The sequence below is a fragment of the Platichthys flesus genome, chromosome 5, assembly GCF_949316205.1.
Source record: "Platichthys flesus chromosome 5, fPlaFle2.1, whole genome shotgun sequence".
Taxonomy (NCBI): domain Eukaryota; kingdom Metazoa; phylum Chordata; class Actinopteri; order Pleuronectiformes; family Pleuronectidae; genus Platichthys; species Platichthys flesus.
Genome location: NC_084949.1, coordinates 10,854,192 through 10,925,107, shown reverse-complemented (window position 1 = coordinate 10,925,107; position 70,916 = coordinate 10,854,192). Strand labels below are relative to the sequence as shown.

At 43.8% G+C, this 70,916-nt stretch overlaps 1 protein-coding gene and 1 long non-coding RNA gene across 3 annotated transcripts; one reads left to right on the top strand and one right to left on the bottom strand.

Moving 5' to 3' along the window:
- Window positions 1-6,496: 6,496 nt before the first annotated feature.
- Window positions 6,497-8,252, top strand: LOC133953465 (uncharacterized). Its single transcript, XR_009920695.1, has 2 exons — window positions 6,497-6,614; window positions 7,969-8,252. It is a non-coding gene; the product is annotated as an uncharacterized LOC133953465 (long non-coding RNA).
- Window positions 8,253-37,694: 29,442 nt separating this feature from the next.
- Window positions 37,695-67,058, bottom strand: mxi1 (max interactor 1, dimerization protein). Of its 2 annotated transcripts, none has more exons than XM_062387926.1 (6): window positions 66,677-67,058; window positions 64,092-64,194; window positions 59,609-59,638; window positions 42,567-42,681; window positions 40,910-41,108; window positions 37,695-40,279 (listed from the first exon to the last, which is right to left on the bottom strand). In XM_062387926.1, the coding sequence occupies exons 1-6, from the start codon at window positions 66,906-66,908 to the stop codon at window positions 40,116-40,118; spliced, it is 843 nt and encodes a 280-aa protein (XP_062243910.1). In that variant the 5' UTR covers window positions 66,909-67,058; the 3' UTR covers window positions 37,695-40,115. The 2 variants fall into 2 exon arrangements, with proteins under 2 accessions (XP_062243910.1, XP_062243911.1); XM_062387927.1 differs by lacking the exon at window positions 66,677-67,058 and adding an exon at window positions 64,431-64,964.
- Window positions 67,059-70,916: the final 3,858 nt, after the last annotated feature.

Genomic DNA, 70,916 nt, shown 5'->3' with positions numbered 1-70,916 from the left:
GGAATGTCTTATTATTCTTGGTGCTTATTTCTGAAAACGGTATATAGGCTTAGGTTTGGTCTGATGAATACTGGCCCACACTACAGTAAAATAATTTACTTATGGATAAACCATTGAGTGATGTAACATAGTGGATTTGCCCGGTATACAATGCTCCTGGCCCTTTTAGGGATAAAAGACTATGAAGATCAGTAAACCCAAAAGTTCAATACATGTCCATGTATCTCTGCAAGCTACAGCACAGTTTGTGTTGAGGGTATTCAACTGTTAAATGAGCATTTTGTAACCATGATGAATGAAGCATAGATCAAGATGGCTGACTCTCTGCATGCGTCTTGTTTACTGTATCTGGCGACAGAATGCTTCACACTGCAGCCACCCTCATGCCTCTGTGTTTATCCACACTTGTTATGTACACTGGACAATAAGTACTGGACCGCCTGCATTAGTGCGGTATGCGAGTGCGTCAAGTCACTTCCTGTTCAGAATGTCCCTTTTTTTTGTCCATGTGACTTATAAAAAGCCATGGAACACAATAGGCCACCTTTCGCTATAGGACATGTGTCCCCGCTCGCCGCGGCTCGCCACCGCAGCTGCACAGGTGCTTCCTGGTTTGCTGACGGAGCTTCCAGATGATGATAATGACGCTGTTTCCCAAATAAGTCTCACATTACTCATTTCACCTCAGCTGACCACTGACTGCAACGCACTGGAATTCCACTGAGGCACCAAAACTGACTCGAGGGAGGGGTTTCAGTGCAGGAATACCATTAATAGTTTGCAGAATGTTTTATTCGAGTCATTTCTTGTAAAGTCATCACAATGAACAAATAAACCACGGATGAGATGAGAATCATGGAAGACTGTTATTCTTTTTTTTAATGGGAAAGGTCTGCACTCTGAACTTGTTGGCTGAGATGGCGCTAGTTTGAGCTATTTCATATATGGTTAGGAAATCTAAGATTTATTTTATTATAATTGTGTAGAGTGAAGAAGGAAAACTTTCTTCTGTGAAGTCTTCTATTTTGCGAAATACTAAAAACTATTCATTACAGTTATTTCAATTAAAACCATCTGTGGAGTCTGACAGGGGAAATGTCTGTTGAAATGAACAGAAAACAACACAGACGGCAGGGATTCACAACAAGAGGGATTTATCGATTGTCATAGCTTGTTGTGTAATGATTTTGTACAGATACATGTAGTGGAGTAAAATTGAGAGTCACATTCACCCACACAGTCATGCAGAGGTTTTACATGCAGGACTTTCACTATCACACACTGTCAGGGTAGCTTTTGGGCTCTGTATCTTGCCCTAGATACCTTACATTATAATACAGACTGAAGGAGCAGGGGATCAAACCAAAGCCCTACTTATTAGTGGATAACCCGCTCTACCTACTCAGTCACAGCCGCCACTATTTGCCTTTGACATGCAGTTGAAAAGAAGCATTGGAAAAAAGTAGTAGCACCACAAACTGTATTGTACTTGAGTTAATGTACTTAATTACTTTCCATGGCTGCAAATCTGTCCTTCATCATGAACTCACAAAGACTTGCTGTTGTAGTGGAAATTTAGTTAACAAGTGAACTGAATAAAATCTCTAACTCCAGTTATAATGTTCAAAACTAACTCAGTTTATTAAAATAGACATTTAAGCAATATTAATTAAAAGTATTTCGGTTAAGTAGCTTGGAGTAGTGGGAGTGTTTCTGGCAGGTTTTAATACAGAGAATACAGGTCCATTTTATTACTGTAGCCCAAAGTCACATATTATCTTCAGTGGGCTTTTCTAAATATTTATTTAGACCCTAAATGTGAGTAAGAATACAAATAATGTTGAACATTTGTCCCTATCTATCTCACAGTTTTAAGTAAATAAAGTTCATAGAATTAAAAGAAAAAAGCATCTTAAATGCCAGAGTGTGATGTGTTATCAAAAGTACCATCCTAACCATGACCGCTTTCTCAATAATACTGTGATAGAGAGTCAGGTTGTGTTGATGGCAGGTTGTCACTTGCAGTTTCTTGTTTGTGCAGAGTTCTGATTAGAGACGGCAACAAAACAACATCAGCACGATGAGTAACCACACACTCGGACCATATCCCATCCAACTCACCAGTCAACCTGCAGTGGCTGCCAAACTCAATACGAGGCAAGCATGTTTGGTATTCCTGACTTCAAGTCACGATACGAAGGCCCTGATGACACATGCTGAACACACACGCACAGACACACACCAGGCTTGAATCACTCCCCTTATTTCCACCCACTTGCCATGACTTTTTGAGGGGAGCAAAATTCTTGAGCAAGACAGGGGACGCAGGGTGTGTGTGTGTGTGTGTGTGTGTGTGTGTGTGTGTGTGTGTGTGTGTGTGTGTGTGTGTATGTGTGTGTGTGTGTGTGTGTGTGTGTGTGTGTGTGTGTGTGTGTGTAGTAGATCAAACAGAATCCTTTCCCATTGTTCAACAGAAAAGTCAATGCAGGTCTTCAGGTGAAACTCAGGTGCGTAAAAAAAGGGTTGAGGCCTCTGGTGGAGTCAACTTTGTTTTGTCCTGTTCAGGGAAGTGTGCTATGGGGATTCAGTTTGGAGCTCCAGGCTCTATGACGTACTCAACGTAAAGAACGACTTGACCACCTGTTATCTAATGTAACCAAGAGTAGCATTTTGTCTACAAAGAGAGAAATGGCATTTGTGGTTTTCAGGATGTTGCAACATGAAGGAAAGCAGCATTACGGTCTGTACTGTACTGTGCTGTACTGTGATGTAGTGTAGTGTATGGGGCTGTACTCAGCTGTACTGTTACAGAAGTTTTAGAAGAGCCTAGGGCATCATAAATCAGGAGTTGTTACTCTCCCAATAATCAGAACCGCCCTGTACAACCACCCAATAATCATACTATAATGCTGAATGAAAGATTTTGACTGTTATAAAACTTGATACAATGGATTTTTTTTCAGACTCTATTTCATTTGCACCGAGAAAATGAATTTTATCAGAGTTATCTTGGCTAGTAGCTCGTTGGTTATATCTGGTAAGTATGACACATTGCCCTCATACTTATCGGAAAGAAACGGTAATTTTTAAATATGTACCACAGAGTGTTTGGCCCCAGTCCCCCAGCGTTCAACCAAAAGTTACTCCCTTTAGAAGCGCCCAGCTTTATCACATCTCTAAGAATAACACAATGAGCAGATCTGAGAAAGCTGAGATGACAGTCCTGTGAAACTGACTGCACTTCACATCCACACATTCATATCTGGTGAGTGGGTCTCTCAAGCGTTTCCCAACAGACCCCACACTGTACAATGAATGTGTCCTTTATCCCCAGTAGTTACCCAGAAATGAGTAAGTTATTTGCAACATCGATGGTTAAATTCGTCACCATATAAAACAGTGTAGTCACTTCCTGTTTTGGAGTGCAAACAAGGCTATTTGGTCCCTTGCACCTAAAACAATGTGTCGCAATCCTGACAGTGTGTTGGCAGCTCTGTGCTCTATGTGAAGTGTTTTGTTCCAAGAAAACACAAGCAGCCGGGAGAGTTAAAAGGCTGCTGGTAATCTGTACTTTGTTACTGTCAAAAAACATAAATGAATTGATGATATAAAAGGCCGTAAATAAAGATGGACCACATGAACACTCCCTAAAAGGGAAATCTTAAATTAATGATAATTGTGGTGCGGCCATCACAATAATGTTGAAATGAGCCAAATGATTTTTAATTTATTATTTAAATTTTTAATTTACAAGATTTAGAGGGAACATGGGGCAGAGTAACAGAAACAGATGGGACTAATACAATGAGGATTTTTTGGGGATTTGTTGATGACAAAAATATCATATCACAAACCTTATTATTTAAAATATTGATCAATGATTGACACCAATCAACTCCATTAAGCCCCTTCAGATACTCAAGTGTATTTTAATGATCATTATTTCTTAAGGGAAAATTGGAAATCTTGCTTTTTCGTGAGGATAATACTGGTAGAGTCTGGCTTCTCGCCCATTGAGAAGAGAAAGAGTGATACTGGTGGACTATTTGGTGTCTCGCTTTTCTTAAATACCAGAGATATTTTACTACAGATTATTTTTGCTTCTCTGGCTCACATGGCCTCTTCCTGTTTCAGCTGAAAACTCATTGCAGCGATACAGCTGTGAGGCATCCTCATGGCCTAAGTCATTAATCAAGTTGAGAGTATATGAAAACAGACTGAGTGGAAACCATCACCCTTCTGTCTGCCTGCTCTGCATTATTCTAATGCATCCCCGGTATTATACTTATCATATATACGCTATAACAATGCATCTGCAAAGCCTTGTCTTCCTCTCCCGCTTTGCTCTCTAATTAATTTGAGTATCTATAAATACACAGACAGTATATGTCACTATATTTTTGGCTGTGCTGCAGACACAGTGCGCTGTAGAAGAGAAGGTAGAGGGAAGCCAGGTGTTAAACAAACAGTACAGCACTGAAAATGTAGCTGGCGTTTGCAGCTCTGAAGGTGTTATGTTACTTTGAGGAGGACATAAATATCACTTAGAGCCTTTGGTGGTGAGTCAGTGGCTGGATTGTCAATGTGCACTTTGTACATCAAGCTTGTATGAATGCAAAACATAATCCAGTTGTATGAATGCAGGAGGACTGGACATGAAAGCTTTTAATATCTCGAACTATGTGGAGAACTCATTCCAGTCGCAGTGGCTGTGAACCCGTTCATCCGGTCTCGTGAATGACATTGTGAGATGTGAAATGTAGAGTAAATAGAAGAAAATAGAAAAGGCCCACAGGATTTTCACTTTGCCACACAGTTGCAGAACTAGTTTGGAGATGCCTTGTAAAGATTTCAGAAAGAGTGGCAGTTATAGAGATTGGGTGCATTGTTCCCTTCCTCCGTGCCGTTGAAGATTGTCAGTGAACTACAGCCTGGGGAAAATCTAACTGATTTACAGGCAAAAAACTGCCTTCGGTGGCCCCTGAGGATTTCCCAGTTTCCTGGCAAATCAGCCTTTGTTATTGAAGGAAGTGCAACCTCTTCTCACTCAAAAACATTCCAGCTGACAATATTTTACATTTTTGTATCTGCAGCTGTGTGTGTTTCAAAGGTGAAAGTGTGATGGTTGTAGCGTATGACTTTTGGATTTTAAAACAAAAAGGATCCCTGTCCACACAAGCGTTTTGGCTCCTTATTCTTTATACTAATGAGCATTAGTGTTACATGAACACTCACGTTCACTGGGCACATGCCGTTGTAAACAGGAATACTCACAGATTGCTCAAATAACAGCTGGTCTCGTACACATGTAAACAGTTGTATCATTGTAAAATGCGGAATTTAACTGCAAACAGCTGAGAGCAAAGACAACAGGGCCAGCGATGCTTGTAATTTATTGTCCATGTGGTGTTCTGCACTGGCAGCCGAGGCTATGGCCAGATGTTTTCTTCCGGAAGGAGGTCATGTGACGAGTCAGTGAAAACTAAGTCGTGACTGAAAATACCCACATCAGCAAGCAGTTGTGAGTGTCTACATCATCATTTTAAAGTTTTTAAACTAAAATGAGACCAGAAGCAACCTTGTAGTAGTATTGATTTGGCCTAAGATGAAAAAGTATCTTAAAATAAAAGAATATACAATGAAATATCATCGTGCATTCTGTAGAAGAGTTTGCGTGAAATCACAAAGCATGTCCTGGTGCTCAGTGAAACAGATTCACTTGGCTCAGCAAATACAAACAAGTAGAATAAAGGTCACATCCGTACCTGATGGTTTACTGTAAACACGACTCTTGTTTTTGTATGAATGTGATGCAGCATCTGAACAGCCCCGGGTATTTGTCAATGAGTTATTGAAAAAAAGATCTCAGTTGGTATAAGGAGGCATTACACAAGACAAACATTTTTATTTACCAAATAAAACACAACTAATAGAAAAAGAGACTGCGTCTTAAAAGTAAGTGTGAATAAGGGTCCATAGTCCACACCTGCAAATGTGGAGAAAATGACCGTTTATGGCTGCAAACCAGCTGGGGTTGTGCTGAACCAGGGGGTGTACATCACAATCTAAACACAGTTGGCAACAGGACTGTGGCTCATCATGGGAAACCATTTCAGAAATCCTCCCCTGCACCGATGCGTCAAGATATATTTCATTTAAAAAAAAGAATTATATTAAAGACCGGAACTGGAGAGTCACTCCCTCCCTTCCTCACTCTGTCTGTCTGCCCCCCCCCCCCGCTTCCCTCCCTCCTCCTCCCCTCCTCTGTGTTTTACTTCTAACCTCTTCTCTCATCCCCTGTCGTCCAGCCTGTCTCCCCCCACCTCCTCCCCTCTCATCACCTGTGTGGGAGGCACAAAGCCAAATCCACTCAGCTGGAATTAAACTCACTGGGACTTTACAGATTGCACCGCTATGCTTTAATCTCACTCACGCATGTGCGCGCACACACACACACACACACACACACACACACACACACACACACACACACATACACACACACAAAGACACACACACTCAGTGGATGGAAAGAACAAGGCTGGGATGGAAAGATGAAATAGACAGGAGCACTGGGAGCGGTTGGCGACTGTGGAGCGCCCACGTCATAGGAAGTAGGTACGGGCATCACTGTCACTCATACACATACTGTCTGTACATATAGGCTATAAGCACACACACAGACACACAAGCACACAGCACTGTATAGCAAAATCTGTTATCAATGGCAACAGGTGGAAGTATGTCAGAGAAGTGGAGGAAAACATTTGCAGCGAGGGTTGATGCTGATTCTGGATAAGCAGAGATAACGCTTGATAACACACACATCCTCATTGGCCTGATGGTGACAGCTGCTGCTCTACGCCTACACTCTTTAAAGGGAAATTACAGTGTTACCTTATTATTCTGTTACACTCAAGTTTGCCCATAGGCTCATTTCCACCAGTAGTCCCTTTGCCAGATATTGATAAACATCCTGCATTTGTAAAAATTTGACACATTAAAAAATTGCGAGCGTGCATTTACGCATCTACAGTATTTCCATCATAGTGAGACTTTGCAACTATTGAATCTTTACATTGAGTTTGCGTGTAATATATAAAAATACCTCCTTAAAAATTCCATGATCTCCAATTTGGGATGTTGGGAATGTAGATGAGGTGGGCTGTGGATGTGGGGATATCCAGTGGCAGCTGTAAACATGAGTTAAACCTCCTTTTCCTTTGTTCTGTATAAGTCACTTGACTGTAAGGGATCATATACTAATGAAGAGTATAATTTTTTTTTTTAATTCCTAATCTCATAACCTGCAACATAAGAAATCACCTCATAAATCAGTCACACAGTGTTTTTGTGAATGGAAAGGACAAATCACATTTAAACGGAGTAACCACATTGAAATGACAGCATATGATTATACTCCATATTTCATAATACACACTGACAAATTTTCATTTGATTCTAATTCAGTCACTGAGGTGGAGCCAGCCCCTGCACACACACACACACACACACACACACACACTGAATATTTATGAAGCAGATCGTTGGTTTGTAATCACGATGGCTGTTTTCCAACTGGTTTGATTCAGTTGACTGGCGACGGTCACGGGGTTCGGGCCAACAGTCAGCGGGGAAATTACATTTCCTCTTTCTATATCATTCTGTGGTGATCTCTCAGAGGAGCTGAGATAGGGGCCAGGCCGGTGACTCATAAGCTGTCTGTCTCCATCCAACTTCCCCCGAATCGGTGACAGAGGGAGAGGATGATGTGGGAGGTTTGACTCTCGTGTTTTGCCCTCTTCTTATATTAACTTGAATTCCCCATGCAGGCTGCTACCTCAACCATTTGACTCAGGGAGGAGAGTGAGGTTGCCGGAGGAAAAACGGACCTTGCTGTTTTTTTGGTTTGATGCATTCCTCCCCTGCCCCCTCCTCTCTCACTCAACCCTTCCTTCCTTTCCACAGAGCCATCAGATAAAATGAGGGACTCGTTCTCTCTAGATAACACCCACTGCTTTGATGAGGAGGAACCGCTGCTTCTTGATAAGGCTGGTCGGTGGGTGGGGAGCGGTGCAGGGAAGGCAGAGGAGGAAACACACCTACGGCACAGGAATTCCAACTGTGATCAAGTGGTCGTATCCTAAACCAGACAAGATTGTAAATCCTGATCTGGCTGGACGAGAGACCGTATGTTTGTATGTGTCCTTCATAAAGTCCTCTGAATTAAACAGTCCATGTTCTCTAACCTCTGATGGGCTCTTTTTCTTTATTTTTCTGTTCATTCACTGCGGCTGAAATACTGTATTACAGATGCTGCACTTCCCCTGAAACTTGTCATATTCTTTTTAGTAAAGTAAAATACATAGGCTGCAAAAATCATATAAACATCTTGTGGAAAACTAATATTATCACCTCTCCAAGGTAGGCCCTGCTGCAAAGATGGCTAATGAGACCTAGCATTTCTAAACAATGAAACAGATCCACTAGATAATAGTTAGATCTATGAATTTGAAAGCCATTGAGTGGGGGACGAATATATAACTTCCCTGGTGGAGGTAATAATAAACTATCCATCACGACACATAAAGTTAGAGACTATAGCACAACTGCACAAGAGAGGAACACTATTCTCAGACCTGGCAAGGAATGGGAAATGTTGGTAGACTTCAGACGGCAGAGATTGTATCAACTACTCTCCGGCAAGACATTGTCATGTAATCTGCAGAGGAGAAAAGCGTCCTTATCATCGAGCTGACCATCCCCTGGGTGGAGGGCATGACAACAGCCCAGGAAAGACCTCAAGTACTCTGAGCATGCAGCAGAATGCTGAGAGGCTGGCTGGAAAGCCAAGGGGTTCACAGTGCAGGTGGGATGTCAGGGCTTTGTCAGCAGAGCAGCAGTCAAACTGCTCCAAAGGGCTGGTGTGACCGGGGCCAATCTGCGGAAAGCTACAAAGGAGCTACGAGAGGAGGCAGAGAAAGCTAGCTACTGACTGTGGCTCAGGAGCTTAGGGTCCACCACCCCTTTAGAGGGAGCTGCAGGTGGTGGCGGGGAAACATCCCCAATATGCCACAGCCCCCCCACCAGGAGATGTACTGGTATAGTGGGCGAAACATCAGTGAACCCGGCCTCCAGCTGACGACCCTGCAGCTGTCCCAATGGCACCGGTGGAGGTGCAACAGGCTAAAATGACTTAAGCAGGAAACACCATCTCACCTGTGCAACAATCTTCCATTCCAAAGGAGTAAAAAACAACACTTGATGCAGCTCAACATTGTAGTTAAAAAATGCCAAAGGAAAATTCAGACCTTTACGGCTCATAAAAATAATGAATGAGTCACAGGTGAGGAGTGGGGTATGTGGGTAGTGGACAACGTCCAAACCTCTGAGCAGAACTCTCTCACAGCCTTGACGCTGAGCCAGCAGTGTATGTCCCAACAGACACTGCCCCTGTGATGACAGGCTTATCCTGCTCATCTTGATGACACAATATGTTGAGTCAAAACATTGGTGTTGGGCTTGTCTTTAAATGTCAGAGGGAGGAAAAGTTCTCTTGATCCAGTGTGGTTCCGAAAGTGAGAGATCTTGGCTTGTGTGTTGCTGAGTCATGTGCTTTAACTGTCGTGCAAATACTACCAGCACAAATATCTACTCTGAATTATATATAATTTTTTGAACATATGAAGGTTGTTGCCAGGTTGTCAAAGCTTTGTGATATAAACAAACTTCTAAAAGGACAGACTGTACTGTGATATGTAATCAAACAGTTCCCAATAATGACTCATTGATTTGTTAAACCGGGTGAGAAATGAGGTATGGAGGTCAATGAGTATCTCTGTGTGTGTGTGTGTGTGTGTGTGTGTGTGTAAGGTTGTGTGAGGATCTATGTGTGAAGGCCGAGTTAGATTGACATTAAGCTGCTGTGCCGTCATCAAAGAGAAAACAACATTAATCCTGCAGCATCCAGCAGACATGTGGGTCAGAGATGCTGTAGCTGAATGAGAGTTGGGCTCAGTGTGTGTGTGTGTGTGTGTGTGTGTGTGTTTGGAAACCTCTAGTAACAGTTTAAAGTTGGCCATTCCCTTCTTTTAAAATGTTTAGGCAGCTAAAAATAATAGTATTGTTAATAGGTGTACTATGTTTGGAATTGGAATTTTTCGGTTTCTGCTTCTAGTTTGGCAAATCATGGTAGCACAGGCTTCAATTGCCCACAGGTTCATGCGGAGAACAAAAAAGGTGGGAAGACATTGCCTGAAAGTATCAGCTGATCTGATTAGTGTGCCAGATACCGATTTTCACTATCGAAATTCTTAGTTCCACTCAGTCCCCATATTTAAATTCCCCAGATCTGGATTTCTTTTGGATCTACACCACATTGGACAAGCTTGTAAATATCAGTCCCTTATACCTTATGCCTTTTTTTCATTAAGATTTATTAAACATTATTCTCTGAGAAATCAAATAAAATGTTGCCAGACATTCTCACAATGCTTGAGAAAATGAAAAAAAATAATCCTGGATCCGCCCCCTGACGACATCCTTCAAAAGTAACATCAAAGTAACAAACACCAGTGAAGACATAATCTCCTTGACGGAGGGCTCATTGATTAGTCAAACCACTGATCCCCAATCGATATGCTCACACTAATCAATAGGTCATTTAACTTCCGCCCCCCAAAAGGTCAACTGCTTGGCTGAACCATTTCACTGATAAATGGATGTCACTTGACAAATGACTTCAGCCTGTGACGTGTGAGTGTGTGCTGCATAAAGATATTGAATGTTCCAGAAATACCGGGTGAATGCCGAAACCTTTAACTGTGTCATTAAATAATGTGGCTTCCAAACCCCACACATCCCTGTGTTAATGAGAAGATTGCCGCCAAACTGTGATAGGAGGCTGTTAAAATGTCAAGTGAGAGCACAAACATAGAGTCTAAAAGTGGCAAAGTGTGACCTTTTCTTTCAACCGAAAGTTTAAGGCAGTTATTGAGACGGTGGAGTGCGGATGCGTCAGCCTGAGTAACTCAGGGAAAGAAATGATGAGCAACACAAGTCCATCACAGAAACATACACAAAGCAGCAGAGAACTCAGCAGACATCTCCAGGGAATACCCCCACACTGCCATTTCCGTTCCTTCAGAAGGACAAACAGTTCCCGCTGACACTGAGGAGGACCTGAGGGACCAGCAGCACAAAGACTTAAGGCCTGGAAGGAAACCACACACTAGCTCAATCAAAACCTGCTCAACTGTGCAGTATTTTGCCTAGTTTCTTGTAGAATTAAAATTACATTACATTTCAATTAGCTGATGCTTTTATCAAAAGCGACTTACAATTAGTGCAGAAAACCATGAGGGTACAAAGTAAACCCAGAACAACAGGAATCAAGTAAAATCTTCTTCAAGAAAGCCAAACTACAAAGTTCTATATGTTAGTGCCATATCAGTTTGAAGCCTCGGTTGACTAAGGTAGGGCTGTTGCATTTTCTGAATCTGTCAAATAGACTGTATATTGATGGACAATGCATCTGATCACTGCCGTCATGGGCCAAAGACATGACTAGGAGCCAGAGGCTGTGTCCGAAATCACTCATCACAACATAGTCCACTATATAGTGAGTTGGCCATTTTCGCAGTGCTGTACCAATGTTAAGTGACATTTTTTATAACCTATATAGTAGTCTCATTGTTTCCCACAATACATTGTGAAAAGCGGTATTCAACCAATGGTCACTAAACGAGCAATATAAACTACACTACATTCTGTACAACTTGTATAGAATGCAGTCATTCAACCGACGACGACGTTGCTGTGAGTTGTAATCATGTGACAATGAGTCCTCTGCCTAGAATACCCTCCTATACAGTGAAGTAGGGGCTGATGAGTGAGTGGGTGATTTCGGACACAGCCAGAGTCTGCATAGTAATGATCAGGGAATCCAAAATGCTAATGCACACGTTTGAATAGCATCAAATGCCTCATTAAAACCAAACACACCAGAGAAATGAGCACTTGAACAAACAGTCTGATGCAAACTATTAAAAATGACAGAAACCATCAATTTCTTGACGTGTTATTTGACTTTTTAGTCCGGGCCATGTCCCATCCATTCACGTGGAGGAGGCAGGGTTTAAGACTTATTCTGAGGCCAGGCACCAGGGGGCGATCAGGATATTTGGCTTCATTTTAAGGGAGCCGTAATTTTGCATAAAGTACCTTGTTTTCTTCTTTTTCAAAAATCAGACTCATCACACACGACCACTGCTTGTTTCTCCCCCCTCCTGTTCAGCCTGTACAAGTCTGGTCATGTTCCCTCACTGACAGGAGACGACGGGATAAGTTGATGTAGAGAAGAAAGACAAGGAAATCTATTTGTTATTACTAAACATGTAACATGGCGAGTGTGATGATGACTGAAGGTGTCAGAGCATCCAGAAATCCTTCACTTATTAAAGGGAAGGTCACTTTCTTTTCACAGTAATATGTTCCTCATCCTTTCAGCCTCTGACGTACATGCCAAAGACATCACATGAGGGTCTAAATGAGAAATGCACTTAAGCTGACTCATACGATATTAGATAGTCAGACCAGAGAATAGTATCCAAATGGCAACCATGGCATCAACACAGTCTTGACTAGATAGAATTGCTGGAAAAATTGCTGCCTGGGACCATGTGTTGTTCTGCTCAACCAGCCGCTCCGGCAGTGTTTGTTTTCATCTTATTACAGGAAGCAATTTGCTTGGTAAAAAGGTAAAAGAAAAGATCATAAGGTAATTTCCTGTCTCCTGAAAGTCAAGCCTCTGACGCACACTAATGGCCATTTAATCTACCGCTGCCACTGATGGAGCGTTTTACTGCAAGTCCTCCCTTGATGGAAGTAGAAGTAGATATGCACAAAGCCAGGTTATCTCTGTTCTTTGTTTGTCTGAGTTTCACCGCTTTTAATGCAAAGCATAGGAGTCTGGATAGGACAGGCTCCGCGGTGTCTGTTCATTAAGGAGGAGATCAATGCCCTGGAAATGAGTCCCTCTACCTGAATTCAATCAGCGATGGGGCTAAAGCCCGTTATCATGAAGCATCTCTGGCTCTGATGAAAGAGGACGGGACGAGCAGACGTCTCTCGGCCGAGAGGAGCCGGGCAGGGCTGGATGCTGGCGAGGCGTTTCCCCTCTGAGAGGAATTCCTGGAGAGTTTCTTGGAGCAGGAAGCAATGAAACGGTCACTGGTATCTCACAGGGCTTTGTGAACAGTGCTGCAATAAAAACCTCCTGAAGACAAATTGAACACCAGAATAAAATAATTTGTATTTATTTCCGTGAAAGAGGTAATGTTTTCGTCTATGTTTGTTTGTTAGTCAGCAGGATTAAACAGAGATTACTGAATATATTTCCCCAACATTTTGTGGAGGGGCTGGATTTGGACCCAAGCATGAACCTAATACATTTGGTGCAGATTCGGATCGGGGGGCGGATCCAGATCCAGGAATGTCTCACCTTCTTCAACATTTTGAGATAGAGCGTTTATCTACATTTTTCTTGACAATCATGATGAAAATACATGTGAAAGGAATAAGTGGGACAGCTCATCGGAACAAGTAGATACTTTATTTAATGGAAAGTGTTAAAAGATAACAACCTGTGACTATAAGTAGAACCAGCGAGCTCAAGCAGATGTGACAGTACACATTTTATCTAACCATCCCTATGGTGATGAAATCTCCTTGACTACCTACAGAGGACAATTATCACATTTCTTCGCTTCATCACACCTAAAGAACATTTTCATATTTGAATCATCTACACATCATTTCTCATTCAGTGTGGAAAACCCAGAACATTATCAGCTTAAGTGTGATCAAACCAGTCGGTAAAAGACAATCAAGAGCCCGTTATCATTTAAGTACTCCACCTTATCAAAGACTCCTCCCTGGCTTCTGTTTCTATGATGATCAGATCCTCATCAGGCTTCTTGTCCTCCTCTCTGTGAAGGGGGCTCATCAGCAGGACATTTGGGTTTATCTTGGAACAGAACAACAAATGTGTGTGTTCCGGAATTGCGGGCTTGTTTCATGTGTTTGTCTCCATCATGTTGTGTTTTCTTTGGTAGCAGCTCTTGGCCAAAGGCAAGTTGACTGTTTCATCAAATATAAAGTTGTGCAAATGGAGACCTGCTGTTATGTCCAGGACCAGGGTTAGACAGTTCCTTCTCTGGAAGCTGTTCCTGACCTCATGCTGTCCAGATCTTGATCCTGTAATTCCCTGGTTCACTTGCAATATTGTGTTTGAAAGGGAAGCAACCACAGAAAAGGACAAGACGTTGATCCACTTTTACTACAGTTGGAAACAGGATTTTAAGTCTTCAGGCCGATACATGCTGACTCCACAGAAACAGGCTCCGGGCAGCTTTCAAGTTGAACCCAGAACCTTCTCGTTCATGAGGCAACGTTGCTAATCACATCCCCACTACTTCTATGTAACATAGTGACTATAAAGTGCTCTTTACCCTGCGGCCTCTCTGGTCTTACACATTCAATTCCAATGGCTGATCATTTTTGACTCAACATACTTTAGATGGACAACATTTTAAAGGAACAAGACAAAATATAACAAAATTGCATTTGTGTTCCCACCATCTGTGTTGAGGGTATTATAAAGCCTTATTCCATCTTCCTATGTACTGTACAAAAACGGACCTGGTGTAAGCAACCTAATATGACCCCAACCACCAGTCTGTCTGTTCAATGCAATATCTAAACATCCGTCACACTACTTCCTGTTTTGGAACTCAATGTTTCCACTGAAGATAAACCGCTGCGTAACAATGTATTACGTGTGAGTTGAAACCAGACATACCCATTAACAAATAACCACATTCATACCAAAAGACACTGATGTTCCAGGTTGATTAAAATGTGAGGGAGGTGATTAGAGGGAAGAGCCACCACACACACAAGTGACAGTGTGAGGCTCGAAAGACCTTTGTGAACAAAATGAGTGAGTCAGAGAAGAGACCAATGACCAGGGACAGCTGAAGCCTTAAAAGCCTACTTTATCCCATTTGATGGCAATTACCTTTTGACTGATCCATCCAACTTGCACTTTGTTTCGCTGTCATAACACCTGATAAATGTCATCTCGAATAGCTTTCACTCTTAGCCTGGGACACTTATCCCACCACTGCCCCACCCCATAGAGGCGTCTTCACCTGCTGAGTGCTCCTCCTCATTAGACCGTGCCATTCTCAGACTGACTGAAGTTAATTGGCTATCTGTCTCTGCTCTGACACACACAAAGTTTTGCCTTAGCTAGCATCCACGCTCTCTGAGTGTGGGGGTCGGGCGTCACTCGATGAGTCAGCGCCACGCCGCCACCCGCTGGCGTTCTCTTATTAGCAGCTGCCATGGTGAATGTGGGAATGATGCTGATGAGAAAGTCACGATGAGATTCCGCTGAGCTGATTTCGGTGTTTTTAGTGTGATCTCTGTGTCAGCGGGAGCGGCTGTGTGAGAATGTGGTAACACTTTGACAGTGTGAAAATATATGGAGATGACGATGCTTTAAGTGGTTCCTGTTTCAATGTGTTGCTCATGGTTCAATTCTGTTTTTAAGCTCTGTAAGCAAGACCACTGTTTCCATCATGAACTAAACTTAAACCTGGCGTGAGAACTTTGGTTTAAACTGAGACTCAAACATGGACGTCAACAGGGTTTTTTGTGAAGTTTTGTGTGCGTCGCTGTTCCATATGATAAGGTGAGTTTTCAATAAATGATTGTTCAAAATAATCGCAGCTGAGACCAAAATAAAGAGATTTCTAGATCCTATTTGTGTTAGAAATGTGTGGCCGCTTATAGCCAAACATCATTTCCTTTAATTAAGCTGACAATGTTTTAAATAAACTTATAATTTATTGTTGAAACTACAATATACTTAACCCAGACACTCACACACACATAATCAACACACTTAGGTTGCTGCATTATAATAACCAAAAAAAATAAAATAATAAAATAGTTAAAATAAATTAAATGAACAAAAACTCGACTATTAATGACTTAAACTGTTCACTCACGTAGAGCAAATGTAGCTTTTGTCCATTTTTGTACACCGTTACAATTTCATACAATCAAGAACAATTGTTCCATAAAATCAGCATTTATGAGTCCTGTAGTGTTCACTGCTTAAGAGGAGCCAATTACGTTTTAGGCCAAAATTAGTGGTTTGGGCAAAATACTGAACCAAATTGCCCCTGACGGCAGTGCTGTAAAGCTCTTTGAGTGGTTATCAAGACTCGAAAAGTGCCATATAAACACATACCCTTTACCATATAATGTAGTGCAGCACAACCCTACCTTTGACCATGTCTTTTAATAAACACAATTTAATTCAAATAGTGGCAGAACAGCACTGTATTGAAACCTTTGAATTGCCTTTACTCTTTTAACATATTAACATTAGTCATGTTTGTGTGATAGTAATACAAACAATACTAACCACAGTAAAGGTTTCACTTGACATTAGAGTGTGCTCCCACATAGTTTACAGGGTTCATATAGGCTGGACGAGTACTAAACTGTGGATTCAGCACTAACAGTCCTGATTGGAAAGGTCATCCAAACACTGCTGTGGACGGTGTTTGGGCATGTTCAAGGGAACGGTTTCCTTTCCAGCGTATTCTTCCTGTCCCTATTCTGGGAAGTGACACAGGGTTAGGAAATGGGGCCAATTAGGTCCGGAGGTTTGAGGCTGGATTGTGAACTTTTACTTATGCAGGCAGTTGCATGGAAATTTAATTATAGTAGCCTTACTTATCCAGGGTTGGGATTTTACTTTGCAAAGAGTGTTATGTTAGTGACACCAAGTGCAAACGGGCAACTTTGAGCCTGATCTGCTTCACTTTGGCCACTGAAGGGTTAATGTTTGGCTAAATGTTGCTGTTAAAGACGCTACATAGTCCTGAGATACAGAAGATGCATCGCTTGCAATTCAGTGGATGTGGTCAGTGGTAGCCGAACAGCAACCAGCAGATGTAGATCACCACAGGGTGTGTTTGAGTCATCACGTCGAGCTCAGGGCCTGTCAGCACCAATGGTGTTTTTATAGGTGAATGCTTCGCTCATAACACAACCAAAACTGTAGTGACATATTACACATAAATGTGTGCGTGTGTGTGTTTGAGGGAGAGAGAATAATGGTGGAACAAGTGTGAATAAGAAATAAGTGAGAACGAGGTTACACCCAACGTCAAGAATATTGTGTCTTGATATTTATTATCATCCACATATAATCATTGTCCTTTGGTTCTTTCTCATAAGTACAGATCTATAGCTTTCCCAAACGTGAACATACAGATTGTTGGTTTCCACTTTTAAGAAATATATATAATAAAAGAAAAAAAGGCCAAAATGAAATTTGTTGTTGCTCACCATACCTCTAAGTGAATTCTAGCGATCTCAAACCTATTCCACAGTTGAGTTGAGGTACCGTTAACTTCTAAAGATATCAGTGTGATGTCTAAATAGTATGTATTGTCAACCAACTTATACACACACAGAAAAATATCCTTTACTTGTAGTGCTGCCTAATTGCATATATTTCTAACACTGCCTCGTTTTGAATCTTCTGTGTCACGGTGAACACACGCTGTCTAAGTGTCTGGATCCTAAGCGGAAGGAAGCAGATGGGGTGGTTGGTATCTGGGCCTCTCCTCCAGGCCTCAAAGCCCCCGATTCCCCCTGTTTACCAACTAACATCCTGCACAAACAGGCTTCAGATACAGACATCAGTGAGTAATCTTGCCCAGTCTGTTCCTCCACTGCTCTGGCTTCTGCTTCCTCCCAGCAGGACGTAGCCCCCGAGCCGAGAGCTCAGCTCGCGTCATGCACAGCCGCCGGGCAGGAGGATGGTGCACTGTTTGCTTACGCAGCCAAGATGGCTGTTCAACTAGGTGTGATCTTAAAGGACGGGGCCAGGTGCCAGAGAGAGTGAAGATGACAGGCCGATGCACTGCACAGTAGCAAGCGGGAGCCCATCTGGACAGAAGTGCTGATCAGAGTAAGAGCTGGTCTGAGGCTCCAGCTTGACAGGGAACACGATTTTATGTATTTCATCGCGACACATGAAATGTTTTCACTGGATGTGTGAGTGCAGCTGGAACAGGAAGAAGCACCGAACAGCAGATCGGCCATCAAGAGGAGAGGATGTGGTTACACTGTGGAAACTAACAGCTGTGACCATGTGTCACTTTCATTTGAAAGGTATTCAAATGTAGAACAGGTGTTCCCTGAAAAACACGAAGACATAGATTCAAGGGAAACACGAGTTAGAAAGTGAAACATCAAGTGGAAACCACCTTCTTGTCCCTCGTTCTTCTTACACTAAACTTTTCATTTGTCACTACGGGATATACACATGGCTTTCTCCCTGAGATTTACATTAGAGGAATTATACTATACTCTCTAATCAATCAAGCTAATGTAATGCTACAACTAGCACATGGTTAGCTTAGCTTAGTATTGCTACCAAAGTAATAATCTGGTGTTTTACTCTCCGAAAAAATTAACAGTTGTTCTGACCAATGACATAATGTGTGTTCATCAATCAGCTTTAGAGGTGATGGTCGGTGTTTTTTACATTTAAGGCCTTTGCACATCAATGGCGATGCAAATAAACGACAGGGAATCACGAGTTTCGTCTCGCCGGACGTCAACAACCCGCCCACTTGCAGAGGATTACCTGCTGTGGTCTCCCATCGGCTAATCCGGACATTCTGTGGACTATACTAGGGGGCAAGGCCGGAGAAATTGTGGAAGCTCTCACTCAGACAATTACATTGTCCGGCGTGTATTTCCTAAAATGTAAGAGTGAGACCTGTTGATATTAGATGTTAAATAAACTGATGAATAATAAAATAAACTGATGTGTTCAGTTTAGTTTCACATGAGGCATTTACTTTCATAGCCTGCAGGCATCAACGATGACACCTTTATTAAAAACACAGGGAGTGCTGCTCAGGGGCGAGGCTCAGAGCTGTGACTCAGCCGTGACTTACTTCCCCATGGCTGTTGTAATGACCCGCTCTTAATATTTTTTTTATCGTTTTCTTTTCAAACTGTCACCTCTCTGGTTTATTCCCCTGTATCAATAGACTCTCACCTGGATCATTTGTTCAGTCTGAGTAAATATCTTTCTCACAGGCAGGGCATTGGATAAGTGATGTGAGGATGTGTGTATTGAATCAGGTTTGCCAACATGCACAGGAGACAGCGGAGGAGTGATCCTCAAACATCCTGGACGTGGCCCCCTTTTTCACACACAAACAAACCATCACATATTCATCCGGTCACACCCGCTGCCTCGTGTGTGCGCATTCCTTCCCGGAGAGTCACCTACATTTTGTGTTGGTGTTTTGTGTCTTGGTAAACTGGATTTTGTCGCGTGACACATGACACCCTGCTGAGTCTGCACAAGTTGTTTTGCAGATTCATTGGGTGTTGTGTTATGGTGTTAGCCCGGTGGCTCTCTCAACTACGGCTGCTATTAACAAAGGTGTAATGTTCTTTTTAATTATAATCTTTTGTTGAAGACAAGCCTCCCCTCTAGGTCTGGACAACCAAACTCCATGCTAGGAAGCTAGGCCTCAGTAACACTCCGATTGCAGACTCGCACACGAAACAGTGTGGGCGCTGCGGACATGTAGTTATTCTCCTTATACTTCTTTCAAGTCTGCTTGGAGTCCACTTGGAGGAGTGCATGTAGTTGTTGCTGGTCTTCTAGTCTAGTGACTGCACAGTGCAACATGAACATCTGCCCAGACCCCACTGTAAACCCTCTGATGACAAAACGTATGCAACTCATTGATGCATAAAGTATGACACAAGAATAAGCACAAGTACAACAATGCTTCTCCGCAGATGTTGTGATCGCTATAATAAGCATTAACCATTACTGCTCAAACGATAACATCAGACCGTAGCAGCGAGTCTCTGTGTGTCAGACTCACACCTTGAGATTCCGATGCATTTCCTGTTCGGTGCCGTCTTTGGCAACCCCGACTACCTGCCCTGACAACCACAGGAACCAGTCCTCTCCCTCAGGCCTTCTGATGACTCAAACTGACACATGGCTCTCTCCTGCTGGGGAAACGTTTTATCACAACCCCGCAGCTTGGTTAAGGCCACAGTCATCACCACCACTGCTTAGCATCCTCCCACCAGGGGGCGGAACAGTGGGAGATAAAGGGCGGGGTGTTATTTTGAGCTCCCAGCTTGCGTATGGAGGTGTATCATCATGTAAAGCTGCGTAAAGTTGGCCGTGTGAGCGGAAAGAAGACAAAGAGGAGAGAGAGTGCTAATGGCTGAATCATACACCACTTGTCACACCCCCTGCTCCACCTGGGATTGAGACCACTCCACATCCATGTGTGTGTGTGTTATAGTGCCTGCGTAGGTGAGACAGAGGGCCGCCATGTGTGTGCACATGAAAACACTGTATGTGTGACAGAGACAGGGCGGAGAAAGGAATGAGCAGATGTGTGTGTGTTTCTGTGTGTGTGGTGGGGGTAGGTGGTGTGTAAGTTTCTTTGCGTGTATACACACGTGGGTGTGATTCCGCTCTCTGTCAATACATGAGGTGCATGAGGCTTCAATAGATTCACGGATGACGCACATCACAACAGGAACGGCTCAGATCCTGCAAAGCCCAAACAATCTCGAGATATAATTATTTCTAAACTTTGAAACTAATATTCTCAATTCTTTTCGGGAGGGGAAGCAAACATGAAAACTTGTGTCTGAAGCCAAGGAAATTTTAATAATATCACTAGTGTCAGTAATTTTGTGAGCAAAGCTACGATATTTAAGATTTTAAAAGATGTCCAACATCATTTTTGATATTAATGGTTTATCAGCAATAACTCGTACATTAACTCTAAGGAGGTTTTTGTTTTCATCTGTGTTTGTTTGACAGCAGGAGTAAATTAATTTAATAATCTCAGGGATTGCTATGAAACTTGATTTAACCAAACTGATAACGTTTGGTGCAGATCCAGGTTTGGGAGACGGATCCTGTGACTGTGTCCTCCTGTTGTTTTGAAAACTACGTGGGCTGTAAGATGCATACATCAATACACATTCAACCGATTGTGACTCAGTCCTTATGTAAACTGCCTTGAGATAATGTATGTTCAGATTTGGTGCAATACAAATAAAATTGATCTATTGCGGATGATCTGAACCCACAAAAGACACATAGTCGTGACAATAGGCCAAATATTGTTTGTTATTGCCAAGGTATCACTGTTATTTGACCTGCGAGCAGTTTAATCATTGCACAAGACTTGTTACACATGCGCGCACCAAAACAATAACACTGGTTGTGCAGTTACATTCCATAGTAAATGATGGGTAAAGTAATTTCACAGGAATGTGCTCTGAACAAACAGAGATATAATGCGTCCAAAGAATCAGGGAAGAATGAACACACAAGAGTATGGCACAGATTAGATCCCTTAACCAGTGTATGTGGCAAGAAACAAAGGAAGATTAAATTATGTCACAATTCCTCTACCTTGGCCTACCACGAGATATTAAGAGCCCTTCGCTGGGAGTGTCCCCGGAGCCAAGGGGAAGAGGGCTAGAACAATCTTACCCTCGGAATTGGGACACCACTCGCTACCCCATCAGCAGCCAATCAACGTTATTACAGTGACACACTATTTCAACTAACAATCGTTAGGGCTAGATGGCCACGACCCCTTCATCACATGGAGAGATGGGACAACATTTCCCCTTCACTGCCACATGCAAAAGTAATGGGTAGGGCCAAGTGGTCGGGTTAATGGATGAATTAGGAAAGGGCACAAATACAATGCTGGACACATTTAGGGTTCTAAAATTGTTCCTTCTCTGACAATCACAGGTACCCTCTTGTTTCTCTTCTTCAGCCGAATATTGTTGCACATTGGCTAACTTGTGTTTCCAGTTTTCACGTGTGCTTTGTATAGCTCCTTCAAGTCAGTAGCGGCTGACTAATCTCCATGTGTCATTTTCACCACAACTGAATATTCATGTAATTGGGCCAAGCAAATTCGGTATCGATGTAAGTGGACAGCTGCATTGGAGCTCATGGAATCATGTCACTACTTTTGTGGCCGGTTTCTTATTGTTGACGTATCCAGGTAACGAGGTAATTATGGAGGTAGATGGCGTCGCAGTTTTTCTTAAGCAAATCACTGATCATTTATACAACCTGGTAAACAGTTGTCAGTGAGGACAACACCAGACCTGTTTGAAATATTAGACTAATCAGAAGTGCAATTCAGATGTCAACACCCCCACCCCCGAGTAATCATACAAAAAAAGAAGAGATGAACAGCCAATTTTTTAAGCTTTTCTCAAGAAACAAACTGCTAGAACTACGGTAAATATAAGGTCACAAAGGTCATGAAGAATCACTTAAAGAAGACTCTGTGCTACGAATGTTGTGGGAGTGCATTTTACTGAGAGCGCGGGTGATTTCTCTCTTTGGAGTGAACACTTGACAGATATCAAGCGTCGGTACAAATCAGCAGCGGCTAAAGCCATTAACCATCGCCCGGCGTCAGACAGCACCACAAGCTTCTCCTTTGTCTGCTTCGCTCTGCTTGATGCAAACTCATCAGTGACATCACTGTAGGACGCCTTCCCACTGGCGTCACCGTTCATACGTGTGTAAGTGGAATGACAAGTCCAGTGAAGGCGTCACTATCCTGCCTCAGGATTTTACTCTAGAAAAACCATTCTCCAAATGTGTCACTGAATATTGACTTAAGGGAGCAGGACAATTCGTACAGACTGGGAGATATTTTCTTCACACCATGCACAAAAAGAAACACAAACATCAATTGTGTTAAGGTACAAAACAAGTTAATCAGATATAATTTGATTTTTTGAAAACGTATTTATCATTTTAAAGTGCAGGAATATTTGAACAGAATCAAACAAACCTTTAAAACTTTAAATTTATGTTCAATGTCATGAAAACGTATTGTGTTTAAAGGTCAATTTGTTGACGTCTTAGTCTGTATATCATGAGTTGTGCTTGCATTATAATCGTGACGCACTGAAACGCACACACAGGCCTGCAGGCGCACACACAGAGGAGGCGAGAGGGAGAGATGCTTAAAGACATAAACACATAAATACAAAGAAAGAGAGCAAATTTGTGAACGTGTGATCAACCCACACATACAAACATTTGCTCTGCTATCTTAGTGAGGACACTTATGGGCACAATGTATTCCCTAGCCTCTTACCCAAACCTTAAAGGGGACATTTTATGAAAATTCCACTTTTGTAGTGCTTCTACACGTTAATTTGGGTATCTGGCATGTCTACCGTCCCAAAAACTCTGGAAAAAAACAACACCTGTGATTTGTTGTGGTTCCTCTATTTCAGAAACGATACGCTAGAGTGCGTCGAATGGGATTACGACCGAAATAAACGACATAGTCACACCATGCCCATGTAGGGAGTCTCGCTACATGGCTTTGGACGAGCGAGCTAACGCTAGCCGGGCTCCACCGGCCTGGTTAGCTCGCGAGCTAACGCTAGCCGGGCTCCACCGGCCTGGTTAGCTCCCGAGCTAACGCTAGCCGGGCTCCAACGGCCTGGCTAGCTCGCGAGCTAACGCTAGTCGGGGAGCTCCCTAGGGTACCCCGGCTAGGGGAGCTCGGCTGCTACCCGTCAGACACTTAAGTGGTTGTAAAATGGGCATATATCTTAACAGACCATTAAAAGTGGGAAAGAAAGTGTTGACCGGACAAAATGTCCTCACTCAATGGGTTCGTTGCTCAAAATGGTCCTCACAAAGAAATCTGTACAAGTACACGCAGACAGCAGTTGAAGGAGGCAGACCACTGGAGACTGCGATGGCAGGGTGACCCACCACTCTTAATTGGGTTGTCGTAACAGGATGTGACCCGCTCGACTGACCTGCCAGAATCATAACCTCCGAGCATCACCGACTGTAGACTACAAACCCCACCTAACTTCTTCCTCTCTCCTCACTCAATGTGTCTTCACTGCTCGCAACAAAAACTTCCCCCAAAGTGAAAACGGACCCCTGCTGAGATGGCGTGTGCCAAACGCAGCTTCCGATTAGCTGCCTGGGGAGAAACAGACAGTCACTGACTCTAATTGGCTCGTTTGATCTGACATCTCTCTCCCTACTGCTGTTGCAGTCAAAAAAGGTGTTAAACCCATCTGAAAGTATAAATCTATATGTATATCTATACTGTATGACAGTGGTTTTACACAAATCACACAAATGACTTATATTGGATACAAAATAGACCAAAAATAAGGTTGGATGCAATACTTAATCAAATGCTTTTTGATTGGACACATTTTCTTCTCCTGAAATGCGTCTTTGTAAAATCTGAACGGGACAATCTGAAATAACTAAAATAACAGTAGTGCATAAAGGTGCCTACATTCTATGTTAGGCTACTTTAAGTTAGCTTCACTTCTGCTGAAGAATGTCATGCCTATTAGTCTTATGGTCTGTTGTCAAGGCTGCACTCATCTAGGTGTAGTATTCTGTGTAATTCTGTTGTACATTCATGGAGGGAGTCATATATTTAATGTAGACATTATATGATGTGTGTTTTTAATGTGTATATATAATGAGTATGTTAGCACTGTATGATGAGACGTTGTGCTATGAAAAGTTATTTAATTGGACGAAAGCATTGACATCAGGGAATACGTGGATTTTAAATTGCTTGAGTGAAACATTTCTGCAAATATACAGCTTCCTCAGCTTTATGAATCATCCTGGTGGCTGGCTGCAGTATAGGGCATAACCCCCCCCCCCCCCCCCCCCCCCTCTAAGTTAGTGGATAGAACTGCTGCACAGTCTCAGGCTTCAAATGCACAAGATGGCAGAAGTTTGTATCCAGGATATTTTGGCTTAATTTCTTAATAGTGGAAGGAAGTGGAGGAGTGTCTGCGATCTTTATGTACAATCTATGGTTATTGTACAGATGTTATATGTTGCATTACAGCTACATGTGAGGTTATCAGATTATTTGTCCTTCAATACAAGATTCGTATTCATTTTCCTCTAATAATAATGACAACAACTGCATTATCACACTCTAAAATAGGTTTATAGTCAGACGTGAGAGTGCTGCAGCAGGAGCAATAAGAGGAAGATAAAAAGTCAAGACAAACAGACGACTGATAAAGAGGTCACTCTTCCCCTCCTCCTGGAGACTTTAGCAAACACATCCAGTCTTGTCACAAAGGCTTCATTAAGATGTGTGGTGATGACAATGGAGTGATCCCACTGTGATTCACCCCCTCCTCGTTTCCTGTTGACCACAGTCGGGGAGCCACAATGCCCCACACGAATCAAGGCGGTCACAGGGAGCAGATGAGAGGCCGAGACAGCGAGCGAAGAATATAACTCCATCACGAAAGCCATTGCCTTGAAGAGTTCTCATCAGCGGCCGTGTGTGATATGATAAGGTGTTAATAATGCTGCGTGTCAGGCGTAGCAGATCTTACAACGTCGCAGGTCTAATTTGACTGGTGTCAGCTGTACTCGTATTATTATTGTTGTTATTATTGTGTGGTGGTATGATGCTCGCAGATAAAGAATGTAACAAAGGAATGTCTGTAGGAGACACAAAGAAACCCGCACGCTCACACATGAACACACTCATGTCACAAGCACGTGTACGAATAAAAACACATTCCAACTTCACAATTAAGAGAAGTGCACCAAGATGACACATAGAATAGGAATTCCACTTCAATTCCTCCTCCTCCACTGTAAAAGGGTTGTGGTGGTGTGTGTTGGGTGTTGGGGGGGGGGGGGGGGGTTGCTGGTGGTGTGGCATAGCAATTATCATCGTGCGTGCACCAGCATTACAGCCAATCCTCGAGGATTAAGGTCGCAGAAGAAGAGTTAGTCATTGTTCTCGCACGAGCGTCATCTCTGCCATCGCACCAGTCATCTGTAGATATGTTAATTGAGGGGTCGGAGCAGCGAGGAACCTTCACTGAGACACACAGAGGATGAATACATGGTAACCTGCGTCCTGGAGCTTCCCTTCATCCTCTGTGTAAAGTAAGAGGCCGATAAGGAGAAACACTGTTTAGTAAGGCTCACAAATCGCGGTTAGGAGCAGGACACCACTCAAAGAACCTGAACCAAATGGTGAATAATTCAGTACAGTATGTAAATATGGTGTCATGGACACCATATGGCCCCTCTCTGTGTGTACTTGGCTCTGGCGTGGACACAAAGAAGACACACAGATCCCACCTTCACTCCGTCACGTAGCCCGGGGCTCGCTGCCAAGTCACGTGGCGGTTCTGAGAGCCCAGATTAACGCCTGGGAGAGAGACACCGCCAGAGAACGAGAGAGAGGGGGGAAGATGTCGACATGACTGGGCCGATGCTGTGTCTTGTCATACATACCAACAGCCCTGGTGACTCATCAGCCTCCACTTTCTTTTATTTCCACTACACGGCCCCATTTGATCAACTGCGGTTTACTATTAATATCATTATATCTGTGTAAAAGGGCTTGTTCCATTGTCTCCCACTCCTCACGAACAGAAACACACACACTCAGAGTCAGATGCCTGCGGAAGATGTGCTGCTGACACTTTCCATGATGTGTCCCTGTCTGGGCACCGACATATTTTCCGTCCTAATCAGATCGTGATGCCATTCCCACTAACACAGAGGTGCGTTCATAAATCTGCTTTCATAAAGACAGACCAGGTGCACTCCAGGTGACTCAGATGAACCAGGTGTGAGGCAGCAGCGCTCCTCCCTGCCCAGAACCACAGAGGTAAGCATGTTCAGTCACTAAACCGTTTTATTGGATTTGAATGTCACTCCCGATTGAAATGAGCAGGAAGATGTGGGTAGTTAGCATTAGTAGATGTGAATCACCGTGTCTGAACTACAGATATAAAGATGGATGACGAGTCTCCACCTATGGTCTCCACCTCCTCCTCCTATCTAGGAATAAAGCAAAAATAACCTGCATTATTTTTGTTCTTGATATAAAAGATTCGACAGTCCTCCGACATGTCGGAGATCACAGATCTGTGAGATTGTGTGATTATGTAAAGATGATCAGACGTCTTTCTTCCTCTTATCTTACAAGAGCTAAGCTAAGAAGTAACCACTCTATCATTGTAGTTACACGCGTGTCAAGTGGAAGCTGTCCCGTGTCACAGAAGCATTTTGGTTTCCTCTCATCTAAAGAAGTCAAACCTCTCAGTCCAGGACTGAGGCCTTCTGATTTTTTAGACTCATATATATTAAACAGAGTTTCCTGGTCTGCCCGGTCATAATGTACTATGCACACCCCCGCTCACTGCAATGCTTCACTGTCACCCATTCATCTGCTGTGTACAAGGAGTGATGGGGGCTTTGAGAGGGGAGAAAGTCAAGGACCAGTGAAGCAAGGAGGACGGTTCCCAGTGGCCTTTTGCAAAAGCTGTGCATTTGTCACCTCTCCGGCGGCCAAGGACTGTGACAAGTCAGAACGCACACAGGCAGAGAGATGACAGAGAGAGAGGAGAAAGAGAGGAGGAGGGTATGAGAGGAATAAATATTAAAAAGATAAAGAGAAGTGGACAAACAGTCCTTACGTCACTGTAATGACAGCCTGACAAAATAAACACAGAGCAGCCAACCTTAAGTGTTCTACATGGGCAGCCCGTCGCTGTGGCAAGAGACATCGTGACTGAGTCAGCGTAATGGAAGTGTGTGTCAGCTACGTGTGTCAGGGGCTATTATTTTTCTTTGTAGGTAGGTGTGTGAGTGTGCGTGTGTGTGTGTGTGTGTGTGTGTGTGTGTGTGTGTGTGTGTATGGTGGAAAAGACACGTAACTCCATCAGCAAAGTGCTACCTCCCATTTTGCATCGAGCACATCTAAAGAGCCTCCTCTGCGAAACAGAGAGGGAGGTGAGGAGTTTAGGGGGGGGGGGGGGGTTCCTGCGAGGGACCTTCACACGCAGGAACACAATTGGTCATGGATGTCAATCAATCACGCTGTGAGGCAGACAGACAGGTAGCTGTTAGTCATACTGTATATAAAACCTCTGTATTGTCTCCGCCTGCAGCTTGAAGCAACACACACACACACACACACACACACACACACACACACACACACAATATATTGTATTTTAAGACATCACCAAGGTGCTTTTTAGGCTGCAGGTGCACCAGTCAATATATTTTTGTTTTCACAGTACAACCATGATTCCTTCCCATCTTTGTTTATTATTGTGTAACCATAATGATGAGGTTTCCACTAATGTAAAAGGGACAAAAGGAATCCAAAACCAGCCACAACATCAGTGAACCCACTAGTTTCTACAACATGAGCTCAGCCAATGAGGTTCTGGTTTCACCCCTGCCTACAGACATGACTGTGTTCTTGCTATAAACACAGTGTGGGTGCTGCAACATTTCCACAAATTTCCCAGGGAAATACAGGCACATTTTATTGTGTGAAATTTGGCGCAGCTAGTTAAACAAGTGCCCAGTAGTTACTCTGCCAGGTTTAAATGAATACTCAGCAGACATTGCTACATCATTACACATGTGTTCAGTAGGTGTTATTACAGTATGGCTAGTCAGAACACATGAATGAGACAAGATCCATCTTATAACTCATTTCTATCTCAAACAGCTGTGACTTCATCTTACGATGCAATCGTGGTGACAGCATCTGTCCAAAGACAGACAGACATATAAACACCTGCCGAAGTTAGTCAGAACCTCCTCTGTGGGAGGTCCTTCTAACAGCAGCGTCTCCAGGACACACACACATCTACATATGGTGAGACACACTGACTGCAGACTCACACACACCCACACACACACACACACACACACACACACAGTCAGAGTACCAACGCTACAGTTTTAATGTGATTTAACGTCACAAAGATTCATATCACTGCAGTCAATCTTCTCATTCAAATTCAACATCAAAGAAAGGAAAACTCTGTTGGCAGCCAACAGACACTAATTGCATCAGGTAATAATGCAATTATTTAATTCCGGCCAAGGTAATTTGTTTTCCACTTTATACAATCATGTGGTCCTCCAGATAGAAACAGCACATGGTAAAAAATAGACATTTCTACCTATTCCAGGGGAAATAAGAATATAAGTGTGGACTGAGATTAAGATTCAGATGCATTTATTAGTCCCAATCACATGCACAGAAATGCACAGGCACACTGATGCAGGTAGGGAAATTAAACCTCTGATTTTAACCCATCTGGTGAAGGAAACACAGAGCAGTGAGTGTCCATGTTCTGCGCACAGGGAGCAGATGTTGGGGGAGTAAGGTGCCTTGCTCAGGGGCACTAGACAGTGTAAGGAGAATCCTCTTGGATTTTTGGACAGATCAATCCAGGTTCGTCTTTTTGTTGTTTCTCCGTGGAGTCGAACCAGAGACGAACCAGAGACCTTTTCTGATGTGGGAGAGGTTGAAAATGAAATGCACATCACACTGCTCTAATTATGTATTATTTATGCATGAAGAGACGTCTGCTCTTTTGCCGTGATTCTGCCACTTGTCATGTTTGTGTCACGTGGGCGAAACAATTGGAGTTCTTGGGTGTCCCTGCCTCCAACAGGGTTGTGGTCTATTCGTTTCATGTCTTCTCCCTCTCTCTCTGCCCATGGATCCTGTCATCTCCACAGTAATCTGTCAAATACACACAAAAAGGGAAAAAAAACGCTTTCAATATCCGGAAATGCACAGGAGGTGTAAACCGAATCATACAACGATAATCACCAGCACAACAAGCAGCTCTTCTCCATTTCCTTCCATGAAATTGCTCTTTAAAAACCTATTCCAGCGTCTCTGCAGTGATGGAAACATGTTAATAACGAGACGTGACTCACACTCATTCATTCTGCGGCGCTGAAATCTAACAGTGTTTCAGAGGAGAATCATAACAGAGCAGTGGTCTCGATAAAGAAAGACTTCACGTCGGGAAAGTGATGCATGATCATTTCTGCGCGGGGTTTTAAATTGGCGAGGGATCTGATTACGTGCAGCGGCTACGATCCCACTGCAAATGAGCTTCAGATGGGTTTTCACTGATCACACCGAGGCAGCTGCCACTTCCAATCTTCTGTGTGTGCTTGAAAGGCCTGGCCGACAGTTTGTGAATTACCTGGAGATCCGTGCAGGAGACGGGCTTCAAAATACCGTGGACATTGTGTTTGGATAAAAAGAACACACACACACACATTTTATTCTCCATCTGAATTTGCCAGTGTTAAAAACTTGGAGGGTTTCTGATCCTGGAGCTGGTGCCTCTGTGGTCACAAAGGAAATACTTGAGTTTCTGTCGGTAAAAAGGTGGAAAATGAAGATGTTTGTAAATCTCCCTGAAGGAGATGAGGTAAAATGATTTGCATATGTTTACATGTGTGTATTGGATCTCTTTGTTCCCTCGAGCAGTGACCACAGCTCTGCCCGTCTCCTCATGGGAGTTTAACAGGGACCAGTTTCTGTGTCATTGAGCCGCTCTGTGTCTCCCTGAACACTTCAACAACGATGCTCAGTTATCTGAAATCACATTTCTTCAAGAGTAAATAGGTTTAGTTCTTTCTGTACGAGAAAGTCGAGACAGCATAATGAGCTAGAGGATTTCTTCCTGTGGATAAAATAAAACAAATGAAAAAAAGCAGAACAAAATGTCTGCTGGGAGCCAAAATGGGTCTCAAAATTAAATTTCTTGCAATCAGAGTCCACAGTTATCAAACAGTCAAGTGATTTGTCTCCTCGAGCTACTTGACGGTTAACAAGCTGCCACCGAGCGCGCGGCGTGGAGCCTCTTGATTTCTGCTCGTCCCGGTGACTCACGGGTCACAAGGAGCAAGCCTCCCATCCGGGGCCTTCTCACATTGTGTAGTGTTGTGTCGAGGGATTGAGGCGGCTGGAGTGTACGTGAGGTGAGGGGGGGGGGCCTGGATTTGTGCCTGCTGGGTCTTCTCATCAGGAGCGTGACTAACCCCACGGAGGCTCCGGAGACAGGGACCCTGTCGTGATTGGATGCCCGGGAGTCTGTTCTGATCCTGACCAGCCTCCGGACCAGTCCCTCTCCCTGCAACCACAATTACTCCCCCCGTCTGTCACACTGACACACACCTGCCTCCTCATCTCAGAAGTACAATACACCTCAGGCCTTGACTTCATGCAGCCCGTCTCCCGAGAGACGTCACGCATAATTTGTTTTGCCGTGAGCCCCCCCCCCCCCGCTCGCTCCTCAATCAACCGGTGAAGGACCTTCGTGAGGAATTGCTTTCTCTCCACTGATAAGGCTGCTGTGATGTCAGAGGCCCAGTCGCCATGGGGGCGATGACTCATCCGCATCACTGGAGGAAACCCACCCGCCTACCCAGAGCGTATCCCCCCCACCCCCCCACACACACACACAGAGTCAGTCCCTCTGCCCAGCTTCATCTCAGCGTGTCACATTCAGCCATGGACCCCCACTGTGGCTCTCTTTTAGCGCAGTAATTGGCTGCATGGGTTTGTTTCTCTGCGAGGGAAACGGAGAGGCGGGGGGGGATATTGAAAAACAACAACTACAATATGGAGTTGGGGTCTGCGGAGTATGAGTCATGACGGGAGTGAAAGTGGAGCAGGACTCCTCCTGTGACATTCCTCACAAGCGGCAGACGCAACCAACGGCCGAACTCTCATTTCAGGCCGGGAAACCAAAACCGCCCGGCAGAAACATTTCAATCAGGCAGCGTAACCTACTTCCGCTACGTGCACGTCACTTGTCAATGTCACCTGACCCACGTGGACGTTCGGATTTAACCACAGCCAACCCGAAGCAAAGAAAGAAAGCCATGATAGTATCTACAAGTTTTTCCAAAGTGATGAAAAAAAAAATTGGTGGTGCTGAAGGAGCTGGAGGTGACCTTGATGGAAGTGCAAAAAAATCACACTTCTATTTTTACTTCTAAATGCAGGACGCAAACCTTCGTCGACCCGGTGTTTATATTCAGCTGTGTTGACAATCTTCATCGCCATCCAACCCTCATCTCAGCTCAGTTTAACCATCAGTTAGCGACACCACACATCCTGTAAGGACCATGGGGGGGGGGGGACTGGAGCCAGTCCCAGCAAACACTGGGCGAGAGGCCAGTGTGTCGCAGAGCTGTCGTAAGCAACCACGGGCAATTTAGAGTCTTCCCCTAACAGAACCCCAGTCTGCACGTCACAGAGGCAGCTCAGTGATTTATTCTGACAACACAAAGGTGAGCGAGAGTCCATCAACATAGAAAAAAATGTTAGCTACTGGAACCAGTGGTGGGTCAAGGATATTTTTGAACTGGGTTCCAGTTTGGAACCCAGTTCAAGTCCCACAGGAACATCATCTCCCCCCAACAGATCCTGAGCTGACCCAGAAGACTGCGAGCATGAATACACACAAGTGAGGACAGCTGAGGACAATCACACGGGTGGGAAACAAGTAAGAGACACAGGGGGAGTGGCTTCAAAATAAAACAGGAAATGAGACAACGTGAGTGGTGAGAGGAAACATATGATAATGAGTACAAACCATCAAATCCAAACACAAGAGGCCATAAGAATAACACAAAGATAACTTCAAATCCACAAAAATAATATCTCTAAAATCCTGATTCCTATTTTCACCATGGACTCTGTGTGATCACTTCCTGATCCACTGAAACAGCCTCAGTGTGTCAGATGATGGAGGAGGTGAGAGCATCTTTTCATCACTGAGGAGAAGCCAGAGAGAAAAGACATTTCTCACAATAAATCCCCACATGGAAGAAAGTCCAATCATTTAGTCATTCTAGTTGCAGCTCACTGAAAAGACAAATAGTCATTACTGGGTTCATTACCAAGATCAGGATTCTGTGTTTCCTGTAGTTTCCACCAGGTTCCCCAGAACAGTAAATATCCTGGATGCGTGTTTTTTTTCCTTTAAATATAATTGTTTCTGACATTTCTTTATTGGTCAACCACCATACAAAGTTAAAAAGCCAATATCCGTAGCTGTTGAATTTACACATTTGATTTAAACAGAGGAGTGAAGTTTTTAATTAGCAGTGGGCTCACCCCCAGTGGGAGGTGTCACTTCCTCCCGGAGGACTTCACGGTGACAGTGGTGATCACCAGCTCCTCAGGGGGTTTCTCCCGAGATGATGAGATTCAGACGAGGGTTCCTCTGACGTCTGGAGCAGGGGACCGAGCTGCAGGAGACAAATTAACTCGGAGATTCATATGAAATGAAGAAAGGACAATTCATTCAGGACTGGATGGATTTAATCGTGACCACGAGAGTTCATCTCCTCCAAAGGCCCTTCACCCCTACTTATAGATACCCATCATTATCTTATTTCTGGATGAAGGGATATTTGAACAGCGATGCTTTTCTGTTTGTGAAGATTCCTCCAATCACCTTCTTGTCCCTGATCTCCACTTGTTTATCACTCTATTTCTTTTTTCCATGCTTTCCCTCGCACAGGCTCTGTGATGTGGGAGTCATGGGAGTCATGGTGCTTTTCTGCAGCCTAGTGGTGCAATACCACACAACTGCTCCTAATGTTCAGATAGTCGGAGTCCTGCAGCCTCCTCATACATCTTCCTTTAGTTGTGAAACCAGCTAAACAACACTCGTTTCTCCAAAGTTTCCTCGTTTCCATTTGCACCCATGTGCTGATTTCAGCCAAAAAGCTCATTTAAGTGTGGTTCAGGAGGTAGAGTGGGTCATCCACTAGCCAGCATGTCAGTGGTTTGATCCCAGACCCCTCCACTGAACCCTGCCCTAATTTCCAAATTGTGATCGAAAAAGCACAGCATGTAGTTGTGTGTATGAATGTGTGTGACTTAAACGGTTGTTATGAAAATGAGCTACTGCGTATAAATACAGTCCATTTACCATTTGTTGTAGATATAAACATAATATATATTTTTATATATTTCCCGAGCTGGGTTTGATTTATAAACTGTACATTTGATATATATGTATATATCACTAGATTTCTGATATAATAAGAATTTCTGTCAGTGGAGGCTGCAGAAATTCACTGTTACTGAGCATCTCCAGGCCTCTTCTGCCCCCTAACGGCTGGTTTTCTATTAAACTACTGTCATAACCTGAAGACGTATCATTTATATATCATTCATTCATATACTGATCTAATTATTTGATCAATTGCAGGAGTTGAAATGTTCTTCATTAAACGCGGTGCTTTGTTATTCTGTCTGAATGGGGGAAGTGTGTGGTGTTTACACGTTAAAGCAACTCTTTTCTTTAATGAGATGCAGGAGAAGCAACAGTCATCAAAACTTGTGTGCTGATGATAGGTCACACAGTCACATCCTTTGTTAACATGTATTATTATTAATCATCATACACTGTAATGATGTAAGTAAAAGGTCAGAACATTTGAGTTTAGCTGCTCAACTCAAACCATTGACAGTTTTTGTCCTCTAGGAGGCAGTATTTGACTGATTATGACTGATGAACCAGCCTGAACGGAGCGTGTGAGCCTGAATGACAGCAGAGTGACTTCATCATTATGTTCCCAGCGATAATAAAAATAATAATAATAATAACAATGATAATAATGATAAATAAATGTGTATCTGAGACGTGACAGAATTAGCATTATGTAAATATCCCTAAAATAAGACATACTGTGATGATTACTTTTATGATGTGACCGATTATCTAGAATTAAACAGAATAACTGAGATTAACTCAGAACAAAGTTTGGTTCAGTTGAAATGAGCTGACAGTGTTTGTGTATTTTACTGAACCTATATAAACAAATGTATTGTACAACCATCTCAAATAGTAGAGACACCCACTTCTCCTTTTCTGTTTTTAAACTCAACCTTGTTTCCAGTTTGACATGTGACATGTTTATTCTCGTTGTTTTCAGCACAGACCAGCGTCAGTGGTGAACCGTCAGTGGCATCTGATGTGGATCTGTGATCTAAGTCAGATTATCTGCAGTTCACAGCGAGGGACAGACATCTTCATCACCGCCGTGTTACTCGACGGCTGCGGCCCGAACATGGTGGCTTGTGTGAAACTTGGGAAGTTGAGTCTGACTCGCACCCTCGGAGCCTCTTCCCACAGACTGGGACCACTTGACGGGGACATTACATGTGGTGGACGCTCACGTGGTCGGTTCAAGAGAGAAGAATGTATCTGCTTTGATCACACAGACATCATGTGGTCACATTTGCCGCACGTGTGGAAAAGTGGATTTAGTCTCACACGCATGCTAAACGTTATTTCAATCAATGTGACACGTTCGGTTTGATAAAAAGACTTTAGTTCAGTATAAGTGAGTGCGTGTGTAGTATTGAACTAGAGAGGTATTAGAAAAATAGTTGTTGTCCTTCGGAGATCCTTTTTAAAGAGAAAAATATCCTTCATTTCAAAATTTGCCGAAAAGCTTCTTCCTGAACTTCCAACTACATCCAACAGATTTCATCAGCAGGTGCAGTTTGTTCAATAGTAAAACCGAAGGTAGTTAATCACTGTTGTGAAATGTGAAATGTGGTTGAAAGGTCAGAAAAGAGCCAGTAAATTAAGTATGTCCCCCATTTTAAATTCTCTTTAAATTTAGCAATTAACATTTTCCTCAAAGGTCGAGAATGAACACTGAGATCAAAGTTGTACAAACATTGTCCCGGTAAGACGCGGCCACACAGACTTCATATCAAAATACATACACTGCACATATAGGAATTCATAGTCTATGGATTCTGTATCCATGTGATCCTTCATGTGCTCTTCATCAATTTGGGCAAATTCACGACAGCCTCTCAAGTTGTTTGATTTCCATAAGCATTTACAGGCCTGAAGTGATGAAGGAAAAGTGAAAAAGAAAAAGCAGCAACTATCTTTTTCTTTCCAGTGTCACTCTAATCATCCATCCTTCCGACCACCCCTCATGTGACCCATTAGAAGGGTTCAGATCCTCTCTTCTATGTTTTATTTCATTTTATTCTACAGGACACACAATCAATTCAGTTTTCTATTTGAAAATATTTGTCCTGTAGAGTGAAGAGATGAAGAATCTGCTTGTTTTAGTTTGAAATCCTGAACTTCAAATCCTGTTTGGACCCCTCAGCATGAGCCCCAGCTGTGCAGCACATTGCATGGTACAAACAATCCGGTTTAGTCGTTCAGGTTTGAAAATCTTGGTGTTTTTTATTGTAAGTATTGCATCTTCAACTTACACGGCTAGAGTCATTTATCAGAGTGCATGATTTACAAAGGATGGCCACAGGTTCAGAACAACAGGACTCCTGCTCGTTTGGTTTGGCTGAACTTGACCACGTGGACCCGTTTGCTCAGGGTCGACCTCCTGAGGGACCGACACCAGAACGGAAAGTGGTTTCATACAGGTTCCACTTTGCTGTGCTGGTTCACTTTTAGTCAAGTCAAGTCATTCACCAACCTGAAGCACAGTCAGGACTGTGGGTCTAAACCTAAGCCTAAAACAAAGAGGTAAAAATATAGCTTTGTGATCGACAGGTTATGTAGATATGACATTTGTTTTTTGAATTTGCAGTGTAGCCAGAAACTCCAGTAACCTGGACTGACCCTGGACCAGTCTGCTCTGACCTTAACAGTTCCTTTCACTTTCAATGCAAAACCACACCTGCAGTTCATGTGATGGAGCCTCCACCACCACTTATTATATCTCACACTGGACAGACTGGTCCCGGAGTCTGATATGTGCTGAGCAGCAGGCAGGAAACTAAGATCAGTGCAGACGAGTCCTGGACCAGGTGCCTTTCTACACACTCACACACACACACACACACATACACTGAACACTCACACATGAGAGAGCACAGACCTGGCTTCTGTCTTAAAATTCGTTTTCATCCCCTTTTAGAATACAAGATCAGAATAATTTGCCTCCAGAGACAATACAATGAGCGCCAGAGCGTTTTCACACATTGTCTAACATTGTCAGATTTGTCCCAATGATGTAAGAAAACACTTTGGACCCCTAGCAGGTGAAAAGACAAGTGTCCGTTCTGCAAAAGGAGTGATTTTTATTTTTTCCAAACACGTTTTTACCTGTCGTCAACGCAGGTTCATAAAAACCCAGCGTATATGAAAAAGAAAAAACAGAAACGAAGAGACGATGAAGGTTAATAACTTAAACTGGGGCAGAATAAATGCAAACTTTCCCTCGGAGAGAGAGAGATAAAGAGAGAGGACACTGAGGTGTTCTGAGGTGGTTTTGGCATTTGTGTATTTTTTAATGATCGAGCACCAACAGTGGTGACTTTCTGATTCAGTGCCATGTCCAACAACCTCAACAGGGCTCTGCCAGAGAGCTCTGATGTCAAACTCTGTTCACCGTAGTGACGTCCTTCGGAGGAAAGCGAAGGATTTGTTCTTCTTTGTTTTCTTTTTCACTTGAAATCCTCAGTGGGAGGCCTTGTAAATGTAAGACACATTTTTTTTTTCAACTACAACACAAGTTTAATAGAGACTACAATCCTCCTAAAAGAGGAAAGTGGAGTTTTAGACCCCTGTTTATTGTGTAGCAACCGGCTCAAACTGCCAGTAAAAGTCTTGGCTATCAAATAAGCCTTGTGCAGAGGAAGCCCCCCCCCCCCCCCCCCCCTTCAGACCCCCTTAAAAAAAAACAGGTTTGGCCTTTTTGTTTTTCAGCCTATCCATGTTTTTCTTTCAAAGATCTGAATTCATCGTCACAGGCATAGCGTAGGAGAGGTGGGAAAGTCGGCTCCGGACAAGGCTGACGACTCTAAACAGGCGGGCTCAGCATTAGGAGCAGCTTAGGGACCAATTACATTTCAAGTGTCCATCAACAAAAAAAAAAAAAAAAAAAAAAAAAAGATATATATAACAAACCAGCTACATTTTCTTCTCATTCCCTCCCACCCTATGGACCCTCCCCCTCCAAAAAAAATTGAAGAAAATTCAAGGAATAATAATAATAACGACAATAACCCATAAAATATACATTTCTTAAAATAAGGAATGAGGAATAATCATCAATAGGTGGAGTAAAATAAGACAGAACCAAAATAAGTTAACTTTTCTTTCACCCCGTCGCTTGGGTTCTTCGAGGGACTTGAGAAATAAATATTCAAAACGGTGGCGCTGTTTGTTTTTCCTTTCTCTTCCAGACATGAGAGGATTCACGGGGACTGACGGCAGGAAAGAGAGAGAATAATAAAATCAGAAAAACGTGAGGAGAACTGTGGTGGAAGTGCAATCTGTAACACCAATGGAGCTGGGATGGCGAACAGTGACATCATCATATAACCCGTTTTTTTTTTTTTTCTCCCCCCCTGCACCTCAGACGTTTTCCTCCACAGAACACCTGACCACCAGTGGAATGAATGCCATATGCAGCATTTTTTAACCCCCTGTTCATGAACAATACAAACACGAGAAAAAGAAAAAAAAAAAAAAAAAAAAGTCTAATAAATTATAAGAGAGTGACCCACAGACATCCTCCAACACACGTCTCACTGCAACGCTTTTTTTGTTTTTGTCGTTTTGTGTTTTTTTTTTATCGTGTTGGAGAATAAATCGCCTTTCCTCCTCTGGGAAGCAACGGAAACGAGTAACTCTCAAACGTTTCCATCAATAAAAACTGAGCAGAGTTAAATAGTGTCCATGCCACATCCACTGTCACTCTGTAGAGGACGACATCTTTCCGTAAATCTGAATCTAAAAAGCACAATAAACACAGGTCAACCAGCAACAGAGGCAACATGTCTAGCCATGAGCTCTACCCTTTTTTTTGTTTTTAAATCTCTTTTCTAAACTTTTATTTATTTGAGCTATTTGTATGTACAAAGAAAAAACTAGAAATCTGTTTTTTTTGGACGGTCACACACACACACACACGTGTCTTTAGGGAGAGGGGAAAAGAAACCGGGAGGGTTTTTAAACTGATGGGACAAAACAAAAATAAAACTACTACAAGAGTTATTGCTTGTTACTGCTGGAAAGAGGTTGGGCGTCTATTCCAAAGTTTGTCGACTTTTTCGTTTGGACTTTTTATCTCTTTTACTTCTTGGTTTGTTTGTGCTGTTTCTGTGGACAGCGCTAAAGTAGGCAAGTGCAGGATGGCTTGTTGTAGCTGCTTGTCGAGGGGGAAGAAACCAAAACGAAAACACACACACAGGCGCGCACATACACACACACACACACAGTTACAATTTCCACTCTTTGAAAATGCACTGAGCACCCACATTCGATAGGAATGTATTTTTTCCCTCCATATATATTTTTTGGGGGGTTGTTTCCCTCCACACTTGGTTGGAAACAATCATAACAGACATGCTTTGTTTGCTTTAAAAGCTTAGTGGTTGTGTATCTGATCTGCTTTCCCATTGGTTTGTCTCACTATAGCACCAATTCAAGTGTTCCAGCTTCAATCAGGGGCTGGAAAGATGTTGTTTCAGCTGTGTTGATATGGCAAAGTTCACCCACAGTGTTCATTGAAGTCCCGATTAGATGTGCTCCCGATTATCCCGGCCCAACACCACAAAGGATTGGGATACGGAGGATCAGCTCCAAACACACACACACACCCACAGGAGGAGGGATTTGGAATTATTTCAACATTTAAGTGCATTTTGAATCAAATTGGGGATCGATTGTGAATCTTTAGAAAAAATCCAGACATTTTAAGGTTTGGAGTAAAAAGGAGTAAAATCAATCATTCATTTCAATTGCAAGGTTTTAAAAATCACGGTGCTGTATCATTTTTTTCACGTCAACCAAGTCTCTGACCTCCCTTTAAAAGAAGAGAAGAAGACCAGAACCAGTCGTCAGTCTCACATCATATGGGTCCCTGGCAGGGAGGGCAACTAAAATGCTGGGAGCAGGCGAAGGGGGGGGGGGGGTGCTGCTCAGACACTAGCTGGGACCCTGGGTGTCGTCTGAGGTGAACGGGTGTATGCATGTAGGCATGGCTGTGTGGATAAACAGATGGGAGGGCGGCTGGGTTTGGCAGGGGGGGTGGCGGCGATGGTGGTGGGCGTACTGGTGGTGGGGGGGCTCTAGGAGGAGAAGGCAAGTTTGACACTGCAGGAGGAGTAGCCCTCGTCGCTGGCCATGCTCTGCAGGCTGCTGTGGTCGTCCAGGTCGCTGGTGCTGGCCGTGCTCACACTGTCCAGCTCTCCATGGGAGAACTCTGTGCTTTCCACGTCCACCTCGATCTCCTCTGCAGCCGAGAATGGAGAGATGGAATCAGAAAAGAGAAAAAGAAAAAAAATCTGTTCATTTGAGACTAAGAAACTGATTCTGTGAAGCACATTTGTGGCAATGCCAATTGGAGAGGGGGAAAATAGAGTCACGTCAGGATACATGGAATTATCTATAAGCAGACTTTTGTAATTTTATCTTTAAATTGTGCTACAAATATGCAGTATAGAAGTGAGTTCCAATTTTTATAAAAATAAATCAGGCTTTGGCTACACAGGCACTGGTATAGTCAATTCATTTTGATAATAAAAACATAGAACATCACTATTTGTAACATAATACTAGGTAGAGCAGTATTTGTAACAGCTTTAATATAAAATGCTGATTCAAATGTCTTTCCTCTAACAGTATATTACCATTGAAAATAATCAATTTGACTCATTAGAAACAATCCAGACTACAAAATATTAAATAATATAGAAAAAACTAATATAGGCTTTAACATTACTATGTTAAATACTTCAAGATACTTACTTTCAAGAAGTATTTTGACATTTTAATCTCTATCCCACAAATCGGTGGTTGATTAAATTCACTTTACAAATAGTCCCAGAGGGGCTGCAACCGGTTGGACTGTGGTCCCACTCACCTTGGTCAGAGTCCGAGCGGTCGGAACAGAGGGTGGAGCCCACGCTGTCCATACGTATCCTCTCGCCCTCCCCTGGGCTACTCTGGGCTACAGCACCGCTGCCCCCCCTCAGCAGCTCCAGCTGACGGTGGAGGTGCCTCTGCTCACGCTCCAGAGACTCCAGCTGATACTGGCTCTTCCTATCCGCATCTTCAAGTTTCTGACAGGGGAGAGAGCAGAGGGGGAGATGGAGAATAGGTTCATTATTATGGGGGAGATAAATGTCGGCGTGTTAGCCAGAATTCTTTTTAAAGGGGGACAAACAAATAGTGGGTGATGACAGACTGAGGGCGAGACAGTTGAGAAAAATACAGTAGATAAGAGAAGAGGAACACCTTAAGAAAGAATGCAGATACTCAGGAGATAGATGTTGATGTTCTGTACAGAGATTCCTCTGTTATTGAAACACAGTCAAAACCTCAACCACCCATTTGTAACGTGTTGTGTCCACTCGGCTCTTTGCTTCACGTGGACTCCTCTGTACTCGCCACCTCTGTTAACTTCCTGTGCCATAACATCGTAAGCAAGGGCCGTGGCATGGCCTGATACGCTCCATGTTGTAGATCTAACCTGCTTGCTTTGTGTCACTGCCGAACAATGGGCCATCAATAAGTGATGGAGAGAGAGAGAGAGAGAGAGAGAGAGAGAGAGAGAGAGAGAGAGAGAGAGAGAGAGAGAGAGAGAGAGAGAGAGAGAGAGAGAGAGAGAGAATGCGCATGTTTGGTAGTGTGTGAAGTGTGTTTGTCCAACAACAATATCGGATTTATGCCCCCCCCCCTGTCTGTTATGTGAAGCACGCTACCCGGGCCTTTTCACACATGGCCTGCTCAGTCTCAGTCATGTGCCTGTATCCAGCGTGGATGTGAAGGCATGAAGCTGATGTCTTAAGATGTTACACACGCTTCTCACGGATTATCAGGCAGAGGAATCATGTCTGACGGTGTCATGTGTAGTTAAATGTTGATATTTCACTTTCAGCCCAGAAACTGGAACAGAATGGTGCAAATTAAATTTGAGATTGAATGTGCCCCTGAGAAAACATATCATGTGACAACCTACGTACACCGGTGGACACAGGAAGCAAATTGTCTACTCTGCAGTCGGTTGCTTGGTAACAGAAATTACGATGAATGGTGTTGAGATGGTGAAAAGTAAAGAGCTATTTTCAGACATTTGAGTCAGAGAATGTGCAGAGTTTGTCTTTCTCATATGAACAACTCAGCAGGAGAGTCTCCGCTCAGAGTGACAACCGGGTGGAGCTGTCACTGGCTATAGAAGGGTTGGCAAAGCTTATCATTCACTGCTGGTTGATGTTTAGTTATGCACTGATAAATCTATGAAAGTGTTAACCGGCAAATGATTTGGGGCTAAAGAAAAAAGGTATGGAGATACAGTCCCCGAATGCAAAGGCCAGGCAGCAAAGATCAGAAACACTCATTTAGACAAGGAGGTGCATCTTTATGCATTTGTATCAACATGTTTTTTGCCTTTTTTAGCAAAGCATTTAAATCTTTGCTCAGTTTTGTTGATATGGTTTTCTTCTTTCGATCTGTGTTTTATATTTGTGCCCAGATATGTGACCAGGACCGGCCGTGCTGATGCTCTGCTCAGCCTGTACCTTTATGTGTGATTTGGCTTTGTTGAGCAGGCCCAGGGTGGTGTGGCGGTTGCAGTCAGGTCCCAGAGGTATGAGGGACTTCAACCGCTCCAGACACAGCCGCAGGTGAGCTCGTCTGCAAAACAGGACGACAGAGAGACAGAGGGAGATAACGATTAGATACATCACAGAGGACAATGGGGAAGTAGTTGAGGCCCTGGACAGTAAAATGCATTCCATCCGGGTTTGTTCAGGCAGACGTGGTTTAGTGACTCACGTCTGTTGATCACTCTTGTACAGGTTGTAGGGTGACTTTTAAGCAGTAAATTCCAGTTTCAAACAAGTTTGTCTAATTTCCAGCCATTTGCTACTTTATACAAACCACCAGAGGGTTATTGAAAGAACAGTTCACCCTTAAACCCAGCGATTGGAGTCTTTTCTCTTCTTCTTCTTCTGCTGTATTTTTCTCTATAATCTTGCACATGTTTAACTGCCTCAACACAGATGTCAAGCTATTTATGACTTCACACCTACTTCAAGCAAAAGACCCAAATTTACAGCTGTTTTCCATCGGCTGTCATGATTTCTGGATTTCTCCCTTTAAATAAACCTGCTGCTCACCAAAATGCAAACACTACACTGTCACCTTGGGAAGCAGCCTCATTAAGACACCCTCGTATTTCTCTCCGAGATCCGGCTCATGTGTTGTAAATCCCCCCAGCTTACAGTTCAACGACACAGCAGGTTACATATGATTCATGTCTCACATAAGCCCTGAGACGCTACATTAGCCTCTGCTGGTATTTCAGTTCTCGCAAACAACAAGTTTCAGCTGAGAGGGGGGGGGGGGGCAGAAATGTGTGAGGGCATTTCCTGGACCCTGCTTGTCTTGTACTCGCTCCATCATCCTGACAGTCCCTTATTCTGGACTATCTATCCCGCTAATGGCCCGGAGTCGAGAGGTAAAGAGAGATAATTGTGGCTATAACACAATCAGCGCTCCATTAGCAGGGGCTGCCCTTTTAGCGTGGCCTGGAGGGAATGGCGGAGAGACATTAAGAGTCAGTGGAATCAGTGGAGCGACCCCGGGCTCTGGAACTATCTCTGTGGGGGCCCAAAGGAGTCGAGCACGGGGGACCGAGAGCACACCGACTTCACAGGAATAGACGGCTCTGTGCCACGCTCTGCTGGTTTAAGACTGGTGGAGACATGTGAGCGATGGCTGGAGCATGTCTGTCTGTGTGTGTGTCTGTGTGTGTGTCTGTCTGTGTGTGTGTGTGTGTGCTGAGGGGAGGTTAAGATATGCATGGATGGCGCTGATAAGAACACGAGAGCAGTGCAAGCCATTAAACCATTACAGTAAGCACGTGTGTGTGTGTGTGTGTGTGTGTGTGTGTGTGTGTTTTAAGTACATGAACAAGACGAGTGCTGCATGTCTGGGGAGTGAACAAGGAGGTGCCTGATTCAGTCTGTCGTGCTAAAAGTTTGGAAGTCACGAGACGTAATGTAAACACACACACACACCCACACACATACACACCCACTCACAATGAGTTAAGAAGTTTGAATGATGACTGAATCAGTCTGGCTCAGGTCATCTGCCTGTGTAATCAGTTCTATTCACAGTGGAGACAAGAGCCCACCCCTGTTTCTTATCTGTGAAGGGTCTATCTGCGTTTGCCTCATCTGTACCTCAAACCACCATCTTTGCCCCTGAAGTGCACACGTGCGCACACACACAAACACACACTCAAACATGTCTGTCTTTGAGTATTCAAACTAATACGGGACCAGCAGCATGTCCTAGACTTTTCCCTTAGGCGCTCATAACGAGTAGTAGTAGCAGTGATGGATTGTTAAGGCTAAAACGTAGTAGTGTGGATGTAGCCACAGACCGCTGGACAACATGGCTGAATATTTGTCTCGGTGGTTACAACTCTGTCAATTTCCTTCAACACTGCGCATAAGATTAAGATTAATAATACGCGATTACATGGAAACAAGCCCTTAAGTGTATTTCTACAGCAATTTGCCATATTTTCTACACAAGAAATTTCGAATGAAAAGGCGCATGTGCAAGGAATGTTTTAACATGGCTGATTTGCCATTCAATTATTTATTGTGCAGCTGGGGCTGAAGGCCATGCAGACACAAATCTGATTTTAAGTTACATGGTTGAACGAACGCATACTTGCTCATGAATGCTACATTTTTTTAGTTTTAAAGCTTGTGCTCACTTAAAAGACAGCCTGCCTGATCTCTCGTGTTTCCTCAGCTACACACGCAAACACTGTTTTTCCACACATGGTCAAGTGCCGCCTGATGAGGGAGGCTGCGAGGGCAGGGCAGGACACACTGCTCATGTAGAGGCCTGCGTGTCTCTCTGTCTGGCCCATCAGGCGTCGAGTTAACAAACTCCAGACACCGGAGACCACAATCTTCTCCCCCACACCCATCCATATTAAAACAACCGTCTCAGCAGACAGCCTCAGATAACCTCCACTTACAAACACTCCTGTCCTGCTGCCACCCTCCCTTCTCCCCGACACACTGACATGACGGACGTATGGAGGAAGCAACGGACGTCCGACCGCAGACAAAAGTATCACCACCTCTCTATCGTTGCCTGTGACCAAAATATGACATTATGGTTCTTCGTGCTGAGACCTCGATAAGTGATTGTGGTGAGAGGCATAACTTGTCGGGCTGCTCACCACTTTTATGCCAAGTCAGTGTGAAACCACAAATACCACTCCACACCCATGTGATGCTGATGATGACTATGATGGTGGTGAGAGGGGGTTGGAAGAGAAGAAGAAGTCTGCCAGGTTTTCAACTCCTGCAGAACTTTTCTGGTCTTTTCACAGATACACTTTTCACAGTGTACTGTGCGATGCCTTCTTAAATAAAGCCATTGGTTGGCAGCTTTTAAACGTTCTGTGCCTCTTATCAATAGACAGAAACACGAGAAGCCTGCATGGCATTCGTGCTAATCTCTGGGTGCACGACATGCTTTACTGTGGAACACTCTGATAACTACAGAGGGCAAAGAAGCCCCACAAAGCATCAGAGGGAGTGGCGGAGGAACAGCGTGTACTTCATGTAATGTTGTGTAATTCATGGCTATCAAACTGGACGGTCTGGGGAAGGCAAGTCCAACTGGAACTTCCATTTTCAGCACAAAAGTATTTCAAACGAGGGCAGAAAAATCTGCAGATTAATAGCCTGGAGCCGGAGGCCACTTCAGATAAAGACAGAGACACATTTATCATGGTGGTCTGCACCACCAGCTCTGCTATCTCGCTGAGCCTCAACTGAGATCAGACTAAGAGCTACCGGTGAAGCTACCAAGACAGGTACCTATACCCTGAAAAGGTTTGTTTATCATGTAGACCCAGAGCTAAGGAGCTTATGCCATTTGCAGCTTACAATATGAGTGGCGGCTTATGACCATAAATACCTGTGTGCTGCAGCCACAGTCTCTTTGCCTCTGCCCTTGTGAAGCCACGGAACACAACAACCGGTTACAGGGCTTACTTTTTTTGCCAAGTTCTAGGAAAAATCTGATGCAGATTACTGAAACAGCTATGGATTTACTGCACAGCCCAATAACTTCATGTCCTCGGGTACTTAGGCTAAGAACTGGTCAAATAAACGTATATTTAAAGAATGCAACATCAGCAGATCACAATCAGACGAAGTAGGCTGCTGTTATTGGGATGGATGTCGTGTTGAGTGGTTAAACTGTTTTACTAACATAGGCTTGTTTGTTATGGCAATTAGCTTATGTGTATTAGAGTGTTGGTCTATAAATGGTGCAATGATATCCTAAGGCAGTGGAAAGTGTTAAATGCATGAATGACCAACAAAAAACAGCCAATGCTAATGAAGGCTATCAGTTTCAGTTTGATATTCCCAGTGATTAATGACTGGCTCAGCGAGCTGTAGGTTGCCTGAATGAGGAACTCTCCATTTGTGGCATACAACAACACGTGGCCAGTTGCTACCAGGACCTGTGCTCAAAACTGTCACGCACAGCAGGGACATTGAGTCCCTGTTTTCCTCTTGACTTCAGCAGAGGGAGACTCCTAGGAATATAAGCCAGCACGACGGCATCGCTCATTTGGTTTTGGTTTGTTTCACTGGCGTATGGTCTCTCTCTGTCCGTGAGGCAGAGAGCTCCGGTGGACCCAAGCCTTAACACAGATTGATTTATAATGCAACTGGTTATTAAGAGGAAAAAACATCTAATGCTGCTGCTGATCCCGTGCGAGTTTATTGGAGTCACCTGAAACTCAAAGAATGAACGTGCACAGTCATGCTGTACAATGAAGTCTCAATAGGATATTGGCTGGGTTTAGAAATTACCTTCAAACATTATGAAAGTATATTAGGAGGGAAACCAACGCTCCATCGTGACAACCGCCCCTTGTTGGCCTCTACAGGTGAGGCGTAAACAGGAGAAGCTTTTTTTTGTGCCTTCTTATCGATAGGAATTGATTCAACATGTTCATTACGAGCATATTACATAACTAACAAAAAGAGTGAAGATTGAGGTGTGTAGAAGTCCTCCAACACACACATATTGACTCCCACAACCGATTGGCAGGACTTGCAGGCTCACTACTGACACAGCCAGCCTTCCCTTCCTCTTGAGACAATGGGGCACTTCCACTCTAGCAGCGTGTGTGTGTGCCTCTTTCATGTGTGTGTTCCTGTGCCTTGTGCTCATGATGGGCCCCAGATGGGCACTCAGGCAGGCAGGCTCTGCCTTTTTGGCGTTGTGAGCAGGCAGCCAGCCGGCCCCGGGTCACTGCACCACACCTTCCCTCATCACCTGCCCTCCTCTGTCATCTCGACTCCTCTGTGAACCACACGTACACACCCACAGCCATTTTTCTCCCATACAGTTTTTCCATTCTTTTTCCTTGTGTCGATGCAAAGTGAATTCAAACACAATGCAACAGAAAATAAAAATTCTAAATTCTCCCTCTTCCTGTAGCTCTATTACTTGTTGCTGAAATGCGTCAAACTGCCTCCAAAGTGTCTGAAGCCGAGTTCTTTTTAAAGAGGCACTTTGAAGCGTTCCCTGCTGGGATGGAGGGGCTGCCCACCTCAGCTCTAACACAACCTACCCACATCACACACCTCTCGTCAGCACAGCTATGTCTGCAATATCCTTCTTCGCCCTTGTAACAGCCACGCACTTGTACAAGCGGAGTGCATGTGCCGTTGGAGACACCGAAGGGCAAAGGCACTGCAATAACATACACGTATGCATATTCTGATTAAAAGGTACCTCTGCGTTAAAAACTATAGTGTGAGACTCAACTAACATACTACAAAAATCCCTTTTTAAATGTGTGTTAGCATGACGGGAACAAAACATCAACACGCTGTCATTTCAACATCATTAGAACGATAAGAGCAATCACTGCGGTAGTGCAATATTACAGTGCCTCTGGAGAAGTCATTAGAGACAGTAGTGTGAGTATACTGTGAACAGACAGAAACTAACATCGGAACACATCCTTAGTCTGCTTAAATGACTGCCTTGCTTTTTATATCAATCAATCCAAAATGTATTTGTATAGCCCATGTTTAGGAATCACAATTTGTTCCGAAGAGCTTAAAGGGACACCTCATCCAAAAATGAAAATTCACTCATTATCTACTCGCTATGCCTATCGTTGTGCGGGTGAGGTGTTTGAGTCCATAAAACACTTCTAGAGTCTAAGGGGGTTAACTAGAGCAGAATTAATATACAATGAAGTCAATGGTGAGTCCTTTATCAGACATCATAAAATAACAGAAAAACCATGACATGCCTCCATACTGCACCTGTAGTGTCATCCAAGTGTCTGCACGCCCAAACATTAATATTCAACACCTTGTCTTTAGCCTCAATGTCCTCTGATATTTTCCGACAGGTGCATTTAGGGGCCGTCGGAAATGCTAACGTCCGCTAGCTTAACAACTTATGGTGGACTTTTAGACTTAGTACTTGGTGCAAATTATCTCGAATTTTAATGTCGGGGCTTCGGGACCCTTGGATGACACCACAAAAGCTGTATGGAGCATCTTGTGTTTTTTCTGTTGTTTTATTACATCTGAAGATAGGTCACTATCAGCTACACTCAAAACCTTTAATATGATGCCATATTCCTCTGTCCTTAACCATCAACAAGAGAAAGGAATAACTACAAAAACAGGTTATAAGGTAACAGGAATCTTTTTAGAATGGCAGACCAAGTATATATGTACTTGAGAAAGTAAGATACGTGCGTCACATCAGTTGAGTCAGAATAACAAAGATACATTTGTGCAAATCTGAATCCTGACATTTCCTGTGGGCAGTCAGTATCCAACGGAGAGGGTGGTGAGCAGAAACAAAGGAAAATACATATTCATGTACTGCTCTTTGTCTAGAAGGAAAATAAATGGCAATAAAAGAACACCTGGGTCGGAAGAGGGATGCGGACAGAACTGTAATTTTTCCCCTTCATCTTCTCAGGACACAGACGCAGCTGAAAACAGCCGTGACAAACTTTGTCACTTGTTTTTAGGTTATACTTATTTTTTTCATTCAAAGTTGCTGGAACCAACACCATTAGTCCAAGCTTGAGCGGTGGAGGGGGGAGAAAAAAAATTGCTGCCCTAGATTCCGAACTTGTGGATACTTAAATAATGGATAAGTTCTCATGCCGTCCAAGATGGCTGACATAATTACTGTAGGTGCATGCTCTTAAAGGGGAGGGTCAGATCTCCAGCCCGGAGAGCCAGTTGATACACTTTGCTTTGGCAATCCCCCACTCTCGAAAACCCATTTAACACAAGCACACATGCTCGCACCCACACTCCCAATTCGACCTACTTCTAATGTGTGTGTGGTGGGAGAAGAAATCTGACACTTCACCCAGTTATTACACTAATTACACACCACCAATGATCGTCTCAGTGGTAAATCGTTTTAACTGACATGTAAAAGGACATTAGGACATCATTACACAGGGCGGAAAAAAAACTGAACTTGACTTTGTGAGCAAGTTCCATTGTTCCACTTCTACTTTACTCCGTCTCCTGTGTCAAGGCTCATTCAAGGCAGCCGCATATCACGATTAACGGTCGTGTCAAAGTTAACCGGATTAATTACAGTATTTTGTGACGTAATGCCTCATTTAGAGGAGAGCAAGTCATCTCCATTGAGCGCCACGTCAACTTAATGGCAAATTAACTCACTATGTGGAGGAGGGCAATTAAATCAAAAGCAGAAGATGTGAGCACAGATATGTTCTGCGCTTTGAGTATTATTTTCCCAAACATACCAAATCCATTATTACATGGGTAAAAATAGACAACGTGAAGTGAAACGCCAGCTGCTTTAAGGTAAATGGTCCCCACCTGTCCCACGGTCAAATCACATGGTAGGCTTCCTCTCCAGCAACGTACATTGCCTATAGTGAAACAACATGTTAACATGTGGTAAACTGATCCACACTCTGCAGATGGTGGCATTTAATATACATGGGGAGGGGCAGGTCTGGAGCCACATGGCAGCCTATACATTCGTACCCCCATGATGCTTTGCTGTGGCTGTAGGAACCACCATGGAGCACAGGATGCATAAAAAAACTAAACTCTTTGAGCATTTCTAGCGCCACAATATAATAAAATGAAGTGGCTGCACTTGGCTTAATGTTCACGTAAACAGAGAGAAAAAATCACATTACAACCACAAGAAACACAACGGCCCTCTTGTGTTTGCTCTCTACCTCTGTTTACTGGTTCGCTGGTTTAAAACAAAGAGCAGGGTTGTTTTTTTCTGCTAAAGATGCCCCCTTCTAGGATTCTCTTGGGAGGGGGGTGGTGGTCATTCTCTCTCTCTCTCACCCCGCCCTCTCTCACATGACTGCTCCCGGGTTACAGCCAAGGTCACATGATTACACACAAAGACAGTGGCACCTGACTGAATAGGTTGTGTTTTTATAGGGGAAACCACCACTCACTAGGTTGACTGCTGGAACAGTCATCAAAGAGAGTGTAACAGCCCGTCTGCAAAAAGCGGAGCCCGCTTTATGTGCTTTAGCCGAACTACAGCTTTATTATCCGAGCTATAAATGGAAGGTTCAGGAAATGACACATGCATGCAGATGGAGACAAGCTTATGTGTGGAACTGGTCTGGACTTGGACAGCAAATATCATTATTCTAGGTTTCATTATTCCCCTTCATGTGAAAGATTTACGTTGGCGACTTATGATCTGACAGATGGTTCAGCCCGTGGATGGCACATGATATGTAAGTAGCGTTTAAGAGTCACTAATACCTGGCACTGCAACACTGAGTCCTAAAAACCTATGGAACTTTAGGGCCTTGACATCCTCATTACCATGGCGACCAAAAACATATACAAGAGCTGTGCACTGAGGCTACACCCGAAAGTTGTGTTTTTTTCCGTCTGCAGATGAGGAGCAAGTTAGTCCGTCACATTTTGTGCACACGCACACACACAAGTTTAGAGCAATCTCTGCCTTACAGCGACTGTAGGACCTTTTCTTTTTTTTATCTGACAGACGGATGATTCCCTCCTCTCTTTTATAAGGCACAGACAGATGGGATAGATACAGAGAGAGTCGGCGCAACATAGAGAGGGTAAGAGATGTAGATAGTGGGGGAGGAAGAGGGAGTGTGCTGCCTGTGTAATCTGCCCAGAAACTAGCCATGGGCACAAAACCAGAGTCAATCTGTCAGGAGTTTCACTGGGTTTAGAAATGGAAACGACTAAAATCGACTCATTTCAACTGCCCACTCCAACGTGACACAAATATCCAAACAATGTGAAATTCTAGTACAAAAACATTAAAGATGAGCATGGTTTGTGTTGAGCACATTGGTCCACAATGTCACGAGTGCAGGAATTGTGCGCATGATTGGCACCAGTAGATATTTAACCCCTAACCCTAAAAGATTAAGAGCAGTGCTCTACTTATGGAGCTACATAGAATTGAGGACTGAGTGAACTGCACCAATAACATTCTGTTCTGTGATGGTTTTGACAGTGACAGCAGCTAAGTGGTGATAAATTGTCGAAAAGGTGATGATTATCTCTTCGTTAACACTTTTTGTGTCCTGATACATTATCATGCTGACCTTGTGCAGAACGCCCTGTGTCCCAGGTCCTGATCTCTACAATCCTGCACTGAGGGTTTTACTAGACAAACTCTCAATTGTTGAACATGACAAACAGGGCTCAGGAATGAGGGAATTGCTCATCTCTTTCCCAGACACGGTACCGATTTTTGGTCTTCGTGATTAAGCAATTACTGGCAAACGTTGGGATTCATGGGACCTACATGCTGAATTCTGGTTCAATGGCAGGGAACAAAAAATAAATACAAAGGGGGGTAAGAAAATAAGTACAGATGTGGGCGGATGATTGGGAACGTGACTTTTATATTTCTGAGTATTTAGGCTGTTGTGACCTCAATCCCATAAGAGATTCAGTGCGGAAGGAAGAGAGCATCTTTCTGACTGTTATTTAAGCTCAGCATAAAAACTCATATGGATTCAGGGCTGAAACTACACTGGAAACTGTGGGCAATAAAGTGCAAATGGGAGATGAAAAATCAATTTGGGCAGAAACCCACCACACCCCTGCTAAACTTGTCCCAAGGCTAAGAAAAGTGTAAGGTAATTAAAGGTAAATTCAGTTGATTAGGCAGGCCAATACTATAGTCACGGCAAACCCAGCTAAAGCCGCTCCGAGCCACACAAACAGCATCCGTCACGATGCATAGCAACAGTGCAGGAAGAGGGGGATGAAGGACGGATTGAGCACGGGGAGGAAACAGAGGAGACGCGAGATGATGGAAAAGATGGGTGAGTCTGAGAGAAAGGGGGATGAAAGAAAAGAAGCAGCAATTTGCCCTCTTCGGGCAACGACAAAGACACAAACGTGCTCACACATACAAACACAAGTACACGTGCAGAGTAGAGAGGCAGAAAGAGTGAGAGCGAGAGGGTGGAGGGGGTAGCACTCAGTGTATGGCAGGGCCAAGAGACTGTGGGGCTCAAACCCATTGCTAGCACGTGGATTAGTTCACACATGCATATTGCCTTTTAATCTGCTCCACTGACACAGGTTGGAGAAGAGAGGGAGATAGGCAGAGAGAAAAGAAGGAGAGATACAAATTGACGGAGTTAAAGAAAGAGAGGACTGTAGAAAGAGAGGGTGGGGGAAGGGGGGTAGTATGGAGTTAGTGGGACGGGGGGAAGAGATGATCAGATGATGGAGGACAGGGGAAACTACTACAGGTGGTCTACATGGGGCTGCTGATAGTGTTGCATGCCATCATGGTAAATTGTCCTCAGTGTCTTATCCGTCTAAATGATGAACGTCCCTCAGATTTTTCCACAGTGTTCCATCAATGACAGAAAACCAGCTAGCACGGCCATGTGGGTGACATGCAACAATTGACTCAAACTGGGGATACTCAGGATGCCCCTCTATCCTCACTATATCCTTAAGCCCTTCTGCAACTTTTAGGGTGAGGGGCAAAGCTTTGGATTATGACTCCAAAATGCCTTTTCTCCTAAATTGGGCTTGGTGTAAAGCCAGGAAGATCCAGCCAGATGTTGGCTCTGGGGGCAGGATAGGGTGGGAGGCATACAGACATACTGTACATGTGTGTGTGTGCGTGGGAGGGGGTTGCCCTGAACGACCACACACTCTTTTCAGCGATGGATGTGTTTGACTTTATCCAATAGCGGGTGGAGGTAGGCGTCTAATCCGCATGTTCAGATCAATATTTGATGCACAGATACAAGCACATGATGCACCCACTCACCCAGGTTAAACATCATATGTCTCGTTAAGTGACTTAGCCCAGTTGGCATGGAGGTTGATCCAATGGGGTTGAACTTCAGTTCTTAACTGAGAAATGGTGAATCGTGACAATCGACATATGCTCCTGATGATGAGTAAGAATGTGAGTTAGCAGTTGCAGGAGTGAGGGTGGGGACCTCTCTTACTGCTTCTTCATTGCTCGGTTGTCATTGGTGGAAACACGGACCACTGTGATTGGCCAGAACGCAATGGTGTTTCCCCCTTTTTCCCCAGCTGTACAGCTAAAAATAGAATGCACAGTCAGATTTAGCCTAATTGAGTCTGTCTTGTATCTTCAACGAGCATCCTATTTTTCCCTGTCTTTCTATCTTCATCTCTCCCTCTCTCTCTGTCTCTCTCCCTCTCTCTCTCCCTCCCTCTCCTTAGGGTGCAGATTAAGTAAGCTCAGCTGCTAACATGACAAGCTGCTCCAGGAAGGAGGAAGGAAAACAGGAGCATTTCTTCCTGGAACAGTATGTACCAGCAGCCTCATCCAACAGCGCCAAAGTGGGCTTATCAACAAGCCCGACACAATGTCGTTAATGGCACAGGTTGGACAGCACGTTGCGTGGGAGGAGCTGAACACTTTGCAGTAGATTGCAGTACAGACTGAACATACAGTCCCTGCTTCAGGATTATTCACTTGAACACCAACAAACAAATTGATCCTATTTCAGTCAGTCAGAATTAAAAACAGGCTCTGAGTCACACAGCCTGGGCTAAAACCTGCTGACTAGGCCCGTATGCTTGTCCGGCCTTAGTTCGTGTGGTTACACTGTCCTTCCACAGAAAACGGTCTGGGTGCACTTTTGCAGGATAAGGGCACAACAACAAGGCGCCAAGATAAGATGAGTCAAGGGTCATAAAAGCGGGATGAGAAGTGAGTGATGGGCGAGCCTTCAAGTGCCGACATCCAGTCTCCCTGTGTGGGGCCTTCTTTACACCTGTCTGCCGAACATCTGTCTGGCGATGGATTCTGAGGATGTGAGGCAAAATAAGTGTGACCTCTGATTCTAGACAGTCTTCAACCGTCTGACAGAAAGCGATAAGAAATGTCCACAGAATCAAACCAAGCCTGCTGTCATATCATCAGAGTTCTCACTCGACACTTCTCAAAACGCTGCTTTCGATCTTACATTAAAGCATTTGATACTGAAATCACAGCAAAGGACAAAAGACAAGTTGATTTTGGAGAACAATAAATTAAATGTGTCATGAAGCTACTCCATATAACAAGCTGAAATGTTTTATGTAAACCATTTCCCTTAAGTTCTGTGTATTTTCCAATTACTTGATGCTAAAGAAATTTCCTTATGAACCTTCTGTCGATGTCTTGGCTGAGGTGAGTATGTACATTCCTGTTTATATTAGCACCAGTAGTTCAACGGCCAAAGTATACAGAATAAACAGGGACAACTTCCAGCAACAATTAGTCACCTCCTGAATGTTTGTGGTGGCTGCAGCAAATATCTTACCCTGATACTGGCTCATGTCACACTATGTTAATTACAGGGCGGAAATGCTTACTGTGTACACACACTGACACGGTGGGATTGTGGATCCGGCTTGCGTGCTGCCCAAGACATCCCTTAGTCAGGTGTGTTTGACCTATCCCTCTGCTCATCCCATCAGCCTGTCAATTATGTCCTCGTCCTCTGACATTGTTGTTAGCTAAGCCAATGCCAAGCAAGGCTATTAAGGACTAGCACCCGGTGGCCTGAGGAGTGGCGGGGGTGGGGGCGCTGGGAGGTGGGGGGACAGGGCATGCCCCAGCACGTGTGCGTGCTCTAGCTCCGCTCACCAGACCAAAGATCAAGTCCCTTAAGCGGCTTTTCTGAGCCAAGAAAAGCTTACAAGTCGTCACGTTGATCAGAACAAATGGTCCCAGTTATAGAGCCTGCAGCAGAGCCTGAGAAGAGGCTGCACTCACTCTGCAGACAACAGGGAGCCCGGTGAAGCAGTTTGGCTTTCTTCAAGAAGCCTCAGCACAGCCAGGGAAAATGTAGCCCAGGCTTATTCATGTTTGACTGCGCAGCCTACCCCAAGGCTGGAACAGCAGTAGTGAGTTTATAGACCACTGGTTAGAAAGAATAGAAAAGCATTAACAGAGTTCCAACAGAATCTGTGACATCAAGCTATATTCAGTGGTAGGGCTGGGTATGAATTGACAACCTTGAACTTGGATAACGGTTCAGTGGTTCAAATTCCTTGAGCTGACGGTCTTAGCATTTATTTGTTGCATTGATTCAATCGCACACCATCGGCAGCAAGTCAGATAAAATGGAGCCACATGTTTTTTTCTTAGCTACCATATGATGCTCAACTTAGTCAAGCTACTCAAAACACGTATGTGAGCCCTGTCTCTGCCTCTATAACATGTTCTTATTAGATAGCCAATCACAAGCTTCATTAGATCTTGGTATAAGGAAGATGCTTGCTTATTAGTTTGCTGACACGCTGATCAAATTGAATCATCAGGTATTGAACTGTGGTACAAAATGACAAGGCATCTTTTGATACTCGATAATATTATTCAGACAGTACCATACAAATATTACAGTTCAGGTCCAAGGCCTTTTCAACAGTGAGATTTGGGTTCTGGTGTGGAGTGCATGTTCTTAAAACTACTTTCTGACATTTGGCCTTGTGCCTGTAACAGTTACATATAGTTAGACACAGTCCTTTCAGTAAAAAATGATGTACTCATCTACTTTGCAGCTAAAGAAAGAGACCTTCTGTCAACACACATTGACAAAAAATAAAAACAGCCGTTCAAGAACCCCCACAACAATCCCAATGTTGACCATATTTTCATTTATTATTAAACATACAACTGAGCCATTACCAGCCACCCAAGGACAACAGGCTCCTGACTATAACGGACAAGACTGAGACTTTTTAATATTCCCCAAGCAAATGCTAAAAGGTGTTTAACTAACACTGTTTGCCCACCTCCCCTCATAAAGACTCTAGCAGAAAAGCTAATATTGCAGCCACTGTCTGGGTAGTGGGTATTATACACCTGGCCTGATAAACAATATTAACAGGAATAGATTACACTGGAGGAGGAAAGTACATGATAGGTGACCGTTCCCGTGGATTTGTTGTAACAAGTAAAAGCTTGTCGTACTGATTATCCATAAACAGAGTCATCACCCAAAAGGGAAAACAACAGCCATGAATCTGAGCCATCTTTGTCTTTACAGTGAAACAATTCCTCTCCATAGAAAACAAGGATCAACCAATGACTCTCCTGAGCTATGAATCTGGTATCAACAAGTGTAGAGGAAAAGGGACTTATGGGCGAAAGGCTGTGAGATCAAAGAGGCGACACAGCCCATGCAGCTTTTTCCTGTTACTGCTACTAAGGCAGTGTAATTTAGTGGTGACATTTGGAATTGAAATAAGGCTGTTAGGAAGAACATGATCAAAGAGGCAGAGCCTCCACATTATCTGGTACCGATGCACAGTGTGAGCATCTACAATGCCGCCCCCCCCCCCCCCTTCTGCACCTTTAATCCCCATCCTGTGGTCTCTGCTGTCACGATGAGTCTGCTTGTCACAGGGGTTATCAAGACCTGTGGTAGCCATGCAAGGCAAATCGTCTCACCGGCAGCAGATATACAGGGGTTGATAAGAGTAGAAAAGGGCCTCAGTCAGACTGAACCATAAAGGAGGGGCCTCCCAATTTACAAGACTTGAAAGTCTGCTGGGATGGAACGATTGCTGTTTCTGCTGCTGTTGTGGACTCATAGTATAAGCCTGAAATATTTGGGTGAACAACTATGCCTGATACATATAGCTTACAGTAGGGCATGTGCTTAAGGGGAATTGGATTAACTTCTGGCAAAAGGGGGGATTATTAACGATTCTGACTTTAAGTGTGCTTCTTAAAAGATGGATTACCATTTCAATTTCTGCCCTCTTCCCTTGCTAATGGAAATTCAGATTAGTTTAGTACTGTTCAACTTCCAAGCAACAACCTCAAGCTCGCTGTGTCGATTTGAAAATGAAGACTGGAGCAGGGGGAAAAAAAGCAGGCTGCATGTATCTGGATGAGGTAGTGCAGTGTTTTACAGGACAGTCTGTTCCTGGACCACTCTGTTCTGCTGCAGCCCCATTTGAGTCTGCACAGATAAGTTAGGTGGAGCCAGGAACAGGAGGAGGCAGAATAAACAAGTTTCAAAAGGATGTAGAACACAAGACAGTAAAATAGACTAATGCTGTAAAATACACACATGCATAGGCAAATCACATTGTTAGTCTCTTCATTCTAATTTGGCTATATTAGTTTTATAATGTATAGAGTTGCATTCTACTGCTTCATCAAATTATCTATTTAATGGTTCATCACAATGCAGCAACCACGATTCAGAATGCAGTGATTCCTTCTGTTCTGTCATCTTCAGTCATTACACTACTCTGCTCTGATTGGCAGGGATGATTCTTGGCCATAAATGGCCACAAAACAAAATAGAGAGGATGCCTGCAAAAGTGTGGGGGAGAGTCAGCCTTCACACTGTGTCGTAGGAACAAACAACTGTGCTGGCAGCTTTCAAAAAAATGATTTGTGTGGGTGGAACATTGGGAAAAGAATCGCAACCTGTGCCGCAATCTGCCGAGGCCAGTCAGTCGGCCGGCTGGCCTTGTGGTGCATCGCACACGAGCACCGAGATGACACATCAACTCTTGTCTATATTTAACTCACTGGACGCCTCTCCTTCCAATGTTCCCATTCATTTAGGAGAGGCTGCCAGGGAGAATGGTGAGAAAAACAGGCCGAGGTGATATGTAATTACACTGAATGGATCCATCCTCCCACATCCTTTCATTGTACCCACACCCTCTGAGATAATGAAATGGAAGGCAAAGCTTTTTTTTCTATTTACCATAAATCCTGCAAGTCTAGCCAATCTTATTTATGGTGTTCAAGAAAACCCTTTACCGCTTGACTCTCGGGCCCTGCAAAGTCACGGAACATAAACACCAGCAAGCAAACCTATGTGGGTGGTGGACTCAATCTGATAAGGGCTTCTAAGAAACCAGAGTTTGCTCTCTTCAGAAGAGGATGTGGAAAACCATCATAACCTAAGGTCCCCCTGAATTCTCCACATTTCTTCCACTGCGGATACTATCTTGAATGCAGAGATAGACATCCGGATAGAACTATGTTCAGGCTTGAAAAACACTGAAAGGACATTTTGTCCAGATTTAAGCCTGAAACATGCTTCTGCGTTTTCACGGGCCCGTAAGCGCAAGAGCCCTTCCGGGTCCCTTACGTGCTTATGTATCCCTCCTTACGTGCTGACGGGTGTCGACCCCCTTTTCTAAAATTTACGGCAAAGCGCCGCAAGCTCACTCAGCCCGCAAGGCTGTGATTGGTCTGCTCTACATCCCTTCTGGAGCTGCATTTCCGGTTTCATGCCCCATAATACCGGCAGAAATCACGGAAGATTTAGAAGAACGAATATGGACCAAATAGAAGAGCACTTGGCAGAAGATATCCGATAGTAAGTGATAGTGATCACTTGTATAACCTGTCACTGACTGGCGGATTTGTCCGCCAGAAAAAGGCTACGAGGAGCCGCAGTGGCTATGTAAATAAACAATCGACGAAGAAGAAAGAAGGCGTCTCTAAGGTCGTCTTCGACAAAAAGCATTACTCCGCCTAGTGGTGTGGCGCGGAATTGCTTTGTAAGACGCACAACGGTTTGGGAAGCATGAATGAAAACGAGTCTTGCGCCACAGCGGCATGAAAAGACGCAGACGCAGTCGCAGAAGCATGTTTCAGGCTTTAGGGCTGACTTTGTTTCCACTTCTACATGCCAATGAAAAAGCATATTTGTATCAAAATAAGCATTAAACTATTGACATCAATTCAAGCTCTGCCTGCATGCACCCATATGACTCAGAGCCCTAAGCAACAAAACAATTGCATAAGTTTTAAAAGGTACAAAAGAGTGTGTGCGTGAGAGGGGGAAAACAATGAGGTAAAAGGATTGAATGTCCTTAACTGAACACAGGTTAGTCACCGCTTACTATTGTTTTTCAGGACCTGAAGAGCAGGAAGTGCTTATTAGAAGAATCTTATGGGGAAAATGAAAGTAGAACCTGATTGACTGAAGGCTCTGCTCTATGATTAAAAAGCCAAGTGTTTTGAAAATGTTATGCCAACTCACCTATTCTTCTCCAGTTCATTGTGTGTCGACCTGCAGAAGAAAGAAAAACAGGGGTTATCACAAAAAGAGCTAATGTAGACTTTTCATACTTAACTAGCTGAAAGTGCTGAACTATAGTACCTGCTCCTCCTGAGAAGGCACTACACTCTGGACAAATATGGTGCAATTATTTAATAAAACTACATGAGGTAGACAAACAGGGGCAGAGAGCGAGAGAGGGGCACACTAAATTAGCTTGTCCAAATCAATTTATGAAATTATTAATTAATCCTCAGTGAGATGAACTCTAAACCCAGAGCACCGGAGCCTTCACACTAACAGAATGTGACAGTCGGGCATGCACTGTGGCATTATACAGCCTCTTCTTCAATAATGCACAGCACAACTCTGTGTGTGTGTTTGTGCATGTGTGTGTCATTGCAGCCACTTATGCTCTCAGAAGTTTTCAAGCACGCACACACACACACACACACACACACACACACACACACACACACACACACACACACACACACACACACACACACACACACACACACACACACACACACACACACACACACACACACACACACACACACACACACACACACACACACACACACACACACACACACACACACACACACACACACACACACACACACACACACACACACACACACACACACACACACACACACACACACGTCCTCTGCATGCAGCACCCAGGGTTCAGCACTCTGTTAATAATGTAAAGTGAATCAGCTGATCCCTAAGTGAGTCTTTGTGTGGCAACATACTGAAGGGAGACAAGCCCTCCTCCTGATAATTTAAATGGCCGAGTTCCCATCCACACACACTGCACTCAGCCTTGCTTCAGGGGGTGTGTGTGTGTGAGACAGGGGGCGTCTTCTGAGTCATTTACACAGAATTTCTCGATATTGTGGGCTTACAACACTGAAACACAGTTTGCACGTAAGCTGCCATCTTGTTGATATTGAGGCAGGAAATATGGAGAAAACCGGCAATAAGAATGGGAGAAGAAGACGGTAAAGAGGGATGAGAAACGAGAGACAAAAGAATGTTCAGAGCTGTGGTCGAGTGTGTCAACATCAGCCCTGCCTCCCAGGAAATCATTTTTGGTGTTTAATAATTCACACCAATAAAAACACCATATGTCCGCATTAGAATACATTACTGTTCATGTTGTTGGGTATGCAAGACTGCATGTGTAGTCAAATGTGGGAGCGCATTTGATTCAATGTGATGAGTTCTATGGCCAGTTTGAGCAGCTGCTATCACAGCAAAACAAAAGGCTCACATGGGTCATTTCCTGAAAACCTGTGAGTTCCTAAGTGCTCACCCGCGTGTTCTTGACAGATTTCAACTTACATATTCCAAAACCTTGTAATAATCATGTATAACTGTGCTCTGCATCACATCAACCACACACATATAAAAAAAAAAATAACTGATCTATCTAAACCAGCAACATCTGTTTAGTGTAGTCACAGCCTTGACATAAAATCGCAGTCCATCCACGGATTACTGAAGCTGATAGTGAGTCAGAGATAGTTTCGCTAACAGAAGATGAGTATTTCAGAGTGCACCAATTTGCGTCATCGGCTTTCATTGTGCACTAATTTTGTGTTGCATGGCAACCCGCATGCCAATTTGTAATATTTTCCAAACTTGGAACATTGCATCATAATGTGTTTCAGTGTGGTTTTTAACAATGTTAGCTTTCTGGCTGAATGTCATTCTTGACGAATCTAAGAAGTGTGGGGAGACGATTAGTCGTGTCCTCATCAGGCAGTGTACAAATGATTTGTTTTCAAAATGACTGTTTCATCTTAAAAAAAAGACAGCAGGAAATCAAATGACAGAGTCTCTTCAGTGATAGAAATCGCGGTGGTTAAAAAAGTGGAAATAAGTTAGGAGACTTTCAGTTATTCTATTCTGTTTTCAAAAGAGAGATAACTTTAGACATGTCACTTACGTTGTCCCTTAATCTGAAAATGAAACAGGCCTCAATTCAGCACCCCCCCCCCCCCCCCCCCCCCCCCCCCCCCCCCCGAGTCAAACACCACACACTTAATCTCGGTACGGCCTCTTATTCTGAGAGATCAATCTAAGTCAGCTCGCTGTCCTATGGGCTGTTATCATCACAAACCCCTCTCCCTGCCTTCTGAATCAGATATCTGCGTGTCTGGACTTCAGCAACAATGCAATGCAGATTATAAAAAGGCTCAACGCCACACACATCTGCAGCATTTCCTTTATGTAGGTGTGTATGTTTGTGCGAGTGCATATTAGTACACACAGAGTGGGTCAATGAGATAAAGCAACCCTGCTATAAACGGTAGGCAGGAGGGGACAGAGTCAGATAAGCTCGTCACTTTAAGCCCCAACATGCTACAGGGAAGAAGCGGGTATCTAAAGCAGGGGCGAGCGAGTGCCAGAAAGCCATCTACCATATGTTTAAATAAAATGTCAAGATAATATAATTGTTATAATGAATGCATTATAATCTCTAAAAGGCCTGATAACTATGAACTGAGGGGGTGACTGTAAGTGAGGAATGATCATGAATAGTAATATGACCCATGAGGTGAAGGTAAAGTGCCATGCTCTTATTTGAACACCATCATATGTCAGTAGTGAAATCTTCAAGTTTTTGTAATTCTGAGCGTACACAGAGACGATGATCCAGCTGTAGACGTGTTGCTCAGACCTCTCGGGTTGAGGAGTAATGCACATATTTCTGCAGACTCTGTAATCTGACAGTGTGAGGTGCTGAGAACAGCTCTAAGCTCGGACTAATTAGCAAGGATTCTCACCTATGCCGGCAAACCATGAATAGAACCATTGAATAACGTAGAGCGCTAGAGACCCCGACAGCACCTGGGATATCCATATAATGCTGTTTTCTTGGTTTGTGAAGTGTGCAGCTCCGATGGGAATGAAATGAGCTGCTCCACGATATGAGGCTGAGAAATGGTGTTAGATGCTAAATGGTGTTACCTCACTAAGTGAGCTGTGAACGTGTCTCTGTGGAGAGCAATACCAACACCGGGCATTATTCCTGCACGGTCTCATCTTAAAACCCTTCAAGGGGGCTCATCTCCGTTCTAAAATTGTTCCCCATAGAAGGAATATCTTATTGCTTTGCTACTTTTTAATTTAACATGAACAAGTGCAGCATTCTAAAACACAATTAGACTATGTTTTCTTGTATTGTAGAGTTTTCCTATAAGGAACAATTCTGAGCAGGCATTATGAATATCGCCTTATACCTACATTCTATCTGATTATGACTGTTGCTATGCAGAACTAGGCAGTGTTCTGCGCCCATGATGAGTAATACGCAGTTCCTGTTTGTGTCTCGCTCTCGCATTAATATTAAAAGGCTCAGAAACCGAAAGAGAGACAAAGAGAGAGAGAGTGGGGCCTGCATTTGATGTATGGCTGCAGATTAATGTAAGCAGCCTAACATCAAGAGAAAACACAATCACACTTGGTCTTAACTTGAGAGATCCCCGTCTGCCTCTCTGACTACTAAATGCAAGTTTGTGTCATCAGTGAAAGCACTGTGCACAATGAGGGCCTTAATCTCAGTGACAGCTCATGATGGGATTACCAGTGACATGAAGGAACACAAAAGAATAGATAATAAAACCTATGTTCTAAAAAACAAAACGCATCACTGGCTTTAAACCGATGCATGCAAACAGTGCACAGGTGCTTTTCTTCGTAAAACAGTGCTGCACATGGAAGTGAAACAAAAAAAATCACTGATCACCCTAAAAAATCATCATGAGTCCTGAAAAGGCTCCACGTAGTCACCTTTGGATGTCTGCAAACAACACCAGCCATAAATAGCAGCTTTTCCATTTAAGGGCATAACACAAAACTACCTCCCTCTCCCCCGGCGTAGAATACACGTGGCACGCGGAAAAAAATACGCTTGAGTGCCACAAACACCTTTGACGACCCTCATTTGAAAATAGGACAATGGGTGATGTGTTTATTAAACCAGGACTGAGCAGACGACACAACGTTAGAGGGGACCTTTTTCCCCTTTCGGAGCCAACACTTTAACCACGGTCCCTAACCTCAACCACTGCAGTCCGTTTGACAATCAGCTGATGAGAAGCTAGAGGAGCTGCTGCTGCCCGCCCCCACACCCCCCACCGATGCACACAACAATTAGACAAGCCCCGACACGTTTCACCACACAGCTTGTCTTCTTTCTTTTGCAAACTTTAGTTGTTCTTCTCCATCAGGAGGGTGTGATGGCTGCCGGCTGCAGTCAGCCCACGGTGGCGGCTCTGTTGTTTATCAAACCCTGCTGCCATACAGACGTGAGCAGCGGGTGCGGGATCACATGCTGCCCTCACACACACCAATCACCCCATCGCGTCAAAAACACAGTCCTGAGTAATGACATCTTCATGTATATATCCAAGGGATGACACTTAACAGCAGAGCACTTCCTTACCGATTGTGGTTACTGCTAAACTTCTTATTCCGGAATTTCCTTTGCCTCTGGTAGTTCGTGTCCTCGTTTGACGGGAACGTGGAGGCATACCCGTGTTCACACTCTGCGGAAAGAAGGACGTGTGGTTAGCAGAGGACATGTCCGGACACTTGTCCCGCTCGGTCGTGTGCACCGATCCCACGAGCAAACCAGAACACTCCCGTGTGTTGTGATCATGTGCCGGTCACGAATAGAATCTGCTGACAATACTTCCCCTTTTTGGAAAAACCCGTGTTCCCCAGCAGGCAGTGGGTCAGGCGACAGAGGTGTCTACTGGCCAATGTACACACGTGTAATTACCTCTTTCTTTCCTCTCTAGATATTCCGCAGCTTCCAGTAACCGTTGGATATTGATCAGCTGAACCTCCGTCATTCTCCCCCGAGGCTGATGTTAGCTGCTGCCTTCAGGGTTTAACGTTAGCTCCGCGGACGGCGACGACGACAGCTCGCGTTTTTTTTTTAAATACAGGGAAGACGGTGCATCAGAAAAAACGAAACTGAATTGTACTGTTAAAAACTATGATAATCGCAAATCGAACACTGATTATTATCTCGTCTGGTGTCTTCGCTGGCTCATCGGCAGCCTTTGTCAAAAGCAGGAGAGAGAGGGGGGAGAGGGGAAAAAAATCCAGTTTTTCCAAGCTAGCAAGCTAAAGCCAATCCATGCCAGCGAGTCGTAAGAAAAGGTCTAAAAACGAGCGTATGAAAGTATTAAAAGTTTCTAGGAAACAAGGTATTTATTTTCCTTTCATAAAAAAAAAAGCGGATATAAACAATATAAAACTTCCCCGAAGGAGCCCGGAGCCAGCAAAGAGCCGCCGCTGCTCGCTTCCACCGCTCTCCTGTTTGTTTACCTGCTGCACAGCTGACAGGCGCAGAGCAGGCGGGGAGGGGCGGGGGGGGATCACCGCGCTGCACTCTGGGAAACACAGTCTTTCTCCGCACTGGTGAATTACGGTCAAACCAGCACAAAACTCGTTATTTCCGGGATGAATTTTGACTTTAGAGCGATTAATCAACTCAAGCATCGTCCCGCGGTGCTGCATGGTTTAAATGTGATTATGCCGGGGCAGATTGATGGGTAATCACAAGGAATGGGGCAGGTTTAAAGGGCAAGAGAAATTATTTATAAATGGAGGGTCAGTTTCAATTGGGGGCTAATGTTGAGACACATGTCAAAGGAAAAAATATTAACATTAAAGATCCCACTGAAATATTCAACATTATATTTAGACCACAGACCAGTTATAATATATTATATTATTATTATACTACATTGTAGGTTTTTTTATTTGGCAAAGACAAACGAAGGCTTATCTCAACTAAGTCAGCCCATCAATCATAACTGATCACGTTTACTCCATGTGTGTCACTAGTTCCTAATGACGCTCTCCTCTGTCACCCTACAAGTCCCATGATCCACCGGGGCATTGGGGGTGCACGCGCCGGCTGAAGCCAGGCCCAGCAACACGTGACGTAGCCATCGAGCGGGCACTTGATTGGCCGGCGGCTCTGACGAGCGTCGGGGGCTGAGCTCGTCCCTGGCCAACCACCGGGCAGCTTTGCGCCATGTGGAAGCCAGTGAGACACACCCACAAATAGCAGGAAGCAAACAATCGAGATGAGAGGAGCGGAGGAGCCGCTGCTGCGATCTGCCCCCTGCTCAACTCCCACGTTCTATTAGAATACATGACATTACTCAGGGGACATCTGCAGCACTGCATTAGCACATAAGCCCCTGTCTTTGCACGGAAAGAGCCCTGCACGGACAGATGCCTGTATTCAATGGAAGCGATGGCATAAAAAAACAACCTCGACTCCAGTGTTTGTATAAAGCATTGCACGTTGAAAAGGAAATGGGGGCATCATGATGAATCGTTTTTAATGTCGCATTTCTTTGAGTTCATCCCCCATGTAAACAGATGTAGGTCAGGGTCTACAATTTGAGAGATCATGCGATCTTAAAGCAACCCCACATGGATCGTACAGTCCTTATAAGTTCCCTATTAATTGAGGACGAACGAATGGAACAGCCAGACATGTGTCCTATAAACGTCAGATTCGCAAACCAGCTGTGTGCGACGCGTTTTATCTACAACGTTTTCAGTTTTTTCGATCCAGTCTGCAGGGGCACAATGACATCATCCCTATCTGAGTTGGATGGCGCTGCAATGTGGTCAGTCTTATCATTTCACTGTGGTGGCTAACGCTTTATATGCTGAAGGCTCAAAATGAAGGATCTAGAGTTGAGAGTTGTGCAGACGCAAAGCGATGCAGAGAGCCCCACTTGCCCACAACGCAGATTAAAGAAGAGTCCATGAAATACAGAAAGCCTCTTGGTTTAAAGTGCACAGAGTAAAAGAGACTCATATGAGTCAGGTGCCCCGGCATATTCAGTGCTCCCAGCAGACACTGGGGCTTTAGTTGGATGAAATCAGCCCTTTGTTGTCTGTGGCTCTTGACAATGAAACTCTTTTTTTTTCTCAGAATTATTAGTTGGGAGGGGAAAAAGGGACAGGATCAAAGGCAGCACAAATCAAACTCACTTCCGTCCTTCCTCTCGGCGCTCTCGAGAAACCGAGCGGCCTCCAGCAAAACTTGCACGTTTTTCAGAAAAGTGTTGATCTGCTCCATGTGGGAGTCTTTGGAGTTGCTGAAGACGTCATTGAAGGCGCAACTGGACATGTCGAAATCCGGCTGCTCCAGCAGGGACGCGTCGGAGTCAAAGAAGAACTCCTCGCTCTGCAAACTTCTCCCCTGGCTCTCACTTTTGGCCATTTTTCCTCCTCCTCTGAGTTTGTGCGTCTTCTGCTGCGGGGACGTGCTTTGAGCGCAGTGGAGTGTGAGGCGTGCACGCTGCTCTTGTCTTGTCAGATGGCTCGTCTTTTCCTTTTTTCCCCTGTTTTATGAATGCAGGGGTGTTTAATGTGGAGCAGTGGCCAATGTCAGTGGATGATGGTGCATGAGAAACCCAGAGCCCGCCTCCCCCCTTGCTCGGTCTGAGCAGTCCGCATGGTCCCTGTGCCCGCCGTTAGCACTGCTATTTCTATACACAGAATAAAACACCAATGACTAAATAAATATTCCCCAGTATGTTACAACATTATTTTATCATTACACCATTTTACACAACATCTGTGTCTCCTTCTCATTGTTAGTGGGTGAATGCATCACATTAGTGCAGGAAGCAATACACTTGCAGTGAGAGTTGCAACAACACAGCAGTACTAGTAAAGATGTTACAAGCAGTTACAACAGCATCGTGTGCATGTCATATGCGTTCCTATCAATAAGGCAACAAAAACAAAAATCAAACTCTCCTTAGTATGTTTGGTAAATAATAGACTATGCTAATTTTGCACAAATGACGGCACCAATGCACTTTGTCTGACACTGGACTTTATCTTCTTCTGTAGTAATATGTTGATCTGTTTCTTCCCTGTCATCAATTTTATGGTCTGGCTTTGATACAATTTCCCTCTGGTGGGACAATAAATTTGACTTGACTTGACTGTACTTTGATATCAGTATAAGAGATTTTATTGGACTCTTAAGTGACTTTAAGTGGCCAACTGATGTAAGAATCTACACAAATCATTCTTAAAGTTTATCAATTGCTACATTAATCTCTCTAAAATGTTGGCTAATTGCTGTATGTCATTATAATAATGGGTAAATATAATTATGTTATTTGAATCTATGCTGCTTGTTAGATGGATTGATGTATTCGGATAGACTTTAATTGAAAAAGTTACACACATATTGCATTAAATTATATAATGAGAAAATGTAATAACTTCCCTTCAAAACTCTTATTGTGTCTTGTGCCGTGTGATAGATGTATCATGGTAGGTAATGATCTAAATAATGCAAGTGAGGCAGAAACACAGTAAGAGAGAATTAAAGTAAAATGAAATGACACAGCAATAAAGGGCTATGATGTCCGAGGTATGAGTGGACATAAAAGAAAAGCAGATTGTTTGAGGTGGAAACACTCAAAATTACATTTAGGGATGAAGCCACAGTATCGACATTGTAATAAACTTGTGTTTTCAACATACATGCAATTTGCTTTGGTGTTTGGTGCAAAACAGCTGGAAAATAAAGGGAGGAGATAAAACAAATTAAGAAGATAATACTGTTGTATGCCATTATGCAATAACATAAAATATGTAACAACACCAGAAAACATCGTTAGATATGAAAGTATGAATTGATACTTAAATATGAATATAAATACATTATTTATGGCAGTTTTATTACAAACTGGTTGAGTAACACTCTTTTAATTAAAAGGCATCACTCATGTGTTGGTGTTTGTTCGTGATAGCAGTGATATGAAAGCAGCAATAGCTCGAGGCACATCGCTGAAGTAGCAGCAGCAGCAGCAGTAGCTGTGATAGCTGTGTCTGTTATATGTGCAGTATAACACTGAAGTGTGTCTACAGACCCTCCTGTATGTGTCAGGATCGGTAACTCAGAGATAAGTCGTCAGCCTTGATCTTGTGCCAGTCTCCGCAGACCTTTAGCAGAGCTGTTTTGAAATCACGACAGAGTCCATTTTGAGCCGGAACATGTCAAGGCAGAGGCCTGTGTTCGACTCTGAACCCCCCTCCTCTGCCACTTCAAAGACCCAACAGTAGCTCACGACCGTTTGATGTAAAGTTCACAGAGACAGAAACTTTCAAGTCCAACGCACGGGAGAATCTCTGAAGGTCTCCCCCGCCCCTGCTCCACCTCTCTGCCCTCAGTCAGGGGTAGCTGTAGAGGAAGGAAACACATTTGAGAGTGTCCCTGTGTGCAGTTTGAAAGGTGCCACGGCCACATCCTCTTTAGGGTTTCAGGGCAGCTTCCCCATCTTGAGATCACTGGGTTCAGTTATCCCAGGCTGTTTTTAGGTTTCATTTGTGTCCTGCAGTGATTGGCTTCAGGGCAACAGGAATGAAACAAGTAGCATAGGGAGCTGTTAAACCTTCATCATAATATTTTCGTCTTCATGAAAGCTCACGGGGCGTCACAAGCCCAACAGGTCACAAGTCACAGTTGGACCTGTCAGGTCACGTGCAGCAAACAGAGGGAATAGAGGAATGCTGAAAAGCAGGAGGGAGTCATGTGTCCCAGTGGGGATCTGTGGTCACAGTGTGAAGGTAAAGATTTAAGAGGGACTATATAGCTTAGGGGTATGGATGTCCTACAGACACATTGTTTCGGGCCTCCCCCTACACAGACAGGTCGAATCCCTCCTCTCCACGCTATCATTCCGATTGAGGGCAGCCTCGTGCGCTTTTAATTAAAAGGCAAAACCGGAGTCAAAGCAACGAGGTAGGATTAGTCATAAAGCCACACCACCAGAGGAGGAACAGGGACAGGGGTCAAACATGTTCCGTGAGATGAGTTCATTTTTCCAAGCCTCGGGGGCAAACCACAACAACCACCATCTCACATGGGTTAAAAGAGGGGATAGCATCTAAATGGCAAAACAAATGCTAATGTATGCTAAATGAAATGGAGTGCAACAATGTTAGTCCATTACCTGTAATGGCCTTTGATCATCAATTAAAAATGGCCTGCAATTGATTCAATAATTGAATAATTTTTCATGGAATAATTTAGTCAGACATTGGATAAATTCACAACAGGGAATATTTGTTTTTTTTATGCATTTTCCATGGATGGTAATTCAATAGAACATCTCAACAACTATTGGATGTTTTGCTATGAAAGTTCATACTGATGTTCATGATTCCTCTCTTCTGTGATCCTTGGACCTTTCATTTACCACCATAGGTCAAACAGACATCCCTGTTGATGTGGTGTAAACAAAAACACGTCATTTCCGCAGCCGAATAGTACGTTACATCCTTCCTCCTGCATCCTCTACCGAGATGCCACCACTAGCCTGAAGGCTCTGACCATTTTCCTGTTGTTGCGAACACATATGACCGGGACATTCTCCTGCTATGTTCTTCATATGTGAAATGTCCAGAGACAATTTACTGAACATTTCCAGAGAGGATTTCTGGAAATGACTAAAGTCTTGTTAGTCATCTGATCATTTCAGTACTAGTAAAAGTTATTCTGGAGAGTTTATAGGAAGAACAGTGGAACAATTTCAAAGCCGTTGATGCTACTTACAATTACACAATGATAATGTGATGCTTATGACAAACTGCGCCCACAACTTTGTTTTTTCAGAGGATCTTAAAAACACTCAGAGGCACATTGAACATTCATATAATAACATTTTGCCCGGGAGAAATTGCAGATTTTGTTTTACAGGAACCGTTTTGCGTCATTCTTGAATCAACACCATCTATTGAGCCTCTGTGGAGTTAGGCCGTATTACAGTACCCAGCAAAAGGAAAGTCAAATCTTCTGAAGGCGGTGACGTTGGGGTGGGAGACGCATCGACAATAAAAACACCGAGCCATAATGGGGTCTCCCTCCTCCGTTATGGCTTCCTCTGAAAACTCATTGACATTCTCGTAAATGCCACCGATTTACATCATACTCGGAGGACCACTTTAGCTGTTGGTGTTCATGGGTAATTAGGCAACATCCACCATGTAAACCTCTGCAACACAGGCAGGAAGGGCTGGTGGAAGGGATAGAAACAAAGTGGAAATGAGTGACACTTGGAGGAGGAAAGAGAGGAAGAGAAATGGAGGGCTGGTTGGAGAATATCTTTACGATAAACACGACCAGCTCTCCGAAGTGAAACCTTTTGTCCTGGCAGCGGGCGTCGAGAACGAAGAGTGGCCATTCATGCTGCTGACCTTTTTACAG

Excerpts from the sequence above, each read along its gene's own strand:
- mxi1 (XM_062387926.1), bottom strand. The coding sequence starts at position 66,908 with ATGGCCAAAAGTGAGAGCCAGGGGAGAAGTTTGCAGAGCGAGGAGTTC. Across the intron at positions 42,682-59,608 it reads AATGAACTGGAGAAGAATAG|ACGAGCTCACCTGCGGCTGT; the intron begins GTGAGTTGGCAT and ends CCTGTTTTGCAG. Across the intron at positions 41,109-42,566 it reads AAGCCAAATCACACATAAAG|AAACTTGAAGATGCGGATAG; the intron begins GTACAGGCTGAG and ends CTCCCCTGTCAG.